Source organism: Taurulus bubalis (genome assembly GCF_910589615.1).
Source record: "Taurulus bubalis genome assembly, chromosome: 2".
NCBI lineage: Eukaryota > Metazoa > Chordata > Actinopteri > Perciformes > Cottidae > Taurulus > Taurulus bubalis.
Window position 1 is genome coordinate 37,617,494 of NC_136590.1, and position 72,089 is coordinate 37,689,582.

The 72,089-nt window shown below is 40.7% G+C and overlaps 1 protein-coding gene across 1 annotated transcript; it reads right to left on the reverse strand.

The window, feature by feature from the left end:
* Nucleotides 1-1,697: 1,697 nt before the first annotated feature.
* On the reverse strand, nt 1,698-31,385 carry nlgn2b (neuroligin 2b; the record flags this gene model as incomplete). Its single annotated transcript, XM_079214490.1, has 8 exons — nt 1,698-2,637; nt 2,906-3,272; nt 4,176-4,329; nt 4,469-4,734; nt 7,880-8,065; nt 19,469-19,618; nt 24,156-24,209; nt 30,869-31,385. The coding sequence occupies 8 exons, from the start codon at nt 31,383-31,385 to the stop codon at nt 1,698-1,700; spliced, it is 2,634 nt and encodes an 877-aa protein (XP_079070616.1).
* Nucleotides 31,386-72,089: the final 40,704 nt, after the last annotated feature.

Here is a 72,089-nt window from a genome sequence, read left to right on the forward strand (position 1 = left end):
AAAATGAAAATGTTTTTCAAAATGAAATAAAAATCAATGAAGAACAAGGCAAATCATCAAAATGACAAACAAACTTCTCTGTCCACACTCTTTGTAAAAAAAATAAACATCATGCAAATATCCTAGACAGTAAAGTAGTTAATAAAACGTTATATTCTTTTTTTTTAAACAAGGATATATTTAATCTGATTTCCCTTTCAAGAAGAGACCAGCCACAGTGCAACATTGAGTGTAATAAAAAAAAAAGAAGTGTGTGGATCCAAAAGAAAGATGAAGGGGTTGGCACTTTTTATGATGGTAATTCCTTTTGTAAGATACAGTCAGTATGGACCTCTCCAGGCGGTCCACTGGACGCCAGTGAAAGAGGAACTTTATCACAGTACTTGGCACCAAGAATGCTGGTAAAAACGAGATATCAGAATATCTTTTTTTTCATTCATATCCTTACAATTTATTAATAATACAACATTTACATTTGTGTTTTTGTATAAAAGACTCCAAAAGGAAAAAAGAGTCTAGAAGTGATTGCGAGAAAGAGGAGAGAAGTGGAGATGGAAATGGATTATGTCAGTGGTTTAATAAAAAGAGCTACAAGGGCAGATGCAGAGAGAGAAAAAAGTGTGAGGCAGCGAAAAGAGCGGAGCGGTTAAATGGGCTGAGATGGGGATACAGACAGAGAGGTAATGAGTGAGAAACAAATAAAGTAATGGACATGATTAGAGCCTGTGTGGCGGAGATGCAGCGAGTTCTAATGGGCAGCCTGGATTCCAGGTCGCATCCCACTGACTGAGTAGGATTCAGTTATTTCCTGTACCGCCCAACAGTTGAAGCCCCAATCTGGAAACGTTTGAAAGCAGCATTTGAGAGTTTACAGATTTTTAATAATGGCATTTAGGTCGCATCATAACTGAACACAGGTGCATAAATTTGTAAACAGAAGAAATAAAGTTTTAAAATCGATGAGAGATTCATGCTTAGACGTCAAATAGCTCATCCGTGTACTTCCTGTGCTGTCAATACATTTCACACTTCACTAAAGTCTCCAAAATCAGAACACAGAGACAGCTGTTGGGACATGGTGTTCAACACAGGGTGCCAAATTCCACTTCCAGATTGGGCCTTTAAAGCTGCAATTTGTAAGTTTCAAGAAATCACCGCTTTATGACAGACAGCTTGTTGGGGCATATGTTGCCTCGCTCAAAGCTGCTCGCTTCTGTATCATCTTTTCACTAAATGAATGGAAGTGAATATATGTATTCTATGTCAAACATAGTTTTACACTGACACAACAACACATGCGCAAAAACAACTGAGCTACACATAAGATGTCTGACTGATTGTGATCAGCTCGATACCTCTTTTAGAGACAGCTACAAGCTTAAAGCTGCGTTTGGTGGCTCACCTAAGCACGAGATATCGAAAGAGCATTAACGGGGGCAAAGCAGTATGTACCTACGATGACAGGCTTTTGGCAAAGGAGCTTTTTTAATCAACTCCCCCTTGATTTATGATTACATTTTAGAGGTATTTCACTGCTTAAAATCTTACAAACTGCAGCTTTATTCGAGGGCTTAATGAGAAAAGACAAAGATATAGTAAAGAAGAATAGAGGGTGGTGAGAGTGGAGTTTGTTTGGAGCAGTTTGTGTGGTGCGTCTCTGTAAGCCCAGAGTGGGGTAGCAGAGGTTGTGCCTGGTCCTATACACGAGTGGTGGAGTGTTGGTGTGGTAGGGCATTGTTGCTGTGGCTGGGGACAGGTGTGGTGGAGGGGGCCGGGACAGGGGGGTAAGTGTTGAAGGGGTGGAGGGGCTGCATGCTGCTGATGGTGCTGGGGATCATGGTGATGGTGTTGGCTGTCATCAGTGGCACATCCTCAGGTGCCCGTCGCAGGGCCAGCGTGTAGTCGGGTGGGCACACGGGAGGCCGCAGGGGTTCCAGGTCGCCGTGGATGCCGCGGGAAGGGAGGGGTGTGCCGTGCTCCAGCTCCACTCTTTGCTGCTTCATCTGCAGCGACATTAGCTCCTCCTCCTGACTCAGCGCCAGGTCATTGTGCGGTGGGGACCCAACTACTCCCATGCCAACGCCCATGCCCATGCCCATCGTCGTGACACGTTGCGGGGACAGCCGGCGGTGGCGTCTCTGCATGAGTTCGTGGCGCTTATCCCGTTTGTAGTAAAGAGCGGCAAAGGCCAGCACGTTCAGGAAAAGAAGCGAGGCGCCCACAGCGACTGTCACACTCAGCTCGGTGGAGTAGTCCCTTGTCTCATCGGGGAAGGGAGAGAAGCGGGGTCTCTCTGAACCATAGGCATCAGGATCAGGCGGATAGGTGGAGATTACGGGGTGTCGTGTGGAGCGGGTGCCGGTGCTGGGAGGGCCCTTCCAGCGGTTGTTGCCTCCGGGCGGCAGTCGCGTTGTGATGGAGCTAATGATTTCCTTGTGGAGGCTGTGAAGATGTGGCACCAGCTCCAGCCAGAAGGCCACCTTGTTGGCCCGGTAGTTGTCTCTGACGCGAGGCTTCAAACCGATATGCAAGTACTGCTTGTCTTTGGAGCTGAACTTGGTCCAGATGACCTCTTCAAAGCGGTTGGGCTTGGTGTGAATAAACGTGGTGTCCTGAGGAACTGGGAGGTTAGGATCCCTGGAGGAGAGAAATAGCAGAACCAAAAATATTGTATTTGTTCTTATCCAAGAGAATATTAAACCCTAATTCTTTAGTCACTCACGAGTAAAACTCCACTAAAAGGCTGGAGGGACAAGGAACTCAGTACTTCAGAAAGTGAAATCCCCAATTTGTTACATATTAGCTTGTATGTTTGCAGTACATTTTGCACACTGTGTATTACCTGATATAAAGATAAATGCACTTGATTACAGAACGTAATTACGAAACGTGGCATTATACTAACCCTGTCTTGGCAAAGTTGGTCCAGTATGTCATGACTACAGCACTCAGCATGACATCGTTCTTGGAGAAGTTACAGGGAAACAGGTCAGTGGCTCCCACCATGGGAATCCCAAACACATAGGGTATCTCATCTCCGTGGGCTGCATCTGCCCAGTCTGGCCTTGCCTCGGTCTGACAGTGGTGGTGGAAGGTATAGAAATAGACAGGCGACTGGAACTCAGCATGCAGTTTGGCAGTGGCAACAGCCGGGGCCACCCACTGATGGTCCGTGAACAGAGCCAGGAGAGTCTTCCGACGCATGTCGGTGTTGTCCCTGTCGGCCCAGTCAGTGTACATGAACTTTATGGTTTCCCTCAGGATGTCTTTACCTTGAAAGAAATAAAAGGGAACGTGAGTATAAATGCAGTGCGTGGGTATCTGCAACTTTAGGTGAAACGATTTGAGGTGGAAATCCGTAACTTGGTTAAAAAACGACGGTATGTTTGATTTTCACCCGACTTCCTGTCTCAGTGCTGCTGGTCAGTCTCACTGCTTAGACCGTGTCAATCAAGTCAGACCAGGGCCATCGCACAGAAAGTAAACACAATTTACTGTGAATATAAATACATGGCTGTCCCTTTCAAATTAATCAACTCAACAGCAAAGGAACTGCTGCGTTTCTTTATTCATTGACCTTCTTTTATTTTTGATGAAAAAGTCAGAACTGTGACTAAAATGCAAACTTGATCAAAGCTTTTTTGTGATACACTTCTATTTACCAAATTTCCCCTCCGATTCTTTATTGTGTGCAGCATGGGTAAATGTTCTACTATGAGTATTTTTACTTTTTACATCCTGCGGTCCATCAGGACCAAGACCTAACGCCACACTAACCTGTCGGCAGTCGGGCTCATTAACAGTCACTCATATATAACGGTCACTCCCCTGCACATCATACTTTATACTTCATATTTAAATACACATGTCACACATGTCACTAACATTACACTTTAACATACACATGTGTAACATACCTGGCAAATAAATGGTTCTGATTCTGATTCTTATTCGCCATTAATACTTTGCTAATATGTCTTTTACATGTAACATTTATTTTAAATAATTTAAAGTATATATATATATATATATATATATATATATATATATATATATATATATATATATATATATATATATATATATATATATATATATATGCATAAAGTCAAGATTGGAGCTTACACTAATTCATATTTCTAAGGGTTAAATAGTAAAAAAGGAGAGGGCCTGACCATCAGGGTATCCATAAAGATTGTCCACAAAGTTGGAGATGGTGTAGTCAAACGAGGCTGCTGATATTCCGTCTTCTCCTTCGCTGTCATCCACAAACTTCAGGCCCTCTCCCTGGTTGACACCCAGCAGTATGTCGTAGTTCAGGAACTCGCCCTGGTGTCACGACAAAGCACACACAGCAGGACATGAAGCAGGAATGCCAGGGCAGAATTCACACACCAAATGCAAGGAAGCGATCAAGAGAAACAAGGCTTTCATTCACTTATTGACATCCAGAGACATCAGCTCTCACCTGCTGCATGAGGATCTCCGGGTCATCCGGCACCACGTCCCCGTCAACCACAGGCCCGAAGGCAATGTGGTAGCGTGCAGGCTGGATGTCTTGGTCCACTAGCTCCCGGAAACTCTTCCTCCTCAGGCATTCCACCACATCAGCCATGTCCCCGAGAGTGCAGCCAACCTTCTTCGCCAGGATCTTGGTGTACATCGTCGGCCGGTAGTTGACGGCCCAGCTGGAGATGGCTGAGCCACTCTGAGCGATGGCCCTCTGGAACAAGCCTGCACAGAGCAGGACCATATACAGCAGATATAGCTTCAACAGAAAACATACAGGCACTTATTCTCTCTCAGTTCTTTCTCTCTGACACACTTGCAACGTGCTAGCAACTGATGGGGCCTTCAAGGCCTTGCAGTGTGTGTGCTCAATAATGCATATGTTGGAGGAGGAGCAATTGTAGAGTAATACATAGGCAAGGAGATGAAGTAGAAATGCAGCTGCTTTTCATAGCTGGAGAAAATCTTTACGGACATTCGGATCGGAAAATGAAGTGTTTCCATCACATACATCGAGAGACAGCAGCAAGAACAATGGTGGCAACTCAACACATAGCAGTAGGTTTAAGGGCTGTTTTGGATGAAGCGCAGAAGAGAGACAGCAAGAGAAAGAAAACTGCTCGCACTGTTGCACCGCTGCACTGTTATGTAAAGTGGCTTGCTGTCCCTCAGTTTTATCTGCAGATTCTGTCATTAATAATTAAGCCCCCCCATATTTCTGCATGTGCCCCACCCCCGCTCCTCTCCCTGTGAAATCAATTAAGAAGCCTCTCAGCTGCAGCTCAAGCTCTACCCCTCATCTCATCTCTCCACGGCGCACACACACACACACACACACACACACACACACACACACACACACACACACACACACGCACGCACGCACACACACACACACACACACACACACGTACCTTTAAAAATTGTTCACCCACCAACTTTACTTTTCTGCACAAAATGGAGTAGAAGAGAGTTTTTGCCACACACACAACCCATAATGATAAAATGGATATTCAATGATCAGTATTTCCCATGACACCAACTGTTCTTATCAGCAAAACCATGCCATCAGTTTGGCCAAAATAATCCAACATTAACCACAACAAAGAGCCAAACCTGTCTGATTCTGAAGGGGATTTTGTAGTAACACAACAAATGGGCAAATGAAAGAGCCATAAATGTTAATGACATAAGATATGCTTTATATACAACACCTTCCGGCAGCACGCACAATACAATCTGAACACTAGTGCTTGTGCGAGTATCAATCTTGGTCTATGGACAGCATGCACTACAGCCATACATTAGCCGGCCACTTGGCAACATTTAACAACTTGGCCGATACGACCCAATCATTGAAATGCTTTTCCATGTCCTGTACAAAAATGTGTGTGTGTGTGTGTGTGTGTGTGTGTGTGTGTATGTGTGTGTGTGTGTGTTCCCAGGCACACACTCATAATTCTGAGCATCTCCTCCATGCGTTCAGATTAATCTATTTTTTTAATTTTTTATTTATTTGATCTGTCCAAGGTCAGTTTTTGAAGGTTAACAGTTCAGTAATAACATAATCTGAATCCTTGGTAAAAAGGTATAAAGCGGCATTCACCTTCTGAGCTCTCTAATCACATCAGAGGATTAGTGGTCAAACATCTGGTGGGTATTTTAGAGCTCTGCCATTCAAAAACAAAGGAAGTGCAGTCCTTAATAAGTAGCATACTTCAGTGGGTCCCAAGGTGGTGCCTTGAGGACGGGCCAAGGACTAATTTGTATTTGTTTTTACTGTACATTTTCAAGTACATTTCATCACATGAAATAACGAGGCAACACTTCCATGGACTGTATTGTGCTATGCTTTCAAATGAGGAATAAACATCAAAGCCACCGTATAAAATATTGAATATCCATTTATGATGCAGCTGGTCACCCCTCACAGTTGCCTGTTGTAACGCAACACATTTTCCAGTCCTCATGTTTTCCAAATGCACAGTGGTCATAAATAATGACTGTTAGAGTAGTGACCAAACAAAAAAAAACAGAAAAATCCCACCCCATGGTGAAAACTACTTTAACCATACATTCTCCTGTCCGCCAAAAGCTGGAAGGCTGCTGTCCCACACCTGAGTCACTTATCTGCAGTGACAAATTAGAAAGGGAATAAGTTGAGGAGAGATCCCAAGATAAAACAGCGTTGTTAGCCAGAAGAGATAGTGAACACTGCAAGGGACGAGATCTTAATGAAAAACAGAATCAGCGGAGCATGTTTTTTCTTCTATTGAAAACCTCAAATGTGAACAAAATTGACTTCAGAACAGAATGAGAGAAATGCATTTAACCAACTAGCATACTCTCTATTCGTTGTTTAGTTTAATTTCATCTGAAAATCTGCACAGCAACATGGCCTAATAGCCTAAATAGCTGAGTGAGGTTATATAGGTTTATATAACCTTTATCCTACTGATTTGTTTGTTTGTTTCTTTATTTTATTTTACCTTCACCATGGGAGGTGTGTTTTTTTTTAATGGAGGAAGTGTTCAACAAGCCTCTTAAATCAAATGTTGCACCAGCAGCATTGGCCCACATTAGTGAAACATTGGATATGTGAATTGGAGATTCTGTAATTTAGCTTTTACAAACCCAAATTGCTAGATTACTGAACAAAAGGGCACTTTAAACTGTCCATTTATTATGGGGATGAACTTGTTCTAAAATTCAAAGACCACATTCATAACATGTCAGCATAGAATCAGCAAAGTAGTAGTCAAGTTAATAAGTTGAACCAACAGTTGTATATATATATATATATATATATATATATATATATATATATATATATATATATATATATATATTACAAAATTATACAAAATTACAATCTATGTAGCAAATGTGTGTGTGTGTGTATATATATATATATATATATATATATATATATATATATATATAGGATGCAATATTCACAAATGAGTCATCCATATATATATATATATATATATATATATATATATGTGTATATATATACACATATATATATATATATATATATATATATATATATATATATATATATATATATATATATATATATATATATACACACCCACACCCACACACTTGCTAAAAATAGTGGATGACTCATTTGTGAATATTGCATCCCCTCACTTGGGGAAATAATATATATATATATATATCCATCCATCAATCCATCATATATAAATATATATATATGAAAACAAATCTGGTTAAGGCTGTTCTTTGAAATGACTATCACGCTCTGTGAAGAAATACACTACCCACACTGTCCTGAAACGTTAATCCCCTTTGAGCAGGGTATACGACTACTAATGTGACAATGACAGTGAAAGAACCTTACCCTCAGAGTGGTGGGAGAGGATGAGAAGGTTCACACAAGCGGCACCAGCTCCCGAGCCAAAGATGGTGATTCTCTCTGGGTCTCCTCCAAAGTGGCCAATGTTTTCATTAAGCCAGCGCAGGGCCTGGATCTGGTCCAACAAGCCATAGTTCCCCTTAGCAGACTGGTCCCCTGTGCTCAGAAACCCTGCAGGGTAAATTAGAACAAACACAGAGAGGAAAAGAGAAAACAAATTATGATGTGCAGGAAGAAGAGAAGGGCACATATTCGGGAGCACAGGATAACATAATCCTGTGCATTTATTCCGTTTTTTAAAATAAATTATTCCACATCAACAGAAGATGGCATTCTGTCATTGTCAGGAACTTCTTAGCCTCCAACTCATTGCAAGTCTGAGGAGATTTCACACAGAAAGCCTGCCAAATTACTCACTTTTAATACCCACGCTTGAAATACAACACAGTTAAGAGAACTTGTCAGCAGAGAGAGGAGGAGAGCAACAGAAGCCATGTTTCACCTACTTCTAGGACACATATTTACACAGTAGGTGCACACCCACAACAAGATAAAATAAACTGAACAAAATGTCTCAAACACACAGGCACACAAACCATTTTTTGTTCTTACAGTATCATATTGAATTACAGAAAAAAATATTGTTTTTTAGGCAGTACCAGGCTATTTTACCCCACAAGAAGTGAAGCTTTTAACATTAACACAAAACCATCTACCTACTCATCTCAGTATCTCAAAACATTTTTTTTGTGCCGCTTCTAGTGGATGAGCAGAATTTTCCAGCAGTGCCTGGAACTGATACCATAACTTCTGTTTTTCCACAGTTAAACTTATTATTTGGCAGAAGAAACAAGCTAACATAGTATAACATTCAGATATATAATCCTTAAGATTTTCTTCATATGAAATCCAATTTCTAGTATATTTATGACTGGAATCTCTTCTGCTATATCCATTAAATGTTTTTACACTCATTAGTTATTTCTCTAGTAGTCTGCATTGTCAGTGGCGGAGTCCACCGCCATTGCCCTAATGGATTTGAATGGTGTTCAAATGGCAATCCCAGTCATTCACTGACTTGTTTACCGCTTCATATACAACGAGAAAGTCTGTGTGTGTCAGTCGAACAGTTATTCAAAACCAGGAGGGCATTCAGTATTGTTCATGTAAGGCTCTATATTATTATTATATAGTTATGCAGTGATATGTATAGCATAATCTAGTGTACACAAGATGTACTACTAAACAAGGTCCTGGTGTCATGGTCAGTGTCCTCACACTGTGTTAGGTATAATGTATCTCTCTATGGCATGAGCCCACATTGTAGTGTTTTGGTGAATACTGTTAAGTAATTCCAATTCAGCAAGTTTCCTTGTGTTTTAATTGAAAAGCAGGATGGTCTAAAGGGCAGTCGGAAACAAGTGGCACTGCCAAAGAGTACAGTTTAGAGAGCACACAGAGGCAGATGGTGAAAGAGGACATTCAGCACAAGTGTGTTGAAGAGCAACAGTTTTATTGTTAGTGATTATAATGTAAGTGATGATGATGATGATGATGATGATGATGATGATGATGATGATGATGATGGTAGTAATGATAACTTACGAAACTGACCTTTCTTCAACAATTAGTGTGACCCAAGCGTGTCGTTCCACACTCTACTTACACTACTGTGGGTTTACCTGGGTTATTTGTGATTCATATTACAGTGTCGTCCAAATTATTTGTTATTTACTGTTCACATTTGGACAATATTTATGAATACCAGCAAGTAAAAAATCATATAGTGGTTGGACATATTTTTGGGGCATGGTGTCTCATTAAGATTATTTTGGAAAGTTTCATCCCTGGTCACCAGTTTTAGCCAAGAACATTTTGTAAAACCATTTTAGCCAAAAAGAAAATCTGCAAGTAATATTACTGTTTTATGCTTTTATTGTGCCAGCATCCTACAGTATTAGACACGATTTAACGGACCTCTACAGAGACTATATGTTTGCATGAAAAGCAAAAATGTACTCTTTGTTAGATCATAGTAAACCTTTCTCAAAATGTGCATGTGTCTCTGCATTTAGGGATGAAAATACCACGAACAAAATCTTTTCATGTTGGTCTACAGATGCAGTGACCTGCATGTTACTTAAATGTTAAATATAGACACAAAAGCGTAGTCATGTTTGCTTATATTTATTTCTCAGAATCACAACGAAATTATGTTTTTCTAAGTCTAATAGTTTCCCAATAAGCAACCACAAATAGTGACCCCCTGTTGAGAAAACAATAATCCTTCTTCTTACCTAATGATCATGAGATAATGATTATGAGAAACCAAAGTTAATAAGACAGATAGATGACCAAATAGAGATAAAGTTATAGTTAGCGTGCTGTAATTGTATTATCCTTAGATCAACCCAGCAGTTGACTGGCTCTTAGCCTGACGTGACTCTGACCTGGTAACGTATCAGCACTGACCTGTGCACTTATCAAAACCATAGGCATGTGGACGTGTCTGCTCCATGGCTGCCCAGCCGAGTGCTGAGCGGCCTGCCACAGTTGCCTGGCAACTGTCCAGAGAGCTTTAGGCAAAATGATATGGACAGACACTCACAGAAGCACACACACACACACACACACACACACACACACACACACACACACACACACACACACACACACACACACACACACACACACACACACACACACACACATTCAAGTACTTACATATTCAAATACACACACAGTTACATGCATGCGCAGACGAACATAAAAACAAAGTCCATGCACAGTTGAGTGTATGAACTAGCATGCTAGCTGGAGCTAGCGCCTCCTGTCACTCTCTGTGCAAGGGCAACATGAAGATAGGGAATTTGGTTTATCGTCCGCCACTGAAGATAAGTCAAACACGTTCTCTCTTCTTCTCTTTCTCTTTCAGTAAGTTTTCTTTCTGATCCCCCCCCTCCATCTGCTGAGCTGGGCTTCCTACTGACTTTAGCGCTGAGAGCAGCAGTTTATGAGGCTGAACTCATGCATATTCAACACTTGCTTTAGGTAACGGCCAAGGAGCTGTGAGGAGAGTCATCAACCTCTAAGTAAAGACACAGGCTGGAGACATGCAATGAATGGATGAAAGAAAACAGAGGAGTGGTGAGCAACAGACGGAGGGAAATTTAAAACAGAAATATTTACAGTATAGTGCACCAAGCAGAGCGTCCTACAAAAAGAGCTTCGGCTCATATATTTTTCCTGTTGTAGTTAGAAAAATCTTTAAAAAAAAGTGTATCTTATGAAATTATGAAAGCATAATGCACACTACCACAGAAAAAAAATAAATATAGTAGGATCACTCAGTGTTCCTAATGTACGCTGATGAGATGAGTCATTGGAAAGAGTCATTATCGCTTCTTGATATTGTATTGCATCTGCAACAGGAAGATGCATTTGTATAAAGAAAAAGACATGTATCGGAAATATTTCCTTTTTAAATTTTGAGACAAAACAGGTCAGCAGCTCCACTTCAAGAGGATGTCTTCAGTGTTTTGCACAGTATATTTAATGTCCTATATTGAGAAGCTTTATTCAGTGCACCCTCTGTTGTCGACCATCTCAACACTGAGAAAGTAGTCTTAGGAAAAAGGGATAAAAAAACAAATCTGACAGGTATTAAACAGAATATTGCCCAAAGCAACTGTCATATCCTAAATGAGAGAGAGGTGAAAGGAATATATTGAAGGGCATATTATATCATTTTGCTGTGACGTCACACAGGGGATGATTAGAGATGTCAAAAATCAGAGGGAAGATATTGCCTCTTTATACACAGAAAAGGTGATTGAAGAGAAAAAACAAAGCTCTGTATATGTGAGTCACAAAATGAATCAAGCAAAAGCAGAGGCACTAATACAAAACAGGACATAAAAACCTTAGCAGATGGTGACTGTCTCCTGCACACTGCAGACTGAAGAATCTTTATTGACGATTGAAATAAAGTGAATTTGATTATTCAGTATTGCGCGGCAACCTTGGGGACTATCTACTGTGTATGAATGTAAGCCTGGCTGAATATATTTGTACTGTGTGCCAGTGGTTCTGAAATCGGGGTACGTGAAGGCACTCTAGGGGGTACGTGAGATTAAAAAATAGATATGTAAAAGTAACATCCATTAAAAAGTCCTTTAAATATTGTTATTTAATACATATTCAATGACAATATAAGTATAAGTTCATAAACAGAATTGTATATATTCTATATTAAATTAGACACTGATGGCACAGTGCTGTGCATTACATATTTTTTTCAACCAAGAATGCTTTGCGCTGGTTAGGAGGTACTTGGCTGAAAAAATGTTTTACAGGGGGTACATCACTGAAAACAGGTTGAGAACCACTGCTGTATGCAGTATACGCGCATAACTTTACATCAGATTTTAAAACGTTCTTTTGTCAATAAAAGGACTGAGTCTGATACAAGTTAGTAAATCCTGTAACGGGCATTGACACACAATGAGCAGTGTAATGGTACATTCTCACAAGAGTTTATGTGAACAACATAATAATAATCTGTTTATATATCTGCTAAAAACAGGGTGATTTTTGTATAAAATGTTTCTGTCTTGCTTGAGACTAAAGGTCTAAAGCGTTGCTGGTACCTCTTTGTGTTGTATAATAATTTCCATTCTTTGACTCAAAGATCTGCTTCTATACCTTTTGCATATACCTAGATTACCAACATTTTTACAAAAATCTGTTAAATCTCCTTGTTGGTGCTGGAAGCTCAATCAGAAGACCCGCTGGCAGGCCCGTGTCAATTACGTATCACTCTGGACGTCAAGTATACCCAGGAATGAAGTTATATTGTAATTGGGCCTTCTCCCGCTGAACTAATGTCATTTCACCACACCGCCCATAGGCTTCCAATGTCATTGTATTTATTACCTTACTTATCTCACTCAATTTTATTCTCAAAGGTCCATTCAAATGGTACCAAGCTGTGCAGTAAAACCAGGCTGTCATGCACATTTGAAAAGCAATGCTTCAAACATCACACTCGCACAAAGAAGTTTCAAAGCTTTTCAAAGAAAGTTCAGTTTCAGAAACAACTTATTCATGATCAAAATCAGTCAGAGAGCATTACAAAAAGGAAACAATTAAACAAGTTAAAACCCTTAAAACAAAGCCTCGTTTTACCGACCAAACTTTTCACGACAAAGCTAATGATACAGACATAAAGCTGTTTTAATTATGGATATATTTATATATATATATACTGTATATGTACTCGTAATCATATGTTCCATAACCTTTAGTCCTAGGCAATTGCCTTTATTGCAATGTGGTTACAATACCAGCTACAGCTATGTTATTGATGAGTCATGTTAAAGATTTTCCATTGAGCAGCTTGGATGAATGGCAGCTTAGTATTTGAGTCTGGTTACAACTTGACATCATTTTTATAGCCTATATTTGTTTAAGATTTAGGCAAATTGGCATCATTAAAGGTATGTAAAATCCATTGGTTACTAGCGATTCCTCTTTGTAAAGAGTCTGTTTTTTTTATAATTCCAAAGTATAGTTGATGTTTAAGGTACTAATTTTAAATTTGAGTTTGATTTTGACACTTGTTTATTGTGCCACACTATGTGGTGTGTAACATGTCGAGAATCGAGTCTGACTACAGTAGCTGCATTCATTATTTTCCTTGTATTTTATTGGTCCAGCTGTGCAGCTGGCTGCCAGCCTGGGAGGCAGATTGGTGTCAGTTTCAGTCAACATACATATAAGTCATTAGTGCTCAATATGAACTTTGCCTGTATCATGGAAGCAACTGCTCTTGGCAACAACTTGAAGCCTCCAACGCACACAATTTGACCATCACATTTATTACATTCTCGCATCACATTCTACACAAGCACACTTGCAATAAGGAACAGATAGACAACATATGAAGCATACTGAGGCCAATTATGCCAAGAGAATGCATTTAAAATCTTTATTTGAACGTGAACCTAGTCACAATCAGAATGACACTAAAGCAAACATGATTGCTTTTCTGTGCTGTCATCACAGTCGTGCACTGTATGCAAAATGTGGGAAAAGAAGAGTTAACCATTGCTTGCAGAGTGGGAAGACTGTGGCTGAGTGCAGGAAGTGGGAGGTGTGTTTCGTTTGTATTTAGGGACAGCAGAGTTGTGGGAAGGCAGCAGGCTGAAATTAATTGACAGCCAAATCTATGGTGGCTAAAAATACTGTTTATGTCATATTTAAAGGGATGTTTTTGAGAACAACGGGCAACACAATTTGAACTAATTCCCCAGGCTCACCGGGCTAAGTAGTATTTGTGGATACTGTTTGACTTGGCTTGTGCTAAAAAAAAATTCATATGCATGGGCTTATAAAATATACATAAATTACATTTATTGAGTAACGGATTAAATGGCGCTTACTAGTGTGTCGCAAACATGGGCACATTATTTTTGGATTCATCATTTTCAATTGATTGATGGGCAAACCAGCTGACACAAGCAAAAGAGAAATGTTTTTTGCTGTGTTCTGTTATTTTAAGAATAATACAACAGTATCAATACATATAGAGATCAAACAAAAAGACAACTATTTGCTATTTATTTGTAAAGATCTAGAGCAGAGAATGAAGTCTCTCTCTCTCTCTCTCTCTCTCTCTCTCTCTCTCTCTCTCTCTCTCTCTCTCTCTCTCTCTCTCTCTCTCTCTCTCTCTCTGTCTGTCTGTTGTAACCTGAGCTTCTCCTTGCTTGGTTGACATAGCCAGCCGGCTGCACTTGCGTTTAGTGCATGGCCGTGCATGTGAGCGTGTCCCGCTGGTTAGCCCACGGCTGCTGTTCTGCACTGCTCTCATACAGTTTCAGCTGACCCGTCCTGCCCGACAGCGTCGTCGCGGAAGCGTAGCACCCAACCTCACCCAACCTCCGGTTCCCCCTAAGGGTAAACACTTAACTCTGTCAGCATGTTTGCCATCGATTGTACTGTTAACGCTGCTAGCACTGTTAGCTACGAGCCGCCGGCTCCGGCGTTGCCATGAGAGCCGTTTAGGGGGCAACAGAAATGCTCCCAATATTGTATCTTGCCCCTGTAAAGTATTCAATATTATAGAGAATATTAACTCTGGTTACATTTTGAAGGTTTATAAAAAGAAGTAAGGCAAAACTGTTGAAGATAACAGATGAGAGGTAATATTCACAGGCAAAATACGACTTAACTCAAAGCTAAACACACTCAAAATAAAAAAACGTTTTATATTACTATAAGCTAGGTTGCTTACACCTAAAAGCTGCTCTTATTAATACATTTATAACAACAATGGATGTAATATGAAAGAGGATCTCACAGAGTTATCACCAGAATTATCCAGAAACTCTGTAGTTCCGCTGAGCTCTATGGAACCATTTAGTATCTTTCTGCTCATTGTTTGCGTTTATAACCAGCACCTTAACAGTTCTGGTTCAGTCTCATTGCTCTCATCAACCTTTTTTTGTTGAAACAACCAAACAGCTGCTGAACATAGTGGAGCATGTAGAAGCTAAAGAGCCAGATAATTCCTTCAGAATTTGGTGGAGACCAAATCAGAGTTTAAAAGAGATTAAATATTTAATTTACATCTGTCAGAAGGCCACAAATATGACTCAAAATAAATACTCATATTGCTGTGTGTCTGCTGGATGTGTACATAAGCAACTAGCTGCTAACAGGTTAGCCCTTCAATCAAATGAATATCAGTGTTGCTGTGTCTGATGGATGCATACATCGAATACATTCACCATATAACCCTTTTAACGAAACAATATGTCAGTGTTGTGTTTACAGCTTGTTGCAAACACAATACTTCCCTCAAGTGGTCAAAAAAATGAAATCAATAGACCACAAATCAAATTGACCACCAGTATTGATCTATTTGGGAGTTAGCATGGACAAAACATGACACATTTTGAGAATATTGACAGCACAATTAGTATGTTCTGAACTTAAACGTTCATTTTACTCAGTGTGAAATCCGTGGTTATTAAATGTGGTGTTATTTACTACTAAATGGGTTGCTCTTACTTACAAGTAAAAAGCTGAAATTGGGTAGAGAAACGTTTCCAGAAGAAGCGTTTCATCTCTCTTCCTGAGGTGAAAAATGCTCTCGCTCTCAGAGGCTGCGATGGTGGGCCTTTCCCCAGAGTTCATTAATTAGTTAATTAGTTGATTAGTCCAAACAGATGGCTGTGCAACACTAATCAGAAGGCTCTCTGGGCCTGGAGCAGGAGGAAGGTAGGAGAAGGTGAGCCGAGGTGCAATCTGGAATCTCAACTGTCACCAAACCTCTGAACCAGGCTGTGTGCAGCAGACATTTTCTTCTCATTCTCCCATTTCACTCTACAACGACAGGGTGTATCATTAATTATTAAGAAAAGTATATTTTCTGGAAAGTTACATGTGTATGTGTCATACTGGGGTGAAAACATATGGCGTTAAATCATATGGAAGGGTGCTGTGGTCACACTACAAGGGCGTTTATTTGAATGAATACTTTGCATCACTGACGATTTAAAAAAGCATTTCTGACGGTTTATTTTTAGACTGTTCCCATCTCCCCCCTTCTGTTTCCTCTTCCCTCACTGTCTCTCTATGATTCTCCCTCGCTCATCTGTCTCTATTCCCTGCTTCCACTTCTTCCCTTATTCCTGACTCGCTATCCCTCTCTTAAAGACGCAGGCATTGTATGAAATGAGGTTGGCATATGTAAGCTCCTGTGTGTGTAAGTACAGGATAATACTAAAGATTAGGACATAAAACTATTAAAATACGGCATGCTTGTGTTTCTCACTTTGACTCAAATTCAGTGTCAGAGAGGAGCGTTATTAAAAATTCAGATGGATGGTGCATTATTCATACATATATTTTACGCACGGCACGCAACCAAGTAGGCCCCCCCCACACACACACTGTTACATGTTCGAGAAGATATCTGTGTGCACATGGGCAAACATGCATGCTTATGCTACATAAACATACAAATACACATGCTACGATAATCGCCTTAGTACAGTAACCCATTTAAAGCATATCTCAGAGTGAGAGAGGGAGAGCACACATTCGCCCACAACATTTTCAACAATGTTAAAGGAATCGAGGACACTGCGTCATCCCTCATTATCACTCAGCAGGAGCGCTCTACACATGTACAGTATATATATGGATTTCGTATGCATTTTAACAATAGTGTGAGAAAGTTCAGTGCAATAGACACAATGCATAAGCATCAACTTCAAAACATCTCCAACATGAATCACAGAAGCAATGTCAATGTAAATTCGACCGAGGAGTTGTCTGTCAAGGAAGTATACAAAGATATACCAGAAGAGTGTTTCATTCAGAGTGTAACTCAAATACTCCATCCAACAAACCCGCTTTCAAAATGTGAACTGAATCTCACGCCCAATTTGTTAACGGTCACGTTTTTTTTCTTGCAGCTGTGAAAAAAAAAAACACTTATAAAAAGCTGAAATCGAGCAGGATAAAGCTGCAGGTCCTCTTTTCACTAACTCTTCGTTTGTCCTTGTCCCCTCTCCATTGGCACTCAATAACGCTCTGGATCATGTTACCCTCTGTTAATACTCTCTGCAGCTCTTGGATGGCATCCTAAACTACTCCCATTTCTCTGTTTATCATTATTCTGATATGTTGAAACAGGCGTGATGCAATAAACAATATCTGATTACCCAACCTGGCAACCGAAATGCCAGCGTCAGATAGTCTGTGTGCAAACATCTCCAAAAGATGACAGCAAATGTAAATACTTGACTCCACTGATATCCAGCAGTATAAAGGCTGGATGCACACACACACACACACACACGCACACAAACAAAAACACACACACACACACACACACACACACACACACACACACACACACACACACACAGCTCAGCCCACAGGCCATGCAAGGACTGTAAAGCTCCAACAGAATGGACAAATAGAATACCCCCTAATCCAAAAATACACTGAAAGCAACAAACACACATTTATTTCTGTTTTCAGTGTACACCAAAGGCATTAAGTAGTTGCTGATGTCTCTGAAGTATACTGTATAGTGAGTCTGATCCGGGCTGTTTTTGTTTTCTGCAGAAGTGCATATTAATACAACAATTAATTCTTAAAAAAAGGGTAAGTGAACACAGTAAACACACCTGTTTGCGCTTTAATGTGAAATCCCTGCTGCACAGAAATAACCCTGAGTGAACAGATCAAGGAGCTGCACACACAGACTGTTTTTATACATAAAGATATTCCTATGTCCCACACCAGTAGTCTGGAACATCAGGTGTGTATTCATCTTCTGCTACTTGACCCAAACCCATCTGACAATGGATGATATAAATAAGGTTTGAGACTGGTTCGGGTTCAGGTCCTTAATTTAGAGGTACCAGCCGGGTCAAGTGTTAAAGTTGCCACGGCCTCATTTTTTTGATAGGTTAACAAAATCCACTTATTTAGTTATGTGGAGCATGGAACCTCTGATTTTTGCAACTGATCTGCTAATTTTTGTGGCTATCATCCTCCTCTTTCTCTGCAGATTATATTATTCTCTTCTGTCAGATTTGCCACTTAATGACGACGACAAAATAACAGTGACAATACATGGACGTGCATATTCATGAAACCGATAGGATATAGTCACTGCTTGATTTTAGTCTTAATTTCTGCTGAAGAGCAACATCTGCATTAAACAAAAGGTACATTTATCACAGTGTACTTTCTGGAACTTACTTCCACCATGAAGGGCAGCGGTGACAGCTATACACTGTCGAATGGTTTCATACTGAACAATTTCAAGCTTAAAACATTTCTATTGTGCGGTTTACAACATTTGCCCTAAAACCAATTTTCTAAATTTAAGAGCAATTGTAGACATCCTTGTAGCAAAGGCTCAGCTTTGGGTCTCTGTTTTAGGTTCATAGTTATTACCACATCATATGTTGTAGACAAGAAAGGGAGAAAAAAATGAAAATTCAAAGGAGATGTAAATGTTTTTTGAAGAAATATTTTAGCTTGTGCACCAACAGAATTCACATGACATTAGAAGAAAGACACAACAATGATGTACTGTATATAGATAACACTAGTAAAGCAATGTCATCTGCTTAAGCAATTTTGCTTTTGCTTTGATGGGACATTATCTTCTAGTAGCTCCCTTGGGATGCTCACCATTTATACCTCATTTGTGCATGATGTCTGCACTTTCCCTTACATGTTCTTTTTGCTGTAGCATGTCAACACTGCTGTAATAATTTAAGTTGAGTGGAATGTCAAAATTTCAAATAGCATTACAGTATACTATACGCCATTACAAGTGTGAACTGACATTCATATGCCTATTTTCCACAGTGCTTTGTACCACAATTCTCAAACACATATTTTGATAGACATCAGCTCTCTGACACATGGGACCGGTAAAGGTGAGATGACCCATGTCAAATAAAGTGTGTAAACATTTGCACCAGAAGCTCACTCTGACCCTGATTAAGGCCTACGGGATGTGTGGCACACCAAACTTACCGAGCACGCCGAGCCGATAGTTCATGGTGACCACAATGACATTTCCATAGGCAGCAAGGACGCTGCCATCGAACATGTTCCCTGAGCCCTCCATGTAGGAGCCCCCGTGGATGAACAGCATCACCGGCTTCTTACGGCGATCTCGAATATCTGCAGACAAACAGTGGCGTTCGTTATTTTCATGTTCATTCATTCTTTGGTAAAAACCACACACCCACACGTTTTGACAGTTCCTGTTGAGCGTCCACAGGCAACGGGTAGTCGACCCACTTCAAACTTAGTTACTGCAGCAGTCGACCAAGTAAAAAGATCCTGCTGCAGCCAGTGATTCACTGGAACAGAGAAGATAAAGATACTTCATAGAAGTATGAACATTTTCAGTGCACTGCCTTTAAGTTGGCAGCAAGTATTTAATGTCGGCTCCAATTGGCTTACTTCATTCTGTGATGTCTGTTTCCCCTGTCCTGTGCCGTGATGGTACACTCCCAAACACTTCTACCCCTCCATGTGTGGAGCGAATGGTGCAGCCAGTTCTGATGCCCTCTCTGTTATTGGTGTCTTTGTGCCCATCAGTGTGTTGCTATGGTTCATTCTGTCAGCCTGTGTGTGTCCCCCCCCTTACATCTCCTTAACCCCCCTACTTTGCAGCGTCTGTGGTATGTTCCGAGTGTTTGAGCGTGGATAAGGCTGCGAGAGCTGCCAGTGCAGCCCAGTTAGGCTGAGCGTCTGCACTGTGCAAGGCCTGTGGATAATTTGTATGAAAGCCAGACCAAGTGGAAACATAAATAACAGCCGCAGCATCTGTTTACCCTGATGAGCTTCAGCACTCAGAGATGGGGGAGAGAGAGAGTGAGTGAGAGAGAGAGAGAGAGAGAGAGAGAGAGAGAGAGAGGCAGATAGGAAGAGAGAAAGAGAGATAAAAGGGAGTAAGACGGCGAGGGGAAGGAGATGAAAATAGGGCAGTGTAAGAGAACTGATGGGGTAGAGACTTGGATGGGAGGTTCACACCAAAAAAACACGATAGCAAGGATGAAAAAATCTGAAATGTTACAAATCAAGTCATACATAGCGAGGTACGCTAATGAACACTCAAATTCACACAGGATTCATACAGAGACACGCACACGCACACACACACACACACACACACACACACACACACACACACACACACACACACACACACACACACACTCTTGCATAGGCAGCTGCGATGTTGAGTCGCTATGGAAACTGCTTCTCGCTAATAGAACTGCACCAGCCATTCCATTGCACCGACTCACTGAATGCCTGTTGCCGTGGTAACAAATTCTACTCACGTATTTGCACACCCGCCTGCATCACCACCTGAATCTCAGGTTACACATGCACTTGGATGCGTCACTCACGGTCGCGCGCACACACACACACACACACACACACACACACACACACACAAGGGGAACATGGAAAAATGGCACATATGGCTTCACATGCGCAGAGATCTTTTATGGATCAAATGTATGACACAGGCAGACTGGCTAAAAATAAAGATTTTCAGTCATACACTGTGACGCGCTGCTCTTTTTCTGCTCTTCTCTGGTGTATTCTGTAGCTCGGCTGATTTCCCAGAGGATATGTAAACAAGTTCAATTATCCCGGCATTACCAGGGCTGTATAGAGGAGTGACATAACAGCAGGCCTCACAGTAACACTCATACCGTAAATTAAATCCTGAGAGAAAACCAACTTATATATATATATATATATATATATATAGCAGCCATCTTAAAGGCCCAATCAGTATTTTGTTGAGCTAATAAAATACAATGTTACTGCCATGTTAACACAGATTACTGATGTAAACATATCTGATGCACATTCAGCTGTCAAACATCCAAACTAATTTAAAAGACTGCTGCGATGATTTAGAATCGCAGAACTCGAGAACTAGTCATTTTGTATTCCATATATTCTTCCTCCTTGTCAAACGCCTACAATGCCCACAATGCAACTCGACTGGGTTGGAGATTCAGGTGTGTTGAACTAGTAGGAGCGTGCTACAGAGGTCTGGTATGCTCACTTCTTTCCAACTCCCCACCAGCAGTACTTCCAACATCTGGAAACAGACGTTGATGTGTGAAATTGTTGGAGATAAAATTTAAATTTACTTTAAATTTAGTTGTTAAATGTTTAGTAGCCTGTCGATAGATTTGGTAGTTGTTGTTTTTCTCTGCGTGTTCTGAAGCACTTCATCAACACTCATTAACATTGTGTGGAAAGTTCATTATGACTAGAGTTGAGTTAAGTACTGACAGAAGAGTTTCTAGTATTTTCTTATTTGGATTAACAAATTGTGCCTTTAATAGGGAGCACCCTTTTCAAGCAGCCTCTGCTCCACTAGCCTTGAGCAGGAAATGTTTTTTCCCCTTGAAACATTCTTTCATTGGTTTTTCCAAAAGGCTGAAAGACGATAGTGTTTTTCTTTTGTCAAAGTTAAATTGGTGTCTATTGCTGTCCTGGAAAGCTTTTTAAGTTTTTTATATTAATAGATTAACCAGTTCTGTTCACATTTAACAATCGTGATCTTTGAATCCAGAACTTAGTCTAAATATCCTTTTATTATACTTTCAGCTTTTGTAAATTTAAAGAATATTTAGTCAGAAACACCAAAGTTATTACTGAAATATTTGCTAAGCCCAATAGACGCTATGGGTAAACCAAAAAAACAAAAAAAAAACTAAATTGGAAAAGAAAAAGAAATCCATTCGTTTTGGAATAAAAGATAAAAAGCTCATGCATACCTACAATGCCTTAATGTAAGGTGAATAGGAAAAGGTCTAAGTGGTGCAAAAGGAGAAAACTTCTGGTAGTCTATATCTCATCACTTGGACGCACTTTATTCTGACAATATTTTGGGGGCTTTGGACTTTCATCAGGTAAGCTTAAGAATAATATCTGTCTGGTTTATGATTTTTTTAAATGGGACAGATGGTATTTTGGTAAGGCGGATGTCTGTTGGAGTGAGGGACACGGTACACAAACAGAGGGGTGATTAGGGTTGCAGGGTCGCAGGGTGAAAGTGTTCCACTCAGCCCAAATCCAAGGCCTCTACGGCCAACAAGGAGCTCTCTGTCTTTCCTGCCTGCCTCCAAAACACTGGCAAATTATTCACTCCTCCTAACCTGATACTATCCTCCTCAATCCCCCTCGCACTTCTATTCTCAATGTCATGTCTTACCTCCCAAAAGAAACTGCCTACTGTCTGCTTTTTATTATCCTCTCTCATTCATTCTCGTATGGAAATCTCAATTGATTTGGGCGTAAAAGTTTCAGCCTGACTCAGCACTTGAATATTTTTTTGCATCCAAATCCACACCCAAGCAATGCAGTCTCTTATAAATAACTTTCAAAAACAAGATGCTAATAATAGTATTTTCCAACAATGTTTGGGAACCTGTGTCCAATCCATACCTGAGCAATTATAAGAGAGGAATCCATCCCTCCTGATCCTGTCAGGACCCATCAGGTGTTGGCATAAATGTCAAGCTCTACCAGTCTCCTACTCATCCACCCTCTCAATCTCTCTTTTTCTACATCTCTCTCACTTTCAAAGCTTTGTAAATGTCATTTCATCATGCACTTGTCTTCATTATGACTATTTTTTCCCTTCTATCCCCCTCATTGCCCTCCCTTGTGCTCTCTCAGTGCTCAGCTTTTCCTTTTCTTTCATCTCTATTCTATCATTCTGCTCCTCTCCTAGGCAATCCTGCATGAATCCTTCCTTCTGTTTTCACCGTTAAGAAACCACACAATTGGATTAGCTACATCTGTCTCTTTTTAAACCATAGCAATTAGAGATGCAAGGAAGAGAGAATTCAATACCCAAATAGCACAGAGCTCAAAATAAAAAAAAAGAGAAGAGAAAAACCACACACATTGGCACAAATTAGAGCACATGCACTCAGGCGTAGATTTGCACATGTACTGCGCTCGAGTAGACACACAGTGCACAAATGGAAATGTAATGCACTCTATGTATGCATAATGCTATGTAATATACAGTATGTCTGGGCACGTGTACAGAAACAGATGCACACGCTGTCTGCATAGATTTTGGCTGCATCAGTAAAGAGTAGTGAGAGCATTTACATACGACTGCAGTGAACTTGAAAAAATGTACAGCAATAGCAGAGATATGCAGAAATCCTCTGTTTTTTTCTCCTTTGAAAATGAAAAACTGGAGAAAGCCCAATAACATTATGAAGGACACTAAATCAGCGGACCATTTCATATGGAGTGTACTACAAAAATGAAACGGCCGGTGAAAGTGGACTGAGTATTGATTTTTAGTGAAGCATCACACAGGATAGTCAGAACATCAGTGTGTGGTTGATCAACCACATAGCACATGAGAAAGGAAAGTAAATTAGCTCCCTGTGCAGGTACTCAAAAAGCAGAATTTGTGGGGAATGAAGAACAATTACTTTATATGTAACTCTGTCTTCATGCATTTTAGCTCAACGTGTGCCAGTGAGATGGAATGGCAGATTTGTGTGCTGATAAAAGCACTTAACAATGCATAATGTAACGTGCACATAGAGTGATGAGTCTAAGGTGATTATTAATATAGATACAAACACAAAATTCCCCACAGAGCTTGAAAAATGGGGCACGAGGAAGAAGAAAACCCATGCAATTAAAATACCTTCATCCCTTGGTCTGTTCATTGTAGACTCATCCTGTTTTTTTGTGAGCGGACCTGAGGTTCAGAAAAGAGAAGGGGGGGAGGACAAAAGACAACATTTAAAACAGAAACAAAGGAGAAGATTAAAAGAGGAAAATAGCAAAAGGTGAGATGCTCTGTTACGTTTCAGTGGCTATGTACAGCTAAAGACAAATGTTTACTAAGACGACACACTGTTTCCTCAAAAGATAACCCCAAACACATCTGTTTTAACTACTTAGGATCTAGTCACGCATTGCCTTGAAATGACCCCAGAGACCACTTCTCCTCAACCCTTCTCCCTATCAGTCTTGACACACCCCGCTGCTCTGTAAAGAAAAATCAATGAGCAAAATCAAGCCATCACTTTCTTCGGTCAGAAAAGGCAAAGGAATGCCAAGATTCTCTGGATCCTGCTTTCAGCTCAGGACAGTGTTGCAGTCCCGAGGCAAAAAGTCCCTGCACGATCTTGAGCGCCTCGAATGTCAAAACGCAGCACTGAAGACACACGCACGCAAGGGCAGACACAGATACGCATCCTGAATACATGTGACTTTGTATACTCGCTGTGCATGGAGAGATTCCGGCATATATGTGAGTCTTTCCTTCCAAATTAGCAAAGAGGGAGCTGCTTTTGATATTTGCACTGCCTGCAAATAAATGCTTGTGACAGGATCCTCCTCACCAAGGTCAAAGAGGAGTCTCACATTAAGCTCTAATGGTAACGCCGTTTAAATGCTCCATAGGGCACGGCCAATAACAAGCATTTATCACAGTGACCAACCGACGCCCTGGCACGTCAACCTCTGTAAGTCTTAACTGATAAGGATCCCATTAGTTTGTTTGTTCTTGGTTTCTGTCAGTGGAACCTTCCATCAGCCCACAATTACCGATGCGTTTTTGTGTTGTTCTCAGTCACTGTCTCCATACGCAGGTCTCAGAGAAAGCTATTAAAACAAACTACCTTTCACACGTTCACACACACACACACACACACACACACACACACACACACACACACACACACACACACACACACACACACACACACACACAAAAACGCAGGCCCACACACATTAGACCTCCACACGCTACACAAAGCATGCTAACAGTGTCCTTATCATCTGTTGCTGTCCTCCCCGTACCCAACCAGCAGCACATTCCCTGCTCTCCGGTGGGGAGGCGTTGCCGTCCCTCGTATTAAAAAATACTATATGTCGGGTTGCCAAGAGGTTTATCACTCTGCCAGAGTTCTGCTGACATGTCTGTTTCTACCATTCTGCTAGAAACCTCACAGTAAAGTGACGGGATATGCCCCTTTCACAGTACTTTGCGTCTATTGACAAAGAGCATCACTGCATTCCACCGCTGCATTTTCACCCATCCCTCTCTATGAATATGGTTTCCTGATATAAAATGTTTATCTTCCGTCTAAATGGAAAAGGATCAATGCTGAATGGATTTGCTGCATCCTATGAGTACTAGCATACAGGCGCCTGATCCAGAGAGCACTTCCTGCCATGAAGGGAGATGGTACAGTAGTTGGTCCTCGGGTACGGAGCAGACGGGTAGACAGACCGGTAATGGATAGTGAGGCACACAAGTCCTTCGTCTTGTCAGCACTTCCCCACTACTTAGCACCACTCTAAAACCACACCTCGCCGCTTAATGGAGACTTCTCTGATTTCATTCGTTCTCTAATGCCTAATAAAGAGCTAACCTATACGTGAGGATAAACTCCGCTCAAACAGACAGTCGCACTTCGTAATGGACCATGCAACTTTATCTTATGACAGCACAAGGGCACTCCACCTTCACCTAAATTACAGAAATAAGAAGTACTGTTGGGTTTAGGACAATCATTATCATACAATCTGTTGACTTTATTATTCTTGATTGTTGAGTGTTGAGTGATTGTTGTTGTCACAGTGAAGTTTTGTCAGATCAACAAAACTAAGGCCGTGGTTACGCTTGTCTTTGCAATGATACTGCTCTCATCCATTATTATGCCAGGACGCATTAACTATCAAGTACATACGCTCCGAGATTGATTCTTGCTCGCATTTATTTAGATCCCATAAGCCGGACCACATGCCGAGGTGGCCTGGCCCGCATTGAGTTCATATCTCAATGAGGTGTGGACCGCATGTGGGCACAATCTGGATCACTTATCTCCTCATCTTACCGTCACACAGAAGCTGAAGTTAATGGGAATCCCATTAGTTCTGAGGGTATGCTTAGAAACCAAAGCATTGGAAAATAAAAATATTTGAGCAGATGAAAAGTCAGGGCATCAACAACTAATCTTGAGGGGAAGATGAATGTGTCAATCAAAGGCCATGGCAATCCGTGCAATAGCTGTTAAAATATGTCCGGATCAAAGTGGCTAGCATGGCAAAAAAAAAAATCACTTGCACAATTAATTCAGTATTTTATTTTTGTGTAACTATATTTCCATTGTCGGACTATTGAATTGATCATTGCAGTGCTGGTTGTCAGTATATTGTGTCTGTCTTACTGCTGGTATTCCTCTATAGAAATGGATAGCATTGCTATGTGGGTGATTTGCTTTGTAAGAAATGCTCATGGCAGTATCTAGATCTTAACTTGTGACAACAAACTTCTGACTTTTGAAGGAATACTAGGATGGATTAGACAAGACAAAAAGTAGGATGTTGCCAAAGGGAAACAGACACACTTTAAAACAACATCTTTCCCTTCTGCCTCAGTAGAAAGGCCTGTCGGTAGGTCGACTGTCTCATAATGTAATGGGCCACTGGTCACAGAAATGCATTGGCCTATGCGGGAGCATTTGGCTTGGGTTGTCCCAGTACTGTTTGACCTAATGCAGCTCCATCTCTCAGTCAACAGCATTTCTGTTCGGTTCAGTGAGCTAGTGGCCAGAGCGCAAGCTGCCTCCCGTCCCTCTCTATTTCCTCAGTGCGGTAAACGGGATGAAGCTGCAGTATGTCATGTCTATGGTGGCCTGTCTGCTTGACAAGGTGTCAGACACAGCTTCGGTTCAACCCCCTCTGCATCCAGGCAGCAGCTCCCAGCACATGCAGTCCTGTCCTTCTGCTCTCCATCTCTTCTACTGTGCCCCCAGCATCCGCCTTCCTCCCTGCCTCCACTGTCCTGCCTCCTGAAATATGTTTTTTAATAAAGAGCACAGTAAATGGCTGCTCTAGCGAAAATAAAAATGAAGGATCTTAGGCCCATAGCCGAAGTGTGTCTTGAGGAAACAGGAATGCAGTGAGACAGTTCTCTTGCCTTGCAGCCTGGCCACATAGGAGAGTTAGGGAAGACCACTGTAAAAGGAGGTAAGGAGCAGGAGGGAGATAAAGGGAGAGTGAAACTCACTGTTTAATCCACAAGATCATTTGTGTTATTTACATTATTCAAATGAGTTATTTTGATTGCATTTGAATTGAAGAAGTAGCAGGCTACATAGTGGCCTGGTGGGGAAGGGCACAAAGCTCATTTGCATTCAGAACAGTGACCCCTTCTACCGCCATCTGCATAAAGATGGAGGAGAGGGGAGAGAAGAGAGAAGAAGCAGGGAGGATTTCAGGGAGGAGAGAGCAGGAGGGGTGAACAGATGCAGAAAGACAAGAGAGCTGTGAATTTTCTTTTGTCTATGAATTTGTCCGAGGATGGGAAGATAATACACAATGTTGTTCTATGGATAATAAAAATGTGTCAAAATTGAGTTAAGGGGAACAGATTTGGCACCAAAACATTTAGATCCAGGCGGTATGATTCTGTGCTGCCAATTCATTTTGGCCCACCTACACCCGCCATTAGTAGCAATGCGACTGCTCTCTGCCAAACACAGCACAGCACAACCTGACATCCTCCATTAGAAAATGCTTGACCATCACCTACTGCATCCACGTTAGCAAGCTAACCCACTAGCTAGATCTGCGTAGTCTGGTTGAAACACCACCAAGAGTCTGCAGCCACACTAGCAGCTCTGTTAGGCTGTGCGCAGGCATAGGAGGGCTTTGAACTAAATGCATGCGGATGTTTAGACGGTATAATGTTCACCGTGTTTAGTTACTAAACACGAAGTACAACTGACACTGATGGGAATGTCATAAGTTTGGACGTTTCAAAAATGTTGACGGTGTTTGATTAAATGTCAGGTACCACCAAAGTGATAAAAAAAAAAAAATCATCCCTAACAGGGACATGGATCTTTGTTGGAAATCTCATCGCAATCCATCCAATAGTGGGACACGCAACAAAGGTCCCAAGGCCAGAATCGAGGTGCTCCGAACAGCGGAGGTTTAGAGCGTTTAATAGATTTCTCTCTTTTAAAGCTGGTACTTATGTGACATAACCACAAGTCTCACTAACGCCATGAAAACTATTTGTGAGATTCTGACAGCAGTTACGTGTAAAATGTGGTGCGTTTGATTTCAGGGGCATTTTAGTCTCCTTCAGTCTCTATTTCTCTCTCACACACAGGGCAAAACATATCCTTGGGGACAGCATCAGCCTTGTGTAAGCAGTGACCCCTGACAATAAGTGACAGATTCTGACAAGCAGACAGGGCTACATGTTAAATCAGTCTCACTCATTTGCACACCTTATCCCCTGGGAATAACACAAAAGATTCTACGTCAGCCTCTCGGAGAGTGTGTGTGACATAAGTTGTGTACAGCATACACACTGTAACCGCAGAGCATGCATGTACACGTCCTATGTTAAAAGTAGTTAAAATGTTTTTTTTTTGTTTGTTTTTTCAATCCCCATTTCTAATTTCATCTTCACAGTATCTCTGGTGCTCTGGTCTCACTTAATACTGCAGTAATATTTCATATTTTCCACTAGCAATTAATCTGTTTCCATCTTTTTGTCGGGCCACAGAGCATTCATCAACAAAAATAAATAATCTGCAACCCTGACACAATCTGGCTAAGTAGGTTATGGTTTCAGCTTTCGTGTTAAACCACAACAAAGCTGTGCACCACTCTAGACTCATTCTAGAGTTCGACTTCATGCAGTATAAGAGCAGGAATGCATAAACAATTCTCTCCCGAAACTCTCAGGTGTGCCCATTAATCATAGACTTTTTTTTTTAACATTTCATCATTAGCCTTGCTTACTATCATAAGTAACATATGCTTTACCTCCAAAGTTACACTTTGATCCTGTGTTCTTTTACCTGCCCATCTGCTTTCTCAAACACTCTCCACTGGATCATTAATGCAAGTACACCCACCAGATAGCCCATGAAGAGGTGGAGGTTTTGCTTTATAGCAATCTTCAGTTTTGGGCTAATTTTACCCCAGGAGGCCTAAGCAAGATTATTTTTGGCAATGCATTGAATCGTTTTTTTTCCACCTAATCCAGCTGCTACAACAGCATTACATGCAACACGAACCTGAACAAGCACCATTACATTCAAACAATTAAACTGGCATGTTAATAAAATGGCCTTTGACAGTTTCTAGTAATTATAATATAATATAAAAATAATGCAAAAAAGTAAACTTTGCCTTATTTATTATTATTATTATTATTATTATTATTATTATTATTATGTTATACTCTCTAATGCAGTTCTTTCCAATCACCTGGTTGGCAGGATATTTTATTAGTATTGCCAAGTAAATTTGCAAAAATTTCTTCCATAGTCTGCAACACACATTTGAGCCCATGAGAGAGCCTGAAAGTTTGTATTTTTCTGGTAATTGTAGACGATTTATAACATTGAATCTAATATGAAAGGCGAACATACGTTCTGTTTTTTTTATTTATGAGAGGAAACAAAAAGTGTATACATGTTTTCAACAACACATACATAAAACAAATTTTAAAAAAGGCAAGAAATTAATAGACTTATCAGAAACAGCAGAATAAAGGAAAATACTGTAATTTTTCGGAAACTTCCTAAATGTAGGGACTTGTGCACGTGAATAATTGTACTCCTCTACTGGATGAAGTAACACAATGTTAATGGTGTCAGTGAGTCATTATGTGATTTACTACATCCGCAGCGGACTTTGTTCAGTCACTTAAAACATATATCACTTATTCTGCATTGATCAGACAAAAGGTTACGGTTAGCGAAATGAGCGAATTGTCAAGATATAAGGTTCATGCATGGTTTAAGCAAATTTGTGTTAGTGGAGCTTAAACATAGCATGTTACGATGTGGCTAATTGATACAAAGAGCAGCTAGTTAATAGAGCATGTTCTGTATGAATTTTGAATATCTGATAAAATGTGAGAATTAATTAAATATGAGAAATAAAAGTAAAGTGGTATCTAATTGCTTCACAGAGTGTTAGCACAAGAAATATTGCATTTGTGATGATGCTGGAGTATGTGCGTCTAGAAAACCGATAGACCAATAGTAATTGAGAAACCAAAACTAACGGAGACTGGCATTAATACAAAACCAGGAGATTATCAAAGAATATATTTGGTAATCTGCTGGGTGTCTTTTGGCTCTGGCTAACAGCTCCTTTTCCACTGAATATAATCCTGGCTAACTGATCAGATATCTATTAAAATGATTAGAAGAATACAAGCTGCTCTGAAACAGTGGTGACACAAACTAATCTGTTCAGGAAGGCCGAGGATTTCACTCTTACTCTCACCTTCTTCTGACCCACTTTAAATGCAGTTTAACAGGCTAACGTAACCTCTTCCTATATCTAACATGAGAGTTTGGTCTCACTCACCATCTTCAGTTGGTACATAGATGTTGAGGTAAAGGCAGTCCTCACTCTGGTTCTGAACATAGGTCGCTGCAGCGTCCAGGTTGTCTGTGAACCACACTGGGAGCATGATCTCAGGTAAAACCCCGTGGACGTTCTGGGGACACACTGATGCAAAATTGGTGGCATTGCGAATCTCTTGCCATGAGCCGGGCGCTTCAGGAGGCTGGAAGCGGCGCTCGCCAACAGGTGCCGTGGCATACGGCACGCCTAAGTACTGTTCCACGGGCCCCAAGATCTCATTGTTGAGATCCTTCCTGATGCCACGTATCTTTCCATAGCCAGTGGACACTATGGGGTGTTTCAGGTCAACTCGTTGACACGAGGAGAGGGTGAGGTGAAGCACTAGTCCCAGGAGCCACAGCAGGCAGTGATTAGCAATCTGCTGAGAATTATAATGACGCTTCCCACCATAGCCTTGGTGGCTGGCAGCATTGAGAGGAAAAAACAACATGTCCAAAATAAAGGCTCTTTTAGTCATATCACTAGGACTTCAGCTGTGTGGAGAGAGGGGGTCACAAACTCAGTGGGTAATGGGGAGTAACAAAGGAAAAAAGAGGATTTGTGGAAGGGGACAGCTTAACGGTTTTCCTATGGTGACATGGTGAGCCGCAGAGACACGTAGCATTCTCAGGTAGACTCTGTGGTCTCATCCGTTTTCCTCTTTGGAACTCCTGATGGATCCAGGGCTGCAGTCAGGAAGCCAATTACACCTGTAAGACACAGACAGGTTGCAGGTTGGAGTCAGCGTGTGAATAAGTGTGCTCTTTAAACCCTGTCAGTGTTTTTTTAAAAGGCACAAGAGGACAATATAGGTAAGCTGATTCGACCTAAGATAAAGTGTCTGTTAGATCAAAAGAGAAGGAATAATGACACTTGACTGCAGATGTAGTACATTTATATTACCCCGGGGCTAAAGTTTGCTATTCTATCTACCGCAGCAGACACCAAGGGTTGTATATCTGTCATGTCATGCGATTTAGTGGTACTGAAGACTATTTATTTGAATAGAAAATAGTGACGTCAGTGAGAATTAGTTAATAGTTCAAATGAAGCAAACAACGAGCAACAATCCCTGCTTCCGACAGTATATTGTGTCTAAAATAGGAAGTAAACATCTTCATTACATACGAAACCAGCAAATATGTCATTATGTTGCAGTGTTCTGTGTTCAGCACAACAACTTTTACTGTATCCATAGGTTTCTTTCTCAATCGCTCATTTGTTGCCCTGTGTTATTGTACCTGTTTTTCAACTGTCCTGTTAGCCAGCTAGCTAACGTAACCCACAACTACCATTCAAAGTCATGTGCATGTAGTTTATGTTTAGTCTATAGATTGTCTTTTATTTTCTGCCACTGTGATGCCATCTGACTGCATTAAGCTTGACACACAGGTTTAGTGACAGCCTCCATCTTATCACCATTCCATATCCTTGCTGAGTTGCAAATAATAATGTACATTGCATCTACAAAAGCGGCTTGTGTGATGCCTCCCTAATGCATTTTGGACATCAGCTGTATTTAGAGTTGTAAACTTGTGATCACATCACCCAGGCACCTTGAGGTGAAAACTGTGAACAGAACTGTGAAAAGAACCAAAGATAGCCTGGTAGGTTTGGGAAGTCAACAAGTTACAAATTATACATTACATTTCAATGTAATCTGCCTTAAGATGCTATTAGAAACATTGGCGGTGGGGGGAATTAAAAAATAGGTTGGAAATCTCAAAGTTATACATGAACTTTAGAATGGGTCCAACTACGAAGAACTTGAACTTGTGGGGTTTTCCATTATTACTTGAGAACAGAAGCTAATAGTGAGCCCATGGCGGCAGGGTTAAAGACAGTGAAATGAAGAACATATTCTCCCATTTTAAATCCTGTGTCCCTGGGTTTATTGTTATATGAATATTTGATGAATCATCCTGTGTTTACAAAAATTAATCCAGTTATCATATAAAACCACACTTCCCCGTTTGTCGTTCATAGCTAACAAAGAGACATGGAGCGAGATAAAAGAGATGTGGGTTTGGATATCAGTGAGCAAAAACTTTGTTTTCATTTCCAAAACTTTATGTGGCTGAGGTCTAATTCTTATAAGGGACAGAAAAGTCTCCCAGTTGACGCAGAACAAGCGACAGGCTTTTGCCAGCGGGTGAGCGTGGCGCTCAGGGTGCTGGTGGCATGGAGGGTGCTGTTCATCTATCTACTGCACATGCTGCAGTGACACAGAGCCAATTGAAAAGCTGCAAAGTGTCCCTTTCATCTCTCCCTTGTCCTCCTCCTGATCTGATTTAGACATCATTGCACTGTTGCTGTCGTTGATTGTTGTTTGTCTCATCTAATGTCTAATGTCTAATGTATGCACCTTCCGAACTAACTAAATTCCTCGTTTGTGCAAACATTCCTGGCAATAAACGGTTTCTGATTCTGATTTTGATTCTGATTTGAAAAGGTGAGAGAAGTGAATGTGGAGCCAACAGTCCTTAACTGATTTAAATCCCTCTTGTGTCTGTGCACCACTCAAATATTACATTACAGAAGCTAAAGAAGCTCTATAACTTCCATTTTATTGGAACATTAAGTGTCTGAGAAAATGTGGTCTTGTTGGAAAAATGCAATTTGTAGTCCAAAGGGAAACTTTTTCAATGACCATGGTGTAATGTGGCTCCTGCTTCACATTTTATATTGCAGATAATTACAGCACTTTGAAGTGTAAAACAACACTCATCTTGTAATCATCTTGAATCCACAGAGAACACCAAATAAATAAACACATCATTTTGAGGAGTGAACGAGGCAAACCCCATTGGCCCTGCACCCTTTTCAGCCATCCCCACTGTGTCAGAGTTAGCCTTTCCCTCTCAACTCAGTTCAGTTGGTTCTTGCTTCCACATCATTACAGATGAATGGGCAGTGCTTATCTCGCTCTGGCTTTGGGAGACGGAGCCGTTTAGGTGTGATAAAGGCTTTATGTGGCGCTCACTGTTGGTTGAATGCCACCTCGTCCCTGCCCCCCTCAACGCTGCAACATCCACACTCTGCTGCCAGCCAGCAGACACAAGGGATGACAGCTGAAAGATGGCGTGCAGCATTACAGAATGTTCAAAGTTAGTGATGTGAGTGGTACTCTGCTTCATAAGGACAAAACAGGAACAAGTTGTGTGGGAAAAAAATATTAATTTAATTAAAGCCCTCTGAGTGACTCCATCTTATAACAACCCTCAAGTACATTCTGAGCAGGATGTAAGTTGTGTAAGGACACCCTGCATTTTCATGGAGAAAGTTAGTGTGCATACATAGTCAAGCTGAAAATCCAACTTAGAAAAACATTAATGTGAATTATACACAGTACATGACTCTCTCCACGTTGTAGTAAAGGACCCATTGTGAAGGGGTAACACTGCGTGATTTAGAGAAACCACTAGACTTATTTGTAATAAGAGGCAAAGAATTGAAGTAAATGTGTTAATTTTAGCATTCCCTTATTTACCCAGACAAGTACATTTTAAGTTTGACATTTTGGGAAATAAGCTTAATCACTTTCTTGCTGAGAGTTAGATTATGAAGATTGATACCGTTCTCATGTCTGTCTGATATAAAGCTATATTCAGAAAGACAAGTTAGAAAGCTTAGAAAGTCAAGTGGAAACAGGCAACAGGTAGGCCGGCTCGTTGGTTTTTCCAGGAGGTTTATGTGGTGGACTACAGTATTCCTTAACTGTGCTTGTCATCCCCATTACAGTGTTTTCCGCAGGATTTTGCAAGACAATGTTGGATGGACCACGGCCCCTCATAGGTGGTCCAGGGCCATGCTTCCACAGAAGAAAATGTTGTACATTTTAAAGTATCAATCTGGTGCACTTTGAGAGCAACATTAAGAGACTAGATTTATGGAGAATGCATTGCTCTTGTCACATTTAGGCTACTCAAATACTGTACTTGAGTACAGTTTTCATATACTTTTACTTTACTTGAGTGTTTCCATTTTATGTAACTTTATACTTCTAGTCCACTACATCTCAGAAATGTTGTACTTTTAACTTCACTTCATTTATCTGACAATATCAGTTTGTAGAGATGCACCGATAGATTGGCTGCCAATTAAAACCGGTACATCTCATATTTAGATTTTTTTTGCTGATCACATTTACACATGTGTGTAGAGCCTAATTATTAAGTATATAAAGTAGGTCAAATGAGCTCCACCTTTACCAGCTGTAACATTAAGGTAATGAAAACATTATTGCATCCATAATTATTATCAAATGATATCGGGCTACATAGTATTTTTACACTGTGCTCGAGTAGATCATAAAATCATTAACACATTTTCTTTAAGAAAAAAAAGAATGATGATGACACAGCAAAAAAGTTACACTCACAAAGTATGGTAAACGTTATAATGTCCGTTTTTTAAGACGGGACTGATGGGTTGTCAACATTGCCGCAGACCACTGAGGACAGTCTGCCCTGGTTAACAGGGGGCTCCATCACTGAAATGCGACAGTGCCAGCCAGCCCACCGGTGGAGAAGAATACAAATGTTTTCAGTTCATTAGGAAACTGTGGCGGGACAAAATAAACTTTGGCGGGCCGCCAATCCAGGTGATTAATGGGAAACACTGCCATGAGGTTGCAAGGTAACCAGCAGAGGGAAGTCACTGCTCCCGGCCGAAGAAAAGGTCTACACAAAACCACAAATTGTCGTTTTTACCTTTCTGTTTTAGTACAGAATAAACTAAGAAGACAACAACAGAGCCATGCTCGTGGTTATTCCTTTGTCTTTTTGCTGGCTGTGGCTTCATATTCCGTTGAGTGGTTGATCAACCAGCTACAAATTAGTAAGAGGAATGTAAGTTGCTAAGGAATACTGGAAACAAGGCAGACACATGCGTTCAATCAATACCTACACAATGTACACGAAACAGAATACTGTATGAAGACTGTGGTTACAAAAAGCATTACATGACAAAGATCTGCTGTCATTGCTCACTGCTCACATTTTCTATACTTGCAACTATCTGTGCTCGTCATATTCTGTCGGTAAATGGGACTGAATATAGAGCACAAACTCAAGGTCAGAACACCTTCAATATGCACAGTATAGTTCCAGGGATGCACACAGAAGCATGTCCTTACTGACTAAGATAGCATAGGCGAGGGCCAAGCAGCCTGTCAGATTGTTCTCTTAAATGCTTACCTCCGTGGCAATTATGTATAGACACATGCTTAAAATCCTATGAGGCATCAAATGTTGCATGTGAGACTCTCCGGTAAGAACAAATTGGTCTGTTCTCAACCGCTCACATGATGTGACTTGCAAATGGTAGTACCCGAATATCCCTAACATCTGCTCCTGTCAACCATCCGTGAGCTGAAATGGCATTGAGCGTGAATCTACACGCATAAAATGAGATAAATTGACACACAAATCACCAGGCTGTTTTCAGCTGTTGTTATATAACAGGTAGCTCTGCCGGCTGAAGCTGTTTGAGAAGGTAATGTCTCTGCCAGTGGGACACTTTTATGGGTATGTTTAAAACGGAATGGTCAGAGTGGTTTGGGAAAACTTTTGCAGAATGGTGGTGTTGCGGAAAATGCTTCCCATGTTGATTTTATATTGCTTTGTTTCCACTTTGACTGTTAAAACTACATGCATTACTTCAGCTGTCAAGCTGCTCTCCTCGGCTAGCCAACATCTGTGGCCGACAAGCAGCTTAGCAAGCCAGAAACAGAGTTCTGAGTTTTTGACTGAAGTTGCTCGGCTGCAATCCACAGTCACCGTGCTAAGAAAAAGGGACTCTTTAATCTAAAAAAAGAAAACAAAGCTCAGATGGTTGTTTGTTGTATTCTCCTGCAACCGACAATGTATACAGTCATCCATTGTCTCTATGCATTGATATCTAATGGGGACAATAACTTCCTTTTGCAAGAGACATTAATAGTGTCATTTAGAGCTTATATGCAATGACTTTGAAAGCAAATGCACATTATTCCTAAACCCATGATACCTTGCGTGAATTATGGGCACGTCTTCCGATTGTTTCTGTCACTGAACCGGCATCTGCAAGACTTAGTGGTTTGCTTCAGGTGCCTTCCCCTTTCTTAGTGATTCTGGGGAAATAACTGACATGGGAACACAGGCTGTCACATCGTAAACAGAATAATCTGATCATCACAGTACCATATTTAGCTACTTGATTTCATTGCTACCAACGGTGAAGTAATTTGAAAAGCTTTGAGGCTTATTAGTAATTTGTTTTAAAAAAATCTAACAGGTTTTATGAAAGCAAGACTATGTACGTTTTGAAAGAGGAAATATCATACTCTTCCTCTTGTGAATGAAAAGTTGAAAAACACACTCTTGAGCAATTCAATACATCAAGGATTTTGCTACTTGAGTCTTCCTTTATGTGACCAGTAGTTTGAGACAATTAATGTTGGCTCGTGTTAAAAAGCTTAAGATAGCATTTTGCTGTGTCACTGACGTAAACATGTCCGTGCTCTACTTCCTTACTGATACTCTCATGTTTTAGCATTTACCATTATCACTTGTGGCCACAGTGGCTGCTATTCAGCAGAGGTTACATAGACTCACTTTAAAAAAGATGGAACATAGAGCACATAGAGCTTCAAAGTCCCCATCACGACATCACTTACGTTAAAATAACTTAGTTTACTACTGCTCTCCAAGGCTACTCTCCAAGGCTACTTCTTCAGCTTGCACTTCCCGCCCTTGGTAGTGTACGCATACTTATCACAATATCATCCAGCGTGCTCAAAAACAGCAGAAGTAGAACATAATCAAATCGCGTAGATTCCTTAATTGATTCGTTCTCTATGCACAGTTTCACAGATAAATCGTAAAGGCCTAACATGATAGGTTTGTATGTTCCACTAATATGAAAGTATATTGTAATGTAAACAATAAGCATTTCAGCTGGATAAAATAAAAGTCCACCCTCCCTTTCAGGTGCCGCTGAGCATCTTTACTGCCAAGACAATTGGGTCAATTGAGAGTGAAATTGGCAGAATCCTGTTAACCTGAAAAGTTTGACATTTTAATTCACACAGGGTATCATGGGGATAGGAATAAGGTAGGCATGTAAAAAAAAAATAGCTTTGACTAAACTGCACAGATTGCAGATGTGCATTACATGTGTCGAATAGTTTGTAGGGGTCTCAATGTTACCTTAAATCTTGAATGGACTAGATGAGATCAAATCTTTTTGTTGATGAATTGAGACGATAGCTGGAGCCCAGATTAGACTTGTCAGACTGCATATATGTATGATCAGCCAAAGGGCCTCATCCTCTTTTCACACTAGACATTGAAGCAACTAAGAAACCTCCCAGAATAATAAGAGATGAGAGAAAGAAATGTCTGCCATTTCTGTAGTGCAGCATCATATCAGAATAAATTTAGTCGGTACCCAGAAGCCACCAATTGAAGAGTCAGTTCCTTTTCTTTGTAATCTGTAACAACTATATGATGCACCGATGAGGCTGAGGCAACAGGGCGGAGGTGAAAGATTTGACAATCCTACAGCATTGGGTAAATCAGTTCATTTTAATATTCAGCATTGATAGGGCAGTTTCTGCCTGTTCTTGTTAATGAGGAAGTGTGATGCATTTGCTTGGAGACCCAACTAGCCAACTCAAATAAGAGACACCCTGTTCAGTCATCAATTAACTTTAGGACACAATTTAAAAGTAATGTCACTAACTGCCGAACTGATTTAAAAAGTGTCTTTTAATTAAAGAAAACAGTCAAGCCCCGAAAATATGTTTAGACTATATAACACGCCACATAACGAAGACTGAATCCTCCGAAGACAAGAGGAGGGCTGCAGAGGGTTATAGGCAGAGATTTGACAGACTTTATGTCAATCGAGCTTGAAACCCTATTAGGATTATTGTAATAGGATCACTGATGAACCTTCTGGGAAGATGCAAATTCATTTTTGTAGTGTATTCTTTCAAGTTGTAGAGATAAATAAAAATCACAGCAGACTTCAACAGCGTCATTAAAGCTGCATCTTCATGTAGCTGATGAGAACGTCTGTACCCAGTCATAACCCTGGGAGGATATACCTATCACAGAAATATGTTTATTTTTGTTCTTTGTTGCTAGTAAGCCTTAAGATGTTGGTTATTACATAGATTTAGTCGATCACTTTGGGCTAAATGTACCCAAAACAAAGTAGAAAAACTCAGTTTAGTTGGATTCATGATTTTAACATAACAATGACAAAAACATGATTTAAATTGATATCTATTTTTATGCCTTAATGTGCAAGACAGTTTAGCAAGAATAGTACCTGCACCATCTGCAAGTCTTTCAGTGTTATGCATATGCACAACATATTTAATACAGCTATAGCCTGTCAGTGCCAGATATTTCAACTTAACAGAGCACGGACATTCACTTTGACAATCAGTCAGTTTTAACACAGAAAGAGTAAACAAAGTGTGTACACTGATTCCTCTGCTCCTGCTGTTTGTGTGCCATGAGTCGGGCATCTTCAGACAGCTAGCTAGCTAATGTCAGCTAGCTAAGTCAGCTAGCAAATGTCAGCTAGCAAATGTCAGCTAGCAAATCTCAGCTAGCTAATGTCAGCTAGCAACCAGGTCAGAACAGACGGAAAAAGCCAGAGCAAGCAGACTGAAATCAAATTTGAAATACATATTTATTGTCCCCAGAGAATGATTTCTAATGATAATCATGACCCCCTGACCTTTAATTTTGTACAACCACCAGGCCAACATTTCTATTTGATCAGGACTTAAGCATCACAAGGAACCACATAGACAGAACCAATATTTGGACATGTTCATGAGTTTATTACTCAGAATTTGACAGTAAGTATTTGTCAGTAATTCTAACGTATTATCTGTCTATACAGCAGCCTTCACTTATGGGAGTCAACAGCAGGAGTTATAGTTTTTGATGAATACACTAACAAACACTTATAGCTGCTTACTACTACATTATAGTGTTATTATGGAGTGTTATAAACCAGTTATTTAATAGTAGTGTGCCACATAAAGGCTGCTATCATTAATCTGTCTGAGGAAATCAACCTCTTAGGTTGTAAGTACATTGCGACTCTATAATTGTGGAGAACCACTGCTGATAGGGTCCGTGAGCTTCATCCCACAATTTATTCTATTTACCATGAGCTCTCCAGACTCAAAGAGCAGCTCAGTCAGATACCATGGCCGCTCCATCTGCCACTGCTTTCCCATCCTCATCACACTGCAGCTGGACAAATGTGGGAATATCCACAAGGAAATATCACTTAACACTTATTATAACTCCAATGAACCCGAGAAATGACTGCAAGAGACGTCAGACAAAAGGCTCTCAGTCATTGCTGGACCAGAAAATCAGTATGTTGCTGTTAGTCACCACTGTTCTCTCTAGTTAATACCTGTAGATCACATGGAAACCCCTTTATCTTACAATTCTCCACACCAGCAAACAAACAGAATAATATATCCTGACGGCGACTGGCCAGAAACTCTTAAAATACGGGATAGAATAGATGAACATGGCTGCCTCTAGGGGTCTGTTACTTTTTATTTATCCGCTTTCGTAAGTGTTTTTGGTAGTAGTGAGTGGAAGTATGCGTCATACTGAAGCCAAGTAGTGTGCACAATCTGGTGACACACTAATTAGCGATGATCTAGGTGAAACGCTAGCTGCGTTAGCATGTGTATAGGTGTCTGTGGGCGATACACACAGTTTGAGGGAGCAGTCTGACAGCTGCTTTGCCTTGAGCTTAAAGCTAATTTAAGAATAGAATGGCCCACTAAGTTAAATAGAGAGGGCAGCTTAGCCATATTGACTTGATTGCAGTCTCACTGATATCCTGTTACATGTTTAAAAAAAAAGAAGAATAATGATGATCTTTTCTAAAATCTTTTTTGAATTTATTTTTTATTATCTAGGAAAAATAAAATAGAGGAAACGGAAAAGGCTGTTGCAAAGATGAAAACAATACATAAAAGCATGTCTAGAGGGGGGCAATTTAAAAGGAGATTTACTGGATAACATTGAATTAACTAGCTTACGTTCCTCAGGCAGGCACGTTCAACGCTAGCCCCCCCCCCCCCTCCCAGCAAAACTGCAATCAGCTTTATTCTTGACTCAAGAGTGAGAAAGAGTGAACAGAGCCCGAGGATCCCCGGCTGACAGGAAACCAAAAGTCTGAATGTAGCCACGGGCCAGACGTTGCTTTAGCCTACTTTAAATGTGATCATTGAGAAGTGATGACAGCAAGCCGGCGCCCAACAATTTCACACAAGTTTACATCATGCTTTAGCCTCTAGTTTGAAGGAGGTACACTGAGTGACAATACTCTGCTCTGTGTTTTCAAAGGTATCACATTTGTCTGAGGGCTCCCAAGTAATACACTGTCAATGTGTGTCTCATGTTCTTGATGTGGATGTGTTATGAACATTTCTCTGGCAATGTGCAAGTCTGACTAATTCATTACCGGCTGTGACCGCCACATCCAACTGACAAGCAAATCCCTTTCCCTTTATGTGGAGAACGTCTTGATGGGACTAGTGGGGAGTTGGTGAAATAAAACGCCACAAAATCTTTGGGGATGGGCTACTTTACAAATCACTAATATTATAATAATATTATAATAATGCCTGCGGAGTAATATTTCAAACTCACTGTTGAGCAAAGGCCTGCATTGTAAATGTACAATATATGCCACTGGGTGCCCTGAGACTCTGTGAGAATGAGATGTACTTAAGAACATGCTTGGCAACCTGACATTACAGTTTACTGTCGTCAAACAAGTCCAGGGTTGCCACATTTATTTTTAGCTTAAAGTATTCGGTAATATATAATTCTGTTTTCTATATTTCATAGCTTCGTCAACTTTAACATATTGTGTATATTTTTCAAAAGGTCTTGTTGGATTGATAGCATCAAATCAAAAATGTGCTTTCCAAATAAAGGTACCAGAGTAGTTGATTAATATATCAATCCTTTTATAGTTAAGGTTCATTCAACAACTTCTGCCTGTTGCCACGATACAGTTCAAACGCAACTCCTGCTTTATTACAACTTCGGGTATTGCAAGTTCTACCCACTCACAGCAGAAGTGAAGAAGGTTTGTGATCACACAAAGAGGAGGCGAACGTGTATCGTTGTGAGGGTGGATGAAAAGAGTGAGAGGTCAAAATGAGGAAAGAGAAAAAGGATAGCATAAACGAGGCGAGGGGGAGTAGAGAGTAAAGACCAATGGCGGCAGAGATAGAGGAAGTAGCTGTCATGGCTCAAACAGAGAACGGTGCAGGCAGCAGGGGTGACATGCGTGGTTAAGTGGTTTGCTGAATGTCAAGTTAAAGCTCATCATCCTGTAATCCCCTTTCTTAAAGTTCCACCACACTGATAGTTTGTGAAGATGATACATACTTACAGCATATGCAAGGGTCTTTAAACACAATATTTAGGACTTTTACATCGATGACCTCATTCTTACAGCACAGGAACAATGAAACATGATGTAATAATAACACATTAATAAATGACACTTTAACAGCCACCTTGACATCTAACCCTAAGACTCCTTGGTTGTCTTGTCTCTCTGTTTTTGGATCAACGTCCGGCTGCATTGTTCTACAGTTGGGATGTTGTGTACAAAATCTGGGCTACGAGCAAACCCGTCCCTGAAGCTGGAAATCAGCGCTGACAGCCATTGCTTCATTTCATACCAAATGTGCAGGAGTCAAATCGAAACATGTCACTGTCCCAATACTTTTTTATTACACTGTACACATTTTCAAACAGCCATTCTGCCATCAAGTTTCCCTCGCAACTCATTTCAAAGCAATTCAATTTCAGTCGTGTCAAAAGAGAAGTCGCTTGGCTGTTTGCGGAGGTTTTATGAGCCACAGTTGGGAAAGAAAAGATCAGTTTCTAGGAGGCAAAAATCTTGACTTATCTGAACAAATATGTTATTGTGCTTTTTTTGAATATAGGAAATATTCTCTAATTTACTGCTTTACTGGATTCAATGCAATAGTTTGTCAAGTGTTGTAGAGCAGAGAAACTATCAGGTTATATAATTAATAAAACAGGGAAACAAAATGTTGAATGCAAAGTGTAAAAGCCAATTAAACCTCTCCTGCCAGCTGTGTTACGTAATGAAGCTTCATCACCAACATTAATTTTATGTGCAAATGACAGACCCACATGATAGCGGGTGCATTTATGTCTGCACTAATAGCCCTGTATACTAATTAAGACATGAATCCAGTTGTTGCAGTAGTCGTATTAACACTTGTCTGTCTATATGTCAACAGGAGTACTGCAAGAGTAACCTGGTTAAAACACTCTGATTTCAGCTCTTCATTTGCGTTTCTTAAATGTGTATCCACTTACATTGTGTGTTGTTAAAATGTACTACAAATGAGGTATTGTGTTACCGGTTAGCCCCCAATCCCCAGTAGACAGAGCAATTTGCTTTAAGGAGCATCTGAGAGCGAGTGGCAGAGAGACACACGTCAGCCACACCTGCTTCATTCTTACGTAAGATCATATGAGCGCAAAGAATTACGAGGCTAGAAAAAGCACACATGGCTGCTACTACTCACATGCCATTTACACAATAATACTCATTATTACGGGAGTGCCTTGTCAGGGGTGGTGGTGGTGGGTATAGGGACGAGCAGTTAGAGTTTGGATACTGCACTAGTGTGGGCAGATGAGGGCTGTGCTGGAGAAGTAGCGTGAGATTTAAGAGGAAGTGGCTCGAGTTGCAACAGAAATGTAGAAACATTGACTTATATTAGTGACAAAGAGTGATATGTAGATGCAATGAGACAAAAGGACTCCAGCGCACCTGCAGATGTATCTGTTAAGGTTCATGGACGATGACAGGTGGGAATGAAGGGGAGATACCTGGACAAGTAAAACTAAGGGAATGAAATTCCACTTCAAATGCATTTCATTTTGCCTCGAATAAGCTTTTGGTCAAAACGTTTTTGTGCAACATTTTCATTCGATATACAATTTCACTAAAATGATTCATAAGCAATCATTTGCCCAACCCACACAAACACCCTATTTGAGAACCATCTCCTTGGCAACAGTAATGTTTAAAGCAGCCATCCCTTGGCTCCTATAACCATTATCCTATTCAAACCATTATCAACACAGCTTTTCATAATGAAAGGTAGGGTTGTGCTATAGAGCACGATATTGAAGACGATGACTCCTTAACATCAGAGATGATGCTCATTATGTTGCATTGAATAGAAGTCCAGATGAACAACTTGAGGGAGGCCACATATTTTATATTGTATAATATTGAATAAAAGCCTGGTATATATGTCTTTGTTTAAATATAATGTTATAAGAAGACAAAATCAAAATGATGAGTAAAATAGGAATAGCCCATCCATATAATTACATCTATTTTGGGGTTTGGGCCCTTTGTAGATCTGGAAGGATCTGGAAGGACGTGATGTTTTCCACTGATGTCTTCAATGCTTAAAGTTATTTTGAAAATTCTAATAATAGAATTCCATTGTGTCTTCTTGCAGGGCCACCTGGCAGACGATACCACTTATATAACATCCAAGTATCATCAGTCTATTGACGTATTTGGTCAGAAATAGTGACATGTGTGTTGTCAGTGTTGGCCTGACAGAGAGACAACTCCACAGCAGAAAATTGTATATCACAAAATAGATCAGACTATGACATCCCTGCATGTAAAGTCTGCATGACTGCTGTATTTTTTATTAGTTTAAATGTTTAATTGTCCAATATAAAATATATTGTGCATGAGAGAGTTAAGAGGTACAATGATTTGAGCTCCACTGAATTGAAAGAATTGAGAGGGGATGTGGAATTTATTATTTTTGATGCGATTACACCATCTTCCTCTTCATGATTTGATTTGTATTGTACTTATTCTCCAGCCATTTGGTTTCCATCCTTTTGTTGGTTTAGTTTGTATCCTTTTGTTGGTTTAATTTGTGTCCTTTACTGTTGCTAAAACACGGCTCCCTAACTGCTGGAGTAATACACTGTAGTCCAGATGTGTTCTGAGTATCCAAACAAATTAATAATTAAAATGTTTTCAGAAAGGCTGGGACAACCTGCCGTGCTTCTCCTCTTTGGCAATAAACCACCCATTTACTCTGAAAATAAACAAGAGGAGCTCTATTTGTGTAAATGCAGTTATGACCCCAACATCGTCAGGGGATCCCAGGAATAACAAAAAACGTCTCATTGGTTTCTCTTTTCCGACTGTTGTTTATTCAAAAAAGAAAACGTGATCTTAGTCTGACGTTTTGATGCACCTTTAAAAAAAACAAGAAAAATTGAGAAATAAAATTAGCATTTTTCTTAATCACAGAGCAGTCCTTCCTTCATGTAAAACTCTTGCCGAATCAAACCTGTCTCTTGAGTTTATAAAAATGTTTTTCCCCAACCCTAAAGTCATAATCCTTAAGATGTTCATGGTCGGCATTCGTCATTCAATGTAGCATTACACTGCACTTGCTGTTACCATGGTAACCATGGATGTCGACAAATCAACCCAGTGTTTCTGCTGCCTCAACCTGACAGCATTTTAAACAACAGTATCTTTGCTTTAACCACCGCCTTTTACACTTAACAATAGCCTTTTGTAGTTGGCATGTGCTGATATAGGAGGAAACAAGAATTGTTAAATTGCTGATATTGGATAAAAAAAAATGAAAAATGAGAAAACCTCCCTGAGGGTACTGTAATCAAGGACTTCACAGACACTCCTCACCAAGGTACCTATTTGCAATGTACTTTCTTTTATGTCTTTCGGAAAGCATCACCATTCAGTGTGCTTTACATCGACAACGTCTGAAAATATGCAAGTGATGACGGCTAAAAATAAAGCAGGGGGTATCTACAGTACTATTTGAGATGCAACACATACTGCAGATCATGTGTTATTACCCTCGGGCATAAATCAATGGATACACAGGGCAAATCAATTATAATTGTAATGGTTTGTCTACAGCCATAATAAAGGCCCTTCTAACCTCATGTACGTGGGGACAATGTACTGACGGGACAAGGAAGGAGCTGTCACTGTTAATTGGGACTCTCGATGCACGCCATAGGGGAAACCTTGCAGATTTTGAAATAGAGGATTAATCACAAATGAAAACCTAAAGAAATCTAATGCTGTAAGTGTGGGGGTTAGCAGGTTAGCACTATGTTTGACCACAGACAATCATAATGATGGGTAATAACCCATAAATCTACGCGTGGTGTAGCCGACCCCTATAGCTACACACTGCTCTTCTGTTCCTGGAGGGGAGAAGCAGACCGGCTTCTTTTTCTGGCCAGAAGAGTTCAACAACACGTCCTGGAACATAAGCCTGCTTCATTGTCTCACGCTGGGGGAAATTTGACTCAGGATCATCATTCATTTAAGTAAATACATACAGTTTACTTTGGCACCACTATTCCAGCTGCCACAACACAAAACGGCTGCTGTTGCCTTAAGAGGACTGTCACGTTCACGGGAGAGCGTGCCTTGACCGATGGGCTGGCTGCGTTGGTGATGCGTTTGTGTGTGATGCATTTTGCAGAAATGATTTGTGTGCCCAAAAGTGTTGCGAGGTTTTCTGTCCTCCAAAGATACTGCTCTGAGATCAGCTGAATAAAAGGCGGTGGATGTCAAATTGGGTTGCAGTGTCACTTCAGATCATACAAGACTTTATGGCTCGCTAAATTATGATAACGTGAGATTCCTCGGATACACTGTTTGCATAATATTTGATTTTTTGGCTTCTGTTCATTGATGTAATGATTCATACATTTTAGTTAAAATGCAATGTGCTGGGTAAAATATTTCAATGCAAGGTAGACAGCAACATATTATCAGCACCATTTGTATTTATAATAAGCTGGCAGTGAAACCTCAAAGTCAAATGAGACATTATGCCTCATTAAGCCGGACAGCTGAATATAAAAAGTCCAAAACACAACATTAAAGGAAGGATTGTTAATAAATTGCCAGAATGCTAATTGCTGCACCTTTGAGTTCAGGGCTTCCTCATGGAGAGGAATGGAGCCTCATGTCGGCTCAGGTAAGGCGCTGGGTTCCTGCATGCCATCGGCTGATCAGTATCAACTGACTTACAATCACCTTTCAGATTAAAACAAGGTCATTAGGTGGTCTCGATAATCAGACAAGCTCACACTCTCGCTCCTGTGATTATTCATGTCACTGCTGCCGTTACGGGGTCGTACACCACACGGCTCAGATTCCTCTATTGAGCGCCCTGAAATGCAGAGCATTTTCCACCAAGTGCATCTGGACATCTATTTGCAACAAATCGTCCTGGATCCTTTGATGTAAGTGTCTGACTGAACTGCCTGACATTTTGCAAGAGCACTGCACAAAGTAGTGGTTTTAGTGGTCCACAATGTAACTCCACGAAAACTGATCTTCATGTTCACCAAGTTCAAGTGATTTGACGGAGCGTTGGATATAATGGAAAATAGGGCTCGGGGACGCTGTGGTGTTATATTTACACCGGGCATTAATTTAGTTTATATTTATATACAGAAGGCGACAAATACAATACAATTAATATTTCACATTGTATTGAAGCAACCAACAGCATTTATTCATGAGCAAACTGCCGGGCACAGGGAAAATAAAACGAAGCGCTGAGAGGTAATTAACAAAACAATTGTTGTGTTTTCATAACAAAGCCTGAAAATCTGATTTTCTTACCAAAATGAAAACACAAAAAAAAGAAAAGTGAAGTGAGAATTTACTAGAATTGATTTGATTTGTGATTTGATATATTTTTCATGCAGTCCCACAATAGCAGAAATCTCTTGCTTTCCTAATATAAAAACTTATAACACAGTCCACACTCAATTACAATTTCTTTTGCAAAAATAAACATATTTCGTTAAATAGGTCATAGCAAATACAGTAAATTAGCCAATTTGAATGGAGAAACATTTCTTTATTCTTAAGATGATATGGGACAGAGTGCTCCCTCTCATATTACTGTCCAGATAAATCTGTTTTAATCTGCATTGGCCGAGCTTTTATCTCGCTTTTCTTGGTTCGTCCACTTGCACCAGCCTACTGATTCTGCAACTGTCCGTGTAACTTGCAGACCAACCTTTAGCACTGCTGATACACATTAAGGTTTACTGCCTTCAAACTAGAGGTCTTGGCCTTTTGAGAACAGAGCAACCCTGGTATTTCCTGCTTTATTTGAACAACGAGGTTCTATTTAAATGACTGCTGCAGAGATCTGGAAGCACCAGAACTTTTTGACTTCTACAGAACAACATCATAAGATTAAGGGAAGTGTGCACAGCTGACCTTCAGTGCAGAAACCAACAATCCTTCACACGCTAAAAAAATTTAAATTTCCCGGCATATAAGGGCCAATTAAGTGGTTCAGAATCCACAGTGTGACAATAGCTCAACCCAGGTCAACAGAAATCATAAGACTAAACCAGCTGATGTCATGTAACACACATGTAATGTGCACCCAAACACTAGACCTGTAAAATGTCTCTCGCTCATCATTTAAGTGAAGAGCCTTGTGGGATGCCTGTTTTTTGCACAGGGCTTCAACAGAGCAACTACTTTGACGTTCTGGTAATTAAGGTCAAGTACAGTACTTTAGTTTTATTTGGAACACCAAATATTTTCATGAAAATCAAAACAAAAGTTTGTAATTTTCATATTGCAATGCATTCTGCATTCAAAGGTTGTGGTGTTACCTTTTGCAGGGATGTGTCAACGAGACACTGCTCTATCAAGAGTCGCGTATGGTTCTGAGGTGGATGTCTCGACTTTTGACAACAGGCTATACGTCTGTCATTATATGCTGTGAATGTCTCTGCACCTTTCTGACACTAGATTATTTGAAGATTGTTTTATTTGAAGACAAAATGCCCACCAATGTCAATGTCAATGGTGGAATTGGAGAAGCCTTCTCAGACCCCAGTAATTTGCAGAGTATTATTAATTTCAGTGCTTGTCAGTGTTTGCCTCAGATCATAGCTATCGTATGTCTTAAAATGTCTGCGGAGTACGTTGTCTAACAGCTTCTTTCCAGCTGCGTTAACTTTCGGGTTATGTAATGAGGATTCAGAAAATTCATAGTCAGTTACTACACTGGATGCAGTCTTTTTTTCTTCTTCTTTTTTTCAGTCGATGGATGCTAATCTTTACTCATTTTTTTTCTTTAAGTACATCTTCAGCTTTATAGTACAGAAGCTACACTGGGTTTCCACAAGGCACTGAGTGCATTGCCATTCACAAGACAGGAAGGACATATTGTGTGTGTTTATTTCCACTGGGCGACACTTCACTTCTGCACTCGAGGTAAAGAGGAGGTGGGGGCATGGTTATTAACATTTCCTCTAGCACCGTATCCCATTAGGCATTAAAGTTCCTCACTGTATCCAAAGCCAATGAAACTAGCATTAGCTATCTTCATCCTGCAACATTAACTGGCTATTATGTCCCTATCTGCAAATGTAGAAACTATGACATTTAATTAATAATAAATGGGCTACTTCCCCAATACATCATGTAGGCCACGTTTCAAACTGCATACCTGTCCAATCCGTGTCAACACTGCCCACACCTTTCTAAAGAGCACCAGCTGCTTAATGTGTGTGCTGTGTCATAAGCAAGGTGAATTATGGTCAGTGCAGTTCAATGACACACTACCACTGCTTGAGAATACCTTCTTCTCTTTAAGACTACATGCCATGCCATATTTGAATGCCAGCTCAAGCTTGTGTATCACTGCCCACAACATATCAGAGAACTAAGTGTTACAGCTGCTTAATGGATCATGTCTGATGAATTGAAGGGTGGAACTTTGCAATTCGGGAAAGGTCGTGTGTCTCGTTTTAATGGGCTTGCGTCGCTGCTGCTAATAAAAGACACATTAAATTACCAGATATTTTAATGGTGTTTGGTGTGATATTCTTCGCAGACTTTGCAAGACAGGACAGCACTTATCCTGGTGTATCTCATTGATGAGTGTGATGTGATATTGTTCAAAGGAGGTTACACAAGATGGTTACCATGGCATTTGCACAGGCGTTTTCTCCAGCTTTACTTTGCTCACGGATAATGGGTCAGGTCAAACTATTCTCCTGCTTTTCTCCCCCTTGGTCGTGACGTGACTGAGAGCTGGGTCATTTTAACCTCCCGTTTCTCTGACTTGACATCTTCACACAGAATTAAAATCTCGAAGCCTCCATTACAGCCGCTACACCATTAACCCGGAACACAGTAAATGTTTTATGTAAAGATGCTGTAGCTTAGTGTGAAACTAGCCGGTCGTAGAGAGGATGTATCGACAATAGCCGTGAACACGCCTCCGAGCTGGTCAAATATTGTATTATTTGATCTGGACATCACAGTGGCATTAGAATTGTAGCATACATCTATGCACAACAACTAGATGCACTGTGTTGAGTGTTTATAGCAAAATGCTAATTTACATGCCTGTATTAGGCAATACGGGCTGGATTGTTATGCTGTTTGGGGCCTGGCTTTCTTGCCTCGAAATAATTGTGACTCAAACACTCATAAAAAACATAATATAGCAATGCTCAAAAAAAAAAGCAAGAAGTCACGTGATGTGTCTGTTTTTGTGCTATAAGTGTGCAGCTTTCTGGACCCCGAGTCAATGGGACTTGTTTCCCGTGGAGCAGTGAGACTATAGATTTACTCCAATCCCAAAGTAAGACATCTCATTCCAAAAGATATTACAGATTTTGACGAATGTTCTTGAAACATCCAGTATCTGAGTGCTCAGGGTAGTCCCACAATAAAACAATTGGAGAGCACAGCACACAAGGACTCTCCTGTGTACTTTTTGAGCACTTGAAACACACTTTTTTTTTACGTGCAAAAATCCTGCAGTGTCTCCTTAAGGGACTGTCCCACAGTTCATAGAGTTGTGACATGAAACCCAGGAACGACAGGGTACCGCAGAAGAAACCCCAGAAAAAGAGAAAACAAAAAAACTGAAATCATGGAAGGTGATGGCCTGGAGGCACAGTGACAATTTCATACGGCAGTGTTAGGATTTAAAAAATACAAGATGCCATCAATTTGATGTATTCATTTATTCATAGGACCTAACTTTAATGGCCAATTAAAACACCTGGTCCTTGGTCATGTGATGCGCATCCTTCATCACTTAAATTTCCATTTCAATGTCTCAGCTATAAAGTGGATAATGTGTGAACTACTACACCAAATATGCTGGTTTAAAATACCAGACTGACTTTACCAGTTGGACCTGCGAAGACAATGTTAGGTCATAAAGAGAAAATATCTCCAGCCTCTCTCTGAGTGACAGCCTGTTCTTACATTAAAATTGTATGGCAAAGTCACTTTGAGTGCAACTGTATTATAAGAGAATATTTAATAATATGAGAATACGTAATACTTTTTGCACTTTTCAAAGTGTGAATGCGTCATTGCTACATTGCTCAGAGATCACTTGCTTCCTAACACTTTTTTCAGTGCAGACTCTTTATGTTATGGCAACATAATGATACTGTAAAGCCTGTGCTGCTTTTAAATTGAGGAGTTTATGAGTACATGTACTTGGACAAAGACTGTTTTTCTTTTTACAACGGAAGACAAGATTATCTGGTAGCTGCATAATTTGTAAGGACTTGGATATTGTTATCTACAGGAATATAAGTATTACTAAGGCTAACCATACTTTTGTTCCTAATCAGATGGCCACAGTGAAACAAAGAAACTAATGCCACTTCAATTTACCATCACTTACCACACACATTGTAGAAGGTACATCCTGTAGCTTGATGGGTAAATGCACCAGCATATGCCCTTGGTTAGGGAGCAGTGGGCTGCCCTGAGAGGCACCCGGGGAGCAGCTAGGGGTTGGGTGTCTTGTTCAGGGACACTTCGACATGTAAACTATGGGGGGACTGGGGATTGAACCAGCTACCTTGTGGTTGCTGGACGACCACTCATCCTGAACTACAGCCGTCCCAATTTTAAATGCTAGGCCTTAGTGATGGAAACAAGCACTGGTTTCAAAAGGCTGCCTTCTCTCAAAATCAGATATATAGCTACTGCATATACACTACAAAATAATTTAACAAAAACCCTGTCCTCCTTCAAGAAAGATCTGGTTTTGATCATGTTTATGTAAGATAGAATATCACACTGAACACCTTCCGACACTTCACCTCGCTCACCCAAACGTACTTCATTAAACATTAAGACTAAACACATTTTGTTCTAGATTGAAAGTCTCCTCTTCACGTTGTCATCCAATCCATTAAGCCGTCGTTCTTTCTATTTTCATTAGGGCCCAAGCACTAACCTCGGTGCAAGCACCGTATTGAAATGCAAGGAATTATCATCTATGCCAATGAATCACATTTTTGAGGGGCTCAACTTACAAAAAAAATACTGAAAATGTGCACACATATCACACGTGGTGACACATTTTACAATATATTGAGTGTGGCTCAAAAGCATCCAATAAAGTTGTTAAATGTAGCCACTCATTGAGGTTTCACCTAAATGTAGATGTAAAATAAGGAAACGTACCAAGAAGTCTTTTGAAGGTATACCGTAACCCGACGAGAAGTTGGCCATTTTATATTTAATGTGCACTTTCAAGCCATTTTTAGCCTTCACTTTACGATACTTTATCTAACTTATCCATCAGATTTAATCAAAACGACTTCAAATTTGGTCAGTACAATCTAAAGACTTTCAAATGAAAAGTTATCAAAAGTTAGCATTTTTATGTTGTTGCCGTGGCGGGAATGACATGCCTTTTGCCATACCACAAGTTGTTGCAACTTCAGCGTACATTGTCCAATCTCATCATCATTGCCCTTCTGTTTATTATTGACTATCTGCCCCGCCCCTACACGTAAGCCACGCCCCTTGCATTAGTGACAGTTTGCTCCACCCCTTCACTTTAGCTGCCCCCTTATGAATCGTTGTGCCTGGCTACGTCGACCAGGCCCAACGGTCATGTACCCCCAACATACACAACGGTGCGATGGCCTGATCATCGCTGCTTGCAGCTTTAATTCCATTCATCTTGTATATCTTCCCTCTGGAAACCAAACGGCACTGTGCTACTGCAATATTAGCATCACTGGCCTTTTGCTGTAATTTATTGGATACAGTACTAAGGGAATGGTTGCAATCATCATATCTTGTCTTAGAAATATAAACAACGCTGGCAGTTTGAATTGTATCCGTATTAAACTACACATATTAACTGTTGATCACAGTATGTGTGATGTCACTGCACAACATCTTTGTATAGCAAAGGACCACCTGTCAATATAATGCCACCAAATCTTCCAGGCCCTCTAGTGAATAACTAGTCATCAAATTGATCCATTTCAGAAATAGATAATCAATGTATTATCTTGGTAACACTACAGGTTTTACATGTTCCCAAATGGCTTTGTAATTTAAGTTCTTGGTCCATTTCTGCCAAATATTTTCTCTATTTTCTCTTCTATGTATTGCCAACATTTGGATAAGGCAAATGTATGGCATATACGAAGCCTAGACAGAGAAGTCTTCAGCCATGTTCTGTTCTGTTTGAGTAAATGTCCAAATACCATTAACCAGGTGGGCATGACGCCGGTTTTAAGAAAGCAATCACAGCTATTCCAACAGTACATGAACAAGAGTAATGCCAAATTCTGCAAAAGTCTACAAAATCACTTTATTGGTTTTCTGATGGATTTTAAATGTCACTCCTCCATAGCTAGAGGCACCAAATCAGTGGGAGAAACACACTTTTTTCCCAAAAATGAAAATATACCATTTCTCATCCACGACCTGTCAGAACAGAGGTCCTGTTGTCTGCCATTAACCGAGCACTGCCCAACCACCGCTGAATATTAATGGAGCCTTTCCCTGGATCATCAGAGTGTGTGCATTTAATTCACAATCCTATCTGCATCTTCTAGGACACAGGCAGTGTGTGTCTGTGTGAGTGTTTTTGCACACTGTGTGTGTGTGTGTGTGTGTGTGTGTGTGTGTGTGTGTGTGTGTGTGTGTGTGTGTGTGTATTTGTCTGTGTGTTGTGGGTCTGTTCATGAGAGAGGACATCTTCCGAGTTCAAGGCCTGTCTCACGCTATGGTTGACATTAGTTATCTTGCAGCATAGCAGCATGTGTATCTCATCAAGATGTATTACAGCCATCAATACATGTAATCAAAGCATTACGTAAAAAACATACAGCAAAGGAAACAGGGCACCATTGGAGCCCAATGGAGAAGAGCAGCCAGTCTGCTGACTGACAGCCTGCATGATGAGTTGATTCCAATTAAATCACACGGATATCATCTCGTTAGCAGCATGGTGAAAACGACAGAAGATGCTGAAAGCACAAAGTCGGCTGATCGTGCTACAGATGTGACAGCTTATCAACAGGCAAGGCCAATCGAAGGCTCCCGCTGAAAAGGGAAGAAAATATGTGCTATAGCAACAAAGTGGCACGAGGATTAACATTGAACTCTCATTCCCCAATTGTGACAGTGCGTCAAGATGGATAACGTGCGCAATGTGCGAAGTCACCAAAGCGTACGGATTGCGCACACATGAAACCCATGATAGACAGAAAATCTCCAGTCACGTTTTAGGAGGTAGTGGTGGACACATTACGGCTTACCTAAAAGACTCGATGCCAGCACTGGAATTGTGATGATGACGATGATGATGGCCCGTTCATCTAAACACGATTCTTCTTGTCTATCCTCTGCTGGCGTGTCGATGATGTTTTAACTAGGCCATTTCTTCCCCGATCGCAATTATTTCTCAGGAGGGCAACGCGTCGCAGGCTTCCGCACATCAGTACACCTTCTCGGTGTCCGTCTTTCTCCGGCTTTTCCAAAAAAAGCACACCTCATGCTGCCCCCTCCTCCTCTCATCCCCCTCCGACAACACCCAGCTCTGTTCTTTTATCCACAGATATTTGACTTTTATAATGTTGAGAGATGCAGCAGCGAGTGTGATTCAAACAGAGGGGGTGGGGTGGTGAGGAGGGGGGAGAGGAAGCGCTCACAGTAAAATAAATGCGTAACGCTACAGCGTCAAGACTCTGCTCTCTGCCTCAAAAGTCAACGCAGTGATCTGTCCTCTTTCCCCCGTTTGTCCATGCCGATAATAATCCACGGTATCTGTCCCGCGAGCGCCTTAAAAAAAAACCAAAGATTGTTTGACTTCAAAGGTGAAATAGCGCTTAAAGAAACCACAGAAAAATCAGGTGTCCAATCTCCTCTTTACGCGCTTGCGTGGTGCTCTCTCTCTCTCTCTCTCTCTCTCTCTCTCTCTCTCTCTCTCTCTCTCTGGGTTTCACTTGGTATATGATGCTCTTCACAGAAAACAGAGGCTCAGGCTGAGAAACAGCGCGGGCATCTTCCGTTTAGCCTTCATGGTTTTAGAATAACACCATACGTGCTGTAAATATTTGGATGCAGTGATACTATTTTAAAGCCCGATGCCTGCACTGAAGAGGACCCCACGACTCTATTTCTCTCTCTCTCTCTCTCTCTCTCTCTCTCTCTCTCTCTCTCTCTCTCTCTTTCTCTCTCTCTCAGTGCGGTTTCATCGCCTCTCTCGCTCACAGGACGCCACAATATTTCAATCTCACAGCCAGTTGTCATGACGAGGAGGTGCGACGCATAATTCAATGAACAGGCGCTTGCTCTGCTGAAATAGACATGTGAAAGGGAAAACAACAAAATAATCTGCAGTAGACACCGGTTAGGGGGTTTGCTTTGATTGTTTTGAGATGAGGATCTGCACCAGGCTGACGTCAGATTCCCCCCCACCCCCCCTTCTTTTTGGCGCCAGGCATTTGTACATTTCCCAACGTTACAATATAAGATTGATTGAAATATGATTTATTTTTATTTCACATGACGATGTCAGAGTAAGCATCTGTTAATTTCAATATTTAAATGTATCTAAAAGACACTAGCCTATTTATATTGATGACACTTTATCTACATGTCACATAGTTCCTTATCATTTCCTGAATTTTATAATTGATCCCCAAACTTGTTTTTTTTTGCTGAAAATCAGTCTTTAAGCGTAGTGTTGATGGATTCAGGTCTCGATATTTTAGTGTAAAGTATTTGAATGACTACATATTGTGTTGGAAATATAACGGCTGCTGGTTAAAACTATATGCAACTGAATCTAGAGGAAAGTTATATGGAGGCATGCTTTGTCTGTAAATACAACACTGACCATATATGGTAGATAATTCACTGTTTTTAATTCTATTTTGCTATCTGGCTCATAGCAGCTAAATGCTCCACTTTGTTCACCAGCTAGTGGCTAACTGTCTGCTGTCCGATACTGGCCACGCACTGGTCTGATCAGTGAGAGGGAACCAGTAAAGTTACAGACCATAAAACCAAACCAATCAGCCGAACGATGCTAAACCGCCCAGTAGAGCTGAAGGAAACAATTACTATACTTCACTCTCCATATTGGCTGAATTGTTATGTTTATAGAATGAGTAAACATCCTCTTCATTTAGTAATTCTCTCTGGACATTGAAACTCAACACAACTAATTGTTAATGATGTACTTCTGCTTGCATAATTGCACTGTGTGACCATGGCAACTCTGCTGGAAAATAGTGGATTGCCCCCTTTGAATGAGGAGTTAAAATATCTTGGGGTTGTAGTCACTGCGGAGGGTGTGAGACGGAGCATGAGATCCACAAGCAGATCAGTGTGGCGTCCGCAGGGATGCGGTTGAAGTAGGAGCTGAGTCTGAAGGTGACACTCTCAATTTACCAGTCATCGATCGACGTTCAAACACTGCAACTCTCATCCACGGTCATCATGAGTGAGATGATGAAACCCAGGATATTGTCCCTACGAGTCAGTCGCAGAGGGACTGATTCGTAGGGATAAAGTGAAGAGCTTGGAGCCAATGTGGCTTTGTGCCGAACGGAGCCCGTGGAGGCGGTTCAGCCATCTGATGAGGTTGCCCCCAGGACACCTGACTGGATGCCCTCCGGGCATGTCCAACAGGGAGGTGATCCGGGGCCGACTCAGAGCACACCATAGAGGGATGAAATATCCCATTTAGCCCGGGAATGCCTCAGGATGTCCCTGGAAGTAGAATATGTGGCTGCGGAGGAGGAGGATGTCTGGGTTACTTAACCTGCTTCTGCAGCAAAGCAATGCCACCGTCTTCTTTCATTATTTTAGTCTTTAGTTTGATTTGATCTAAGGTCCGAAGCAAAATGCAATAAATGCAATTACATGCACAATCTCAAATAACAAATGTCGCAATATTTGTATTGCATAAACACAATTCTTTTTATATGTGCAGTGATGCTAAGTGTTAATTGAGTGTGCAAACATACTGGGAAGTTGTGAAATGAACCAAGGCAATTTATTCAACTGAATTGTCCATTAAAATATCAAGAGCACCACACAATATAATGTATTTGTGAAAACGTTATTATACACCAATTCATCTTTTAAAACAAAATAAGCAATACACTCATCTAATTTAGCTTACACACACATTCAATTATGTATTTCATTTGCGATGTTTCTCACAACTATTTTTTTTATTTCAAAAACCTCAAATTACTATCATAAGTATAATTTACTGTAACCTCAGATGGAATGGTTTATCAGTATTGTTTGCTTTAGTTTCCAAGCTAAGTTCAGAAAGATTCATTATTTTGGCTGTCATTTACATTTCTTAATATGCTTATTGTTCGCTCCTTATTAAGCTTTAACTGTCTCCATTGTCAAATAATGAGAATTACACCACGCTGAAGGTACCTTATTTAAATTGCCATTATGTTATCGGCCCTGTTAGCAAAACTTGCAACTTCTACATCTATTTCAATGATGTCATATCATCGCTGAAGGGGATTACAATAGGAAACCAATTATGCGTCATTTAACTTTACGATACAATAATATGGAAATGAATTAAACAAAGCAATTCATTGAGGGGCTCGAGGTACTCAAAACAAATCTAAAAAAAAAATGTTGATAGTTGATTGATTAACAAAGGACACATTGTTTTGGATACATACCAAGTTAAAGATCACATGTGTATCAGAAATGTTCTTTACTAAGACGAGTTTCAAACATGTCTTCTCTCTGAGTCGATTCCCAAAGCTGGAAATTTGATAGCTAATAAAAAAAAAAGCCATCAATGTGTCCAACATGCACTGACTTCGATAAATGACTGACACTAAAGCTAGAAATGTCTTATTGCGACAAAGTTAAAAAGCAGAATCTACATTTTAAAAAGGCAAAGCCGATAAACCACAACTTCTTGCTCAGGGTCAGTATGGAGGAAAACCATTTCTCAATAGTCCTTGAGCAGCTTGAGCAGAGGGCAAATCTCTGGTGTCATGTTAGAATGAGAGCGGAGATAACGTCCCTGGGGCTCTGACAACTTATCATAAGTTAGCGAGGATATTTAAGAGCCAACAGCTGCAGGAGAATCATCTGCTTACTGAATAGCATTAACAACAGAGCATTATCCCTCTAAACTGCTGGCCCTGGAGTTTTTTTCTGTTACAAACTGAGTGGGAGAGAGTGTTTTTTTATTTATTGATTTTTTTTCTGGATTGCATCACAGAATCAAGCTTTTCATCATCACCTGACTCGAATGGGAGAGTAGTGCAATTTAGCACTGGCTTGCAGTCAGCTGTGGTGATATAAGCTCATCGCTGCCTACACCAAAGTTGTGACTGCTGCTCCTGAAGCTTTGGGTCGTAAAAGGTTGGAAGTGATGTGTAATGAGAAGAATGGATGAAGAGAATGCCTTTGATGTGCGTTAAATGAAGCATATGAGATAAGGTTTACACTTTGTACACCTCAGTGTTGTCCAGAAAAGCCCAAAATAGCCTACAAAATACATTTTAACTTGACCTTAACCAAAGGGAGGTGTCCATGCGAAGAAGAAGGAATGCTATTTGAGGAGAGCAAAGTTCATCCAGTCCAAGAGACGATGGAGAGAGCATTTACAAGCCTGGTAATCTCTCCACATTTCTAATGACGTGTCAGATACCACAAGGTAACTGAGGCAGTAGAGGGTATAATGTAGTAGCATGTTAGTACCCATTAGTATCACAGTGGTAACTAATGTTAACTATAACCAATATCTCAGGGTCCAGAGCAGGTTTATGGAGAGATGACGCATTTCCACTCCTCAGTTGTTGGAGAACAGCTCACTCTGCTGGATTCAACTTAATATTGCATCTCTGGGCACTAATGCTGTTTGAGATTATTGATTTGTATGCATTTGTTAGGACACAATTCAAGCCGGCATTTACTATTTTTAATTTTTATTTGTTTTTAAAGCAAAGGACTACAAGGGTCTTAAGTGTGAATTAAATAGACAGTGTCATTATGATGCTTCCTTGCTGTTCTGAGAATGACGGAGAGGGATGTGATACTCAAGCTGCCACGATGACGTCTGTCTGTCTGTCCAGCAAACAAACACAGACATGGACATCTTAAGCTACAGCAAAGCTTCAGCTAAAAGCAGACCAGCGGCTGTTAACAAGAGACGGACATCAACAGTATAGCAAGTTAAAGAAGTGCAGATATTTTATCAGACAGACTTTTTTTCCATCATGTCTGTAGATGATAAAGCAGAAATCATGACCAATAAATGCGTTACAAAACCACAACTAAACGTTGTAAGAATCATATTAGCGGTCAGAAATCAACAAGTTAAGTCCAGTTCAAATATGTATAAAACTGCACAGTGAAAAATAGTACAAAATACAGATTTAATTAGACCTTGAGTTTGTAGAGCCCGTTCCCGACAGATGTACTGCTTCAGGAAAGATGCCTCGATGAAGCCTTCATCCTGGTGGAAACCATAGGGACAGAGAGAGGATATTATGATTGAGTCAGAGGGGTCAGTGAACAACTTCTGAGCTTTATGTTGTATATGAATATAGAATTAAGTGGCGACAGAGGGAAGGTTGAAGCCATTATTTTAGACCTTACTTCCTTCCTCTTTTGTGTCTTATTCTGACTAGAAGTGCAGTCTCAGCGTTAGAGTCTCTCATCAGCTGTCCTCAGTCCTCTATGTCTTTTTTCAATATTACAGTTATTATAACCAAAAACTAATGGTGTATCCAGTCACTCTGGGCTGATTTCATGTGAGCACTGTCATAGTGTATCGCTAACTGTGAACGTTACTAAAACACACACACACACACACACACACACACACACACACACACACACACACACACACACACATACATAGTTAGCTAACAGCAGAGACAGTGAGGTGAACCAGGTGAGGCAGCGTGAGAACATGCAAACTCAATATTTCAGTTTGCTCTATTTCAGTCTCTCATCCACCGCCCCTATGTTTTATTCAAGCACAGCGCGCTAACTCGGCTAATAGCAAATTTTTACAAACAAGCTAAGGCTAACACCGTCTGAATACTCTAACAGTTAAGAGTAAAATGTTCATGCTTTCCTAGTTGCCGAGCTCTGATAATGTTACATTGTAAACAACCAATCCCTGTTTAAATCGAACAACATTAAGTTATATTGCAATCAGACTTATTTTTGCAATCAGAGGAGTCGCCCCCTTTTGGCTATTAGAAACAATGCAAGTTTAATTAAAGCACTTCTGCATTGGCTTCACTTTTCAGAACCGGAGGTTAACAGCTGGGGACCATGCACTAAAACTGTGATTGTTATTAAAATCTGACTCTATGCTCAACTATTTTGTGCCATTATGACATTCTCATCCAAAGCAATACAATATGTCAATATGTTGTCATCTACATATATGTGCTAATAAAGATTTGCTGCAGAGATGTCTTTTTTTTTATGTATGCTCATTTTTGGTGGTTTGCACTGAAGAAACAGCCACTGGAATCAAAAGGGAGATGTCCATGTAAAGAATAAGGAATAACGAATAAGGAATAGCTGAGGAAAGCAAATAATGATCCAATGCAATCTACAAGAGATGATGGAGAGAACATTTAGAAGCCTGATTGTCGATAGAAATGGGACTGGAATGATGATTTGTTCCCTATATTTAACACCCATTTAATCTCTCTCCCTCCTCGCCTTTCCTTTCTCTCCTTCTCACTCAGCCCCCTCCCTCCTGTATGTAACACTTTACAGCCTCCCTATCCATAGCTATGTCTTTAATAGGATGAGGGAAATCATGTTAAAGGATTTAAAACCTCTGCAGTAAAACGCTGCAGCTCTGCCAAGCTCACTCAGCTTCTCGTTCTCTGTCTCCTCTCTCCTCTCTGAATTACTGTTCACTCTCACAGACCTCAGACTAATAACAGAGGTCCAAAAAAAAAGAGCAGTAGTAAATGTTTGGCCATTTGTGTCAGTACATTTCCGCACTTGGCACAGGCCACATGAAAAGTTCAATAGTCAAGCGAGCTGAGGTGGCTGGATCATTTGTAGGGTCTCGGAGAGCATTGAATATTGGAGAGAAGACTCTGTCTCAATCTGCTTATGAAAAAAAAAACACCGTCTGACTGTTTAGTTTCGAGGAGCTCGACTCGAAGCTGCTGTTTGAATCAGAGTAGTGAAACACAAAGGGAACTGCACGTACTGCCGTGTCCCAGATTTCTTTATTGTATCCAAATTTGCCAAAGACCTTTTAAATCAGTCTAAATCCATTCTGACTGGATTAAGTACGAACACTGCAATTACGTTACAATATGATGATCTGAGAAGAGCAATGTGTTATATTTAATAGCTGCATTAGTATAACACAGATGGGACACAGGGCATGTGGGTCGCCCATTGATTTAGTAAAGTAGATGACCACATTTGAATGAAATATTTTGCTTTCCTCCCCTCAATTAATTCTGTATATTTCACATTAAAGTGAATAAGTGATGTTATGTTTAGGTCCCCATTTGTGCTTTACTTGTATTTTAGAACAACACAAATAATTATTTTCATTAATGATAAGTATAATTTTGTCATAAAACTGTTTAAAAAAAATCCCATCACAAGTGCACAGAGCTTAGAGAACCTAAATAGATTCAATTAAGAATAATATGAAACAGAGAAAAGAAGCAAATCCTCAAATGTTTGGCATTCTTGCTTCAAAAGTGACCCAAACAGTAAATTGATTAGAGAAAAATAATAACCAATTAATTTTCTGTCAATCAACTAATTGTTTAATGGACTAACCATGTTCGCTCTACATCTCATTACTCGCTTTGGTCAACAGCTTCGAGATGTTACATTCTTGCTTGCATTGGAAACGACTACACCGCAAATAATCTCCTGCGCTATCAGTAGATAACTTGTGTCACCTTCATCCCGCCACTCACCAATCAGATGTGAGCATTTCCTGATGCAGAATAATATTGCGAGGTTCATCAGAATACAGAGGAATGCAGTTTGTTATGCATAGTGAATAACTTTCTTCTTTCTTATCGTCCTCTTTCACATTAATTCCGTCTGAGGTTGAAATGTGCTGAATTTTTTGGGGGAATGAAAGAACACGGCAGCAGGCGTCTGAATCGAGAAATGCCCTTGCTGCGTTTTTCAAGGATGCAGCAGACCTGCGAGTCAGTTGCGTTTCGTGTACAGCAGGAGGTGCTGGCTGACTGCGCAGCGCTTTCTTCATCTTCCTCTAATCCTGTAGTGGCTCTGTCAGTGGGAGATAGTCACGGTCTGTGAGTAAGACTATCAGGGAGGAGAGGGAAACCAGGATCGAAAAGGAAGATGGGAGGATACACAGGGACCGGCACGGCAAATGGTGCTTTAGTAAGGTGTTAAGATGAAAAGTGGGTGTATAGGTGGGTAAAAGTGGTGTGTCCACGTGCACAGATGTTTGTGAGTGTGCATGTGCGCTAGCGCTGGATGGGTGATCCTTAAGGACATGGTTTGGTTTCGCAGGACCACTTTTCTTCTCGCCGGCTGCCTCTCTTCTTTCCGTCCTCTTTCTCTGTCTTCCCTGACTGGCTTCAGACCAAACCGTGTTCTCCTGTTACATCCTCTCCTATGCCCCATGTCCATCTTCTCTACCTCTTTCATCCCCCCCCTCCCTCTTTCCTTGTCTCTCTGTTTCCTTCTTATAACTCTGTGAAATACCTCCTTATCCTATTCTCTCCCTGAGGCCTTTGTCTCTTGGAGTCGCAGGTGAAATTAGAGGATATAATTTCCTACAATCAGCAGAATCTGGTCCAGAGCACCCCACCCCTCCCCTCTCGCCCTTCCTCCCACCCCTGCTTCTCACAAGAATCCCCACCGTGGCCAGGGGCAGAGGAACACCAGCAGTCTCAGTGAGAAACCTCCCTTCGTTCTGCCTTTCTCATTGGGTCACTTTCATCTTCTGATCGCTGGGAAAGAACAAACCGACGCAGAGGAAAAGAGGCACTAATGAGGACGAAAAGCAGATGAGAGGATCTTGATCCGGTGTGTGCGATGAAATGGAGAGAGTGTGTGGGGAAGGGCGGAGGAGGTTGGGGGTCAAACACACACAGAAGACAAGGAAGCGAGTGAAGGATGAAGAAGAGGAGGTGATGTGAAGGGAGGACAGGCAAACCTCTCATGCACAAACATATCACTGCCACACGCGCGCACACACACACACACACACACACACACACACACACACACACACACACACACACACACACACACACACGTGTACGTGAACACGCTGCACATCACACATTGAACCAATTTGCCACGGATAAGAAGATTATGCCTCTGAGTTTCCTGGAATGTTCTCTGCCGTACCCCCTCAACCACCACCGCCCATCCCCCACCCTCACAAAACACTGTCTGTCTGTCCTCTCCAGGCTGTGGTGTGGATGCCCCGATCTTCCACAGCTCAAGTTATATAAGCACGGCCCCGTCCTCTCCCGTGTCCCCAAAGATGCCCACTGAGCACACCATCTCGGGCCACGTCACGCCCGTCAGACGCTGCTTCCACTGGTATGAAGGCTGCAGGAGAGCCTGTTTGCAGAAGGCTAACTTTGGGACATTTCAACCTAGACCTTATTTTCCTATGGGTTGTCTAATGGGGGAGATTTTTTTTAAAAATTGGCCCAGTATTGAAGGAGAACGCTGTGGACGGCATGCCACTAAAAAGGCTGCAATGTGATCACTCAGGGCATCTCCTCACCTTCAATTCACGTCCACTAAAAGTGCTTGTTTTGGCCACTGACAGGCTCAGATTATACGGGTCTGACAACATTATGAAAAGGACCCAAAAGAGAAAAATACAACTTTACACTTTCTGTTTGTTATTGTGTTGTGTGACTTTTTGCCGTGAGACAGCTGTGAAGTCGTGAGTGAGACTTGGAGAGAGAAGTGAGACGGGACGTTAATGTTTTTCAGAGTTTGATGTGTTGGAGCACAGGAAGTGTAGCTTAGTGTTATCTAAAAGGTTTTCAATGTCAGGTTTGAATATTGATGATTTCGACAACGTGGCTGCGATGCGCGATTTCTCAAAGCGAGACACTCAATGACAAGCAAACTGGATCGAGCACAAAAGGTAAGAAAACTCTTTCATTCTTCTGTCGGGTCCTTTCCTTCATGTTGTCAGACACTTACATCATGGGCCAAAACAAGCGCTGTTAGTCGACGTAAATCGACGATGAGGAGTTACTGCATTACTGCATGTTTAGCAGCTGTCTTCTCCAGCGCTCTCCTTCATTACAGGAATAATTCAAAACGTTTTTGTCCCCACTAGTTGCTTGGACAGGAAATCATGCGAAAACAGGGTCCAGGTTGAAACATACAACCCTTAAACATTTCAATAACTTCTGTTCTTCTTTCATTTCATGTAAAACAAAGAGACCTTTTGCTATCCTCTTGTACACTGTGCTACACTCCGCCTCCTGACAATAAACAGTCATTATTTGGAGAACACCTGGCTCCGAGGGAGGACGGTGTTTTATACCTCAGTTTCCTTTTCCCCGCCTTAATGAAATCTATCCATCTTTCACTACGTCCTTGTTCTACCCAGCTCTCTGCCATCACTCATGATGGTATTTCTTTTGCTCTACCACGTCTGCTTGTTGCCCGTATCCATTAATCTCAATTAACACAGTGAGAGTATTAATAGTTTCTGGGGAGAAAATAAAAAGAGGGAGCTGTTGGGGTGTTAGGGGCAGATTACAGTGGTCAATGATTAGTTGATTTACATTGTGTCTCCTTTATTTGTATTTGTGTGTGTGTATACACGCGTGATTGTCCTTCCCGTTCCTGCCTTGTTCTCAGTATTACTGTGTATATTGGTAGAAATGTTTGGTTACTGGTGACACACAAGCTGTTAGCATGAAGACAAATGTTGTGTATTCATCCATTCAATATGTGTCTGTGAAAACAGTGTTTATTTGAACACTAAACCATCTTTACACGACGAAAACAGGACTATGACTGAATAAAAGTTACATTTTATTACGAGAACTATGACAAAATGTAATCATTTATTTTATCAACCAAACTACACAATAATGTGAAAGATGGACAAATGAAGCAACGTCTTATTCAAGGCCTGCATGCATCTGGAATCACACACTGGAGCTCCAGCATCCTCTGCAGCCCAAACATGTCTCTTGCTTAGAAGTTGATTTAACCAATGGATTAAGAGTCAAGGGTGTAATACGTAATAATTTTTTTCTTCTCCATCAACTTTCACTCTCTTGCTCTTCTCAGACGTCCACTCTCCTCTCTGCTTGCGTCATCTCTCTAACTGCTCCTTCACCAATCCTTCTTACGTCCAGCTCCCTTTTCTGTATTATTCCCATTTGATCAGCTCTAGCATGCAGGAGACTCTATGATGCAACATGTTCTCCCCGCTGCATTGTTAAATAAAGTGCACAAACAGAAATAGACACATTTAGATCCCCTTTGTGAAAATTGCTGCCATTTCTGATCATATACAGGGTTAAATTATGTTGGAACATTTTCTGTGGTCCGGTAACAGTTTTAAATGTTTTAAATGTGATAAAGATAAACTCATTGGTGAACTATATTGGTTTCATCTCTGATGTGAATGTCAACACAGAGGGAGAAAATGAGACACACAGTCACAATGGATGACGCAGACGGAGAGAAAAAGGAAAAGACAGAAAGCTTGGGGTAGAAGAAAACCGACTCCTAGTGGGGTGTGACAAATTATTTGTTAAACCATGACGCACAAGATGGGCGCAAACAAGGGCAGTAATTACACAAGGGAGCACTCTCCCACCAGAAGGTTCCCACATGATCCAATAAAAGTATTAAATGGGAATAACAAAAACTGAAAATATATCTGAGATCAACTAATGGCATTATTTGTTTGTACTCGTTTGTAAGACGCAAACAAGGTTCAGGTTTTGATTCACTGTCAATTCAAACGGAGCCTGGACTTTCCACTTGTCTTGAGGTCCATAAAGTCTACTGTACAGTCTTGAGTGTAATGCATTTTATGGCTCCTCTTTCCAGCAATTTGTGACTTGAGATTCATCTCAATTTATACAGCTTATTGCCAAAAGCTTATGAGGTCTACTTTAGAGGCAGATTCAGTGGGCTATTAAACCCCCATCTTCCCAGGATGTAAATGTTTAGTGCTCAATTTTAAAGCAAGAGCTACAATATGTTCTGTTCCTCAAATAAAAGCTTCTGTTCCACAGATAGCACTGTCGAACAACGACTATCTACCCGAGAACAAAAAAACAGCATCTGTTGTTTGAAACACAAACATGTTTACATGTAAGTGTTCTAATGTCTTTTCAGAGTGAGATTAGGGGGACGAAACAATAAACCCTCAGAGACCACAGTTAATTTTCTAATTTCCTAATTTTATTAAGAACCTTTAAAAAACTAGTACTTTTAACCAATGATGCAATCCTAACAATACCCAAATGCTGATCCTAACCCAAATCATGACGTTTCTCTAAACATAGAGAAGATGGTCACACGTCCTCATCAACAAAGCTCGGGACCCCCACTGACTCGGACCCTTACATACCCAGGACAAATACTTACAGTTATACACACACCTTTGCACAACTCTACAACTCTACTGCACACTCTAATACCATACTTGTTTGACAAATTCATTTGTTTGTTTATATCATTTTAGTGTACATTTTCATATTTTCTATTTTTAAATTATGTCTTTTACTATTGCACTAAGTTCCTTATATATGTAACATACTTGGAAATAAACATTTTGGAATTCTGATTCTGATTTCTAAATTAAATCAAACAATATATTATTTGCGCATGACCTCTTTAAACATGACTCTGATCTGATAAGCTGACATAAACATTCACTTGGTCTGCATGTGTGTGTGTGTGAGAGAGAGAGAGTGTGTACAAAAGCACATCTGTACTCTGTATGCACTCACCACACATCCACTTGTGTCAATGTGAGTGAGAAGCATCTGTGGGGATATTTCTGTGTATCAAATGGTGAGAGTAAAAGGTATCACATGAATATTTTAATTGCATCCGGTGTCTGGGCTTCTGTTGAGAGACAGGCTTAATATGTGGTGACAGATGAGGGTTCAGGGTAAACAAGGATTTGTCCGTCCTCCACGGGAATTGAGAGGACAGAGTTGGTGGATTAAACTGCCGTTTTGGCTGAAAGGCACCTAGCTTGTGGCGGCAGGGATGCAAATCCAAGGGCTGATTGGGGGCGTAAGTGCTCAACACCGTCCACTAGTTCACTGCATGATGTCAAACATCTAATGTTACATTTCAGCCTACCAAATATGGGCATAATGTGTGATTATATCAGGATAATTGGAGGATAAATCCTTATGAAATGCACAGTTGTAGCTACAGAAGCACACTACTTGGTTTGCCAGCATTAAGCTACAGAGCACAGATGTTACTAAAGCGACGTTTTAAACAATTTGGAATAGCAGTGGGTCAGTGACTTGCACTGCAGCCTCACTGCATGAAGGTGCTGTTCCCTCAGAGGTGAGAATATGACTTTGACTGTGTTACTCTGTGTTAGCCTTGTGACGGACTGACAACCTGCCCAATGCATGCTGGGATAAGCTCTTGCTCTCTGTGAGGTAGAGCATGACATTGTCTCGTTCTAAACTCTTTTTTATTAATTTTTATCAAACACGAAAAACAGTACAAGAGGTGGAAAACATAATCAATGACCTGTTTATTGTAGACTCTTCCCTGGCCTGAGTGGCTTTACTTTGGCTCCTCTGCAGACCCAGGACTCATTCATGCATAATGTATTCCCTTAGTTACAACTTAAATTACATGACAGGGATTGGCACAAGATCCCTATATAACACACACACACACACACACACACACACACACACACACACACACACACACACACACACACACACACACACACTCTCACACACACACACACACACACACACACACACACACACACACACACACACACACACACACACACACACACATACAGTCAAGTTCAATTTGTGCCCTGGCTTGTACCTCAATGCACTCAAAGTCGGATTTAAACTTGGCTCACGTGAGATAAACAGCCTGCTCTGACTGTGCAGTGCAATTCTCTGGTGCATGCATGGTGAGCGCTGACAGAAGTTTAAAATTAAATATAACCTGGCTCTTATTTTGTGTTGTGCACAGAAAAATATTTCTAACTAATCTCAAACCATGCAGGCTTAAGACCCACAAGAAAGAAAGAAAAACTTCACTATACAACCAAACATAAATATAATGTTCTCCCTGAGATCTGCCACTTAATGTTTTCGGGGAAATGTACTTTCCTGATTTGTAGAGGCAATTATTAGGTTTCATCGTGCGTGTCATTTAATTGGTCTTCACAGGTGGGACGGTGCTTGTTCAGTAGATCTGACATAGCAACCAGGAAAACTATTTTCACCACTGTCTGGATCGGTTTGCTTATGTGACAGTGCGTGTGTGTGTGTGCACGTCTTCATATCACAGCAGGTAATGAATTATCATATGCCAGCCGACTTGTGTTTGATCATTCATGCATCTTTTGTGTCCGTGTGCTTTTCATGCAACGTACATGTTGGATTGTTGCACAATAGCCAAATATGGACCCAACCTGGAAGACAGTAAAGAAGAAACAGATTGCATCTAAATTGGCTATAATCTGATCCTGCCACGCGAAGCACATCATCTACGATCATCGTCCCTTCCATCTGGCAGGAGGCTGCGGACCATCAGGACCAAGACCTCACGCCACACAAACTTCTTTTTCTGTCGGCAGTCGGGCTCATTAACAGAGCCTGTGTCCCCTACTGACTGACTCTGTCTGGACAATCTTCTACCGGTCACTCCGCTGCACATCCCTTCATACCTCATATTTAAATACACTTGTCACTTTCCCATTACACTTTCACGTATACTTACAGTACACTTGTTTATAGTACTGCTATCTGTTTGTCTGTGCACTGCATTTTATATTTTATATTATACTGTACATGCAATATGATTCTATTTCTTGTACTGTGCTGATTGTTGTTGATTGTCTTTAATATGCACCACCTGCAAAGACAAATTCCTCATATGTGAAACATACCTGGCAATAAATGATTCTGATTGTGATTCTGATCTAGAACCAAACTGCTTACAATTTACAACTGCTGTTACAGGCCTTGTTACAACTCCAGTCCCCCATGGACTCTGGCAATACACACTGTCCTGGAGTCTGAAACATGGATAACAATGTCTTCCTCTGTATGGTTGCCCCCGAGCATGGCCTTGTCATAACAACCATCCGTTCACATCTGAAAAACAAACAGAAGAGCTGCATGGCTTTGCCTCTCACTGGGCCATATGCAGGGCATGACTTGTGGTAAATTGATAATAACAAAGATCTGCATGGTCTGCTCATAATAGCACAAGCAAGCCCCCAGCAAGAGACTTGACTGCAATATCCATTAATCCACTGCAGTTTCCCACTGGTTCAAAGGCTGTCTTGCAGCGGAGCTCTGCAACATCAAAGAGTACTCTCTTATGAAGAGGAGCAGTGAAATGTGGAACTCTCAGCTCAGCTATCTATCATGCTGCAGAGGAGTCTTTGGGATTCACCAAGAGATGCAATTAAGACTGGCTTGATTGGAATGAACTCTGCATTGATGACCTGCTAAAAGTCAAGAGAAACTGATAGTAAGCTGCTTCTGCTTCTAGCGCTCTCTCTTGTTATCGCCAGTTCTTTAAAGCCCAAACTGTTTGGCATTATTAAATATGATGGATAGCTACGCCATCTACGTTGCAACCAAGACAAAAGGAGTAAAGCTCATATGTGAATTTGAAGTGGATACTGTATGTTTTAGGAATATATTGGTTTTCAAGTATATGTGACATATTATGCCAACATTATTTAAACATTGCAATATTTGATCACAAATACAATTGGAAGCAGTGTTTTCCCATTTTGTATTCCCATTTCAAATCTTTCTTTTTTCATGAAATCTGTAATTTAAAGGTGCAAGATACGACATACAAGGATTTTGATTGCTTCTCAATGGTTCTCAACATGGCGATAACAAAAGAAAGTTACAAAATATTGCACACATGTGGACAGAGTAAACAATGTTTACGTGAAGGGTAACTACAGGGTGGGTGCTACACTTCCGCGACAACACTTTCACCGGCTCAGATTTCTCCCCCGATTGTTGGGAGGGGTGACTCAGGGATAAATCGGACCAAAACTTCTGCAGACTGAGTCCAGCTTTATTGTTGCTTTTGCCACAACCAAAAACATTGGCATGCAATTATTGAACTGGAATCTCATTCCACATCAATGTGGATTTAAGATATCTCACATTATATCATGTAGTCGAGGATATACTGTATGCTGCTCTCTAGGTCTAATGGACGCCTAATAATCAACAAATCCCTGGACATTCCTCTCCCACTGTGTATGACAAATTGTTGGTACTATACAGAATTATTAACCCACATAAAACACTGCTACAAAAATAATGAAGTGTCATGTTGATGTGGACACCTGCGAACTGTGGTGCTATCAGCCTAATTTAATAAACTGTTTAATTCTCCAGATGATAATCTTGTCTTTTAAAGGTCAACCACACCCATTTGCCTTTTTATTTTATCGCCTCCTTTAATTTCCTCACGCTTATTGCTCTCCAAAACTGTAAAAGGGCATGCTTGTTTCATGGGAGTTCTGGAGCTTTCAATCTGTTTACAGCTCTCTGCAGTACTATAATCAAGCATGTGCTGTCTCACTGTTGGACATTATGTCTCCAACTGTAATCTGACTAAAAATGCCCATTGCGCTAAGCCTCACAACTAATGCTTTTATATAAAGCTCTAAATATATATTTGATTAAAAGAAGAAAAAAATGAAAGCATATTTCAGAGCTGTGTTCCCGAAATACAGGAAATAAACTGACTAGTGCTGGTTTTAAACAAATATTACTAATTCATTTAGTGTAATAATAGAGATTAATTAGTGTTACTGGAAATGAGAGAACAGTGCTTGCCCTGTAACACATTAAAACGACTGAGGTTCCCATGAGCAAAGCCCTTAACCCCCAGCTGCACCACAAAGGCTGCTGACTGGCCAGCAGATCAGACTGGTTACACTGGGCGGCCAGGTGTTTAACTCTCTCTGTAAGAAGGGTGATCCTGGAAAAGAGTGAAACTACCGTGGGCACATAACAGTTCAAAACTAAATAATGACATGTTTTCACCTTTCCTCTGACTCAACCCTAGGGGCCATCAAAGGTGGCACTAGAAATAATTACACCAGTACTGAAGGCTTTAAGTGGATTTGTTCAATGGCTGCTGTGACCACCTGATATGTGTGACAGATGAGAAAAACAGCTGGAAATAGATAGTGACCACAAACTGAGGTCCATGCCAGCAGCCTCAGTGACACAGATGAGCTGTGCACCTTGCACAGAGATCAAGGGTGGAAAAAGAACCCCACAGAAAGATAACCCTGCACAGACTGTGGAATACAAATATGTTAATACAATTAGAAGAATTGGCACTAAATTATTGCAAATGTAGAAAATTGGAGTACATTTTTGACAGAGAAATCACACAGAGATGCTTCACCTGCAAAAGCATTGTTTTCCAGTGGTGTGCGCACCTTTCTTGCATTGCATCTATTTTCCTTGCTTTGTTTTGGCTGACATTCTTTGCAAATGGCAGGGCA